At 43.5% G+C, this 72,089-nt stretch overlaps 1 protein-coding gene across 4 annotated transcripts; it reads right to left on the minus strand.

Annotated features, from left to right (window-relative positions):
* Positions 1 to 1,300: 1,300 nt before the first annotated feature.
* Positions 1,301 to 48,070, minus strand: mylpfb (myosin light chain, phosphorylatable, fast skeletal muscle b). Of its 4 annotated transcripts, none has more exons than XM_084323301.1 (6): positions 40,264 to 40,502; positions 6,822 to 6,920; positions 3,865 to 4,045; positions 2,698 to 2,776; positions 2,506 to 2,554; positions 1,301 to 2,175 (listed from the first exon to the last, which is right to left on the minus strand). In XM_084323301.1, exons 2-6 carry the CDS (start codon positions 6,855 to 6,857, stop codon positions 2,074 to 2,076), a joined length of 447 nt encoding a protein of 148 aa, XP_084179427.1. In that variant the 5' UTR covers positions 6,858 to 6,920; positions 40,264 to 40,502; the 3' UTR covers positions 1,301 to 2,073. The 4 variants fall into 4 exon arrangements, with proteins under 4 accessions (XP_084179427.1, XP_084179426.1, XP_084179425.1 ...); XM_084323300.1 differs by lacking the exon at positions 40,264 to 40,502 and adding an exon at positions 7,801 to 7,860; XM_084323299.1 differs by lacking the exons at positions 1,301 to 2,175; positions 2,506 to 2,554; positions 2,698 to 2,776; positions 3,865 to 4,045; positions 6,822 to 6,920 and adding exons at positions 23,091 to 23,768; positions 47,353 to 47,448; positions 47,961 to 48,070 and having other exon boundaries at positions 40,264 to 40,567.
* Between the last annotated feature and the right edge of the window lie 24,019 nt (positions 48,071 to 72,089).

Below are 72,089 nucleotides of genomic sequence, written 5' to 3' on the forward strand. Positions count from 1 at the left end.
TTCCCGTTTTATACCGTGGTGAATATGAGTATAGTTTTAGAGTAATCCTGTCTAATCCCAGAAAACGACACTATGCAGCGTTTAGTGCATTTCACTAAAAACCGTGGCGTTTCTCGCCTGTGTCAACAATCAATCTGAAATTAACGCTATATTATCGGTATTATGTTTCATCATGAATGCATGAAAGGGTGGGGGGGGGGGGTCGTTTTCCTGCTATCTGGAGCTAGCATGAGGAACAGGGTATTTGTGGCTAACTAGGTGGAGCTAGCATGAGGAATAGCATGGTTTGTGGCTATCTTGAGCTAGCATGAGGAACAGGGTGGTTTGTTGCTAACTAGGTGGAGCTAGCATGAGGAACAGGGTGGTTTGTGGCTAACTAGGTGGAGCTAGCAATGCCTAGCATGAGGAACAGCATGGTTTGTGGCTATCTGGAGCTAGCATGAGGAACAGGGTGGATTGTGCTGAGAAAGGACCCTACTGATCAACATCATCATTGGTAAGTAAGAAATAAGGCTGGGGTTCTAATTATCACAACTGTCACTTTAACACCCAACGGCTCCTAGTGGTCAACAGTGTCAGACTGTGGTTGTACTGGGCAGCTCCTAGTGGTCAACAGTGTCAGACTGTGGTTGTACTGGGCAGCTCCTAGTGGTCAACAGTGTCAGACTGTGGTTGTACTGGGCAGCTCCTAGTGGTCAACAGTGTCAGACTGTGGTTGTACTGGGCAGCTCCTAGTGGTCAACAGTGTCAGACTGTGGTTGTACTGGGCAGCTCCTAGTGGTCAACAGTGTCAGACTGTGGTTGTACTGGGCAGGGCCTAGTGGTCAACAGTGTCAGACTGTGGTTATACTGAGCAGCTCCTAGTGGTCAACAGTGTCAGACTGTGGTTATACTGAGCAGCTCCTAGTGGTCAACAGTGTCAGACTGTGGTTGTACTGAGCAGCTCCTAGTGGTCAACACCAGTGTCAGACTGTGGTTGTACTGGTTACTAATGGATTAAATGACTCATTACATTGTAAGTAGGTACTCAATCATTTAATCTAGTGCTCTCTACTATCCTGGGTGGCTATCCAGATTGGCACCTTGCATGGACGCCTCTGCCGTCGGTTGTGTGAATGTGTGTGAATGGGTAAATGTGAGGAACAAATTGTAAAGTGCTTTGGATAAAAGCTGTTATATAAATGTACCATCTACCATTTCCCATACTTTAGCTAAGAGCTGTGCAGGAAGAATAAAAAACCCTGGTGCTGTGACCCGCTGCCCCCCATACAAACCAAGAGACACAATCTGATACGAAAGACATTGGTTTTTATTTGTACTTGATTGGTTACAGTGGATTGTGACAAAGTGGAGGTAATAGACACAACAACAGGAGGCAGGCCGCGGTGAGAGGGAGGCAAGAGAAGGAGTCAAAACAAAGACCTTTTCGGTCCCCTTTGTCTCCCGCTCGCCACCTTTTCGCCGCCTCCTTCCCTGTTCACAAGGTCTGACGTTAAGAATAATAACAGGAAACCGTGCGTTGCTCTAATCCACTGCCACCCTTCCCGAGCGGGAGAAAGGGAGAGAGAAACTAGGAGAGAGGGAGTAGGCAAGCTATTGTAGTACAGTACCTCCCCTCGCCCAGTGTGTTCTCCTTGTCCCCGTGTACGAGGCGAAGACGAGCAGGGGACGAGGCCAACAGGCCGCGAGGGGAACGCGGCCAGAACCGCTTACTTGTTTCAAATAAGCGGGCTGAGCGTCACGCCACACAACGCCGCCACCAAGACCAGCTTCTGACTGTATGTACAACTGCAGCTGCGGGTGTGACGCATGCACTGTTGGCCTCGAGGCCACAAGAGTGATGGGGGGGGGGGGGGGGGGGGGAGACAGAGAGAGAGAGAGAGAGAGAGAGAGAGAGAGAGAGAGAGAGAGAGAGAGAGAGAGTATTTGTTTCATTTAGCACACGATTATTTATTGATAATAATCCCATGTTCCCCTGTTGCTACTCGAGTGAGCCAGGACTGAGAGGAGGAGGGGGGGGGGGGGGGGATGAGGGTTGGGATGGAGGTAGAGAACTTGAGAGAGAGGGGATTTCTACTCCTCCTTCTCTTCTCCGTGGGTGATGACGTAGCAGATGTTCTTGTAGTCTACGTTGCCAGCCACATCGGGAGGGAAGGCAGCCCACAGGTTGGTCATCTGAGCAGGAGGAAGGAGACGAGAGATTAGATTACATTACATCCAAATACATTGTCAAAATCCAGTTGATATTCGTGCGATATCTCACCAGATTTTCAAATAATGTTCGCTCAAAATAAATTATGTCAGGACTCATTTGGTGAAGTGTTATTATCATTTATAATATTATTATTATTATATTATTTCATCACAGTAATAATAATGTGATTCCATTCAAAGAGTTTATTGCCCAACAACGCTACTAAATTTCAACACCGTCATAATATTAGAATAACTATAGTGTTACTTATTATAAACGAGTGAGAGGAGATAAACTGGATGAGAACTCACCTCCTCAGCGGTGAACCTGTCGCACTGTGTCGACAGGAGCTCCTCAAGGCTGGAGAGAGAGGGAGAGAGAGAGAGAGAGAGAAAGTGAGCCGGATAGCACATTATATACAGTAAGTATTACTATTAATTACACAGCAACTTCATATTGTGTTGTGATAGGAATTCAAAGGAAAAAAAAGAAAAAACGCTTACAATTCCTTCTTGATGGCGCCGGTGCCCTCGGGGTCCAGGACCTTGAAAGCGCTCACGATAACGTCCTCGGGATCAGCACCTATATAGGAGAGAGGAGGTCCCCGTTAGTCCAGCTCTCAGAGTACACACACACAATAACAAATATTAGGGATGTCCGATATTATCGGCCGACCGATATTATCGGCCGATATCGGCAGTAAAATGTGATATCGGAAAATATCGGTATCGAAAAAAAAAAAAAAAAAAAAAAAAAAATATATATATATATATATATATATTTTTTTTTACATTTATTTAACCTTTATTTACCCAGGCAAGCAAGTAAGAACCAATTCTTATTTTATTTATTGTCAAAAGTATGCATGTTGAGATAGAGATATGTAATGTTAATTTTTACTTTTTTAATTATCATATTTTGCACAGATAATGCTTACATTTAGAAAGCCTTTTGAATGCATCCAGTGAAATTATTAGTTACCTGAAATTATTCAGTTTTTTTGGGGGGAAACCCTGCATATATCGGTATCGGTTGATATCGGTATCGGTATCGGTATCGAAATTAAGAGTTGGACAATATCGGAATATCGGTATCGGTAAAAAAGCCAATATCGAGCATCCCTAAACTGAAGTATAAACCGTTAGTCCAGCTCTCTCAGAGTGTACACACGATAACAAATATCATGTAAAACAACTGAAGTATAAACCGTTAGTCCAGCTCTCTCAGAGTGTACACACAATAACAAATATCATGTAAAACAACTGAAGTATAAACCGTTAGTCCAGCTCTCTCAGAGTGTACACACAATAACAAATATCATGTAAAACAACTGAAGTATAAACCGTTAGTCCAGCTCTCTCAGAGTGTACACACAATAACAAATATCATGTAAAACAACTCGAGTATGAACCGAAACCATAGTACTTTGCATAGTGTGTCAAGTACATAACATATGAACCGCTGTGTGAATAGCGGACATTTAAAATAATACAAATAAAAAGAGTGTAAAAAAGGACATTAGACATTTTCTAATTGCTATGAATAATATATATGGATAAATACTTTTAGTAAATGCTTTACATACTAAGAGGAGACGCCACCGGGGGGGGGGGGGGGGGGGTGGCATTATTTACCCTTCAGCTTATTTAAATGCGTGTTGAATTATTTACCCTTCAGCTTCTCGCCGAACATGGTGAGGAAGACGGTGAAGTTGATGGGGCCGCTGGCCTCCTTGACCATGGCTTCCAGCTCGTCGTTCGACGTGTTCAGTTGACCCATAGTGGCCAGCACGTCCCTCAGGTCGTCCTTGCTGATGATGCCATCTCTGTTCTGGTCAATGATTGTAAAAGCCTGCGACAGAAGGAGGGTTGAAAATGGGAGGGAAAAGGTCAGAAATGCCACATATATGAGGATGGAAATAAAAAAATAATTATAAAAAAAAACACACAGAAGTTTAGATTGGATTGGATTCAAATGTGTTATAATTTAATTAATTAATTAAAATGTCATTATACAAGTACAGTACAATGAAAATAAGTTTGGCATCCAACCACAGTGCAAATGTAACAGTAAAGTAAAGTAATATACAATGTACAGGTGATTAAACCTAAATTAGTACTACTGAGTAATAGTGCTAATCAGATGTATATACAGTGTTGTAGTATTAATATGTACAGTGATACAGGTATAAAGACACTATGGTAGTAAGGCATACTGGCCAGCAGTGTTTGATTGATTGATTGATTGATTTAATTGTGTAACTAGTAAGAGTAGGTAAGGGATATGTACAGATATAGATATATAGTTTCTACAGATGTGTAAAAATATCATTATCACTAAGGAAGTTGAGTTGTAAGTTTATTTTGAGGTCACTCTGCTCAGATGACAAGTCATTAACGCCTTCTTGCCGAAGATGTAATGGATGAAATAAAATACAACTTTAATTAATCTTGTGAAATCCGAGGTGACCGCGGAGTTATCGTGCGTGTTAATCACAAGATCTGCTCGTGACAATTCTTTGGAGGAGTTAGTCCGTCAAGAGGACTGTGTGAATGTGTGAGGAGGGGGACCCACACTGCTGCACGTCGCATAGTGAAACCCAAGATGGCGTTGGAAGTCTTACGGGACATGACAGCTGCTGAGCCGCTTGTATTTTCTGAGGTGTTAAAATGGTCTCGGAATGTGAGACAAGCCCCGTGTGACATTGAAGATGAGGGCATTGGTTACGGTCGCCCCCTCCCGCCATCTTGCCATGTGACAAATCCTGCCCCAGTGTTTTCTTTTAAAATCTCTACAAGGTCTCAAAATGGTAGAACCCCCAGACACGCTCAGTCGCTATACCCAGGGGTGTAAAAAGTACCCAGAAATTATACTTAAGTGAAAGTATGGGTACCGTCTCAAAATCTTACTCAAGTAAAAGTCAGAGTATCTGGCTAAAAACACACTTGAGTAAAAGTAAAAAAAGTTTCTACTTTTAAATGTACTTAAGTACTAAAAAGTTAAAGTAAAAAAGATTTATTCCGGGGCAATGAAATGTTCCGTTTCGTCCTCTTCATCACTCGTACTATCGTTTGTGGCCATGTTCTGTAGCTTGTCACTCTGACTGTCTATTCTTCTGATAGCAGGTGTTTAATCAAAGATCCCGCTTTCTAGTCTTGCACAAGGACCAATCAGCATGGCGTATAGGTGGGTTAATTTTCCATTGATAGGGATTTGATTGGCTGTTTTTAAATAAAGTACGGCCACAGGATTAATAACGTTAACTTTCGTTCGGCCAAAGAAACAAATATACTAATTAAAATAGTTGGACCTGCGAGATTTGTACTTTGTACTTTGTAGGTCTGCATTTTAAATGTAAGGAGTAAAAAGTATGTTTTTTTCCTCTGAAATGTAATTGAGTAAAAGTACCGGTATACAAACCTAATAATACTTGAGTAAAGTACAAATCCCCAAAAACAGTACTTAAGTATTGTAACGAAGTACAATTACTCAAGTACTTTACACCCCTGGGCCTATACCAATGTACTTTTTCTATAATATAAATATTAATTTACACGTCGCACACAGTCCTCGCCTCAAGGACTTTCAGCTTTTTTCCCCCTGAGGCGAATGCCCTCCTTAACCCTTTCACTACCACACTACAGAAGGTTAACCCTTTCACTACCAGTGAAAGGGTTAACCTTCTGTAGTGTGGCAGTGAAAGGGTTAAGATTCCTCCTCCTCTTAATTGCCTGAGATAATGTGATGCTGACGATAACAATTTAGAGCTTAAGCTAAACCAAGGTATCACAAAGTAACACACGTCGGATTAACCTTCTCCTCTGTGAAGAAACACTTCCTAAAGCGTCTTCAAGGAGTCTCTCCTCTCACCTACTGCCTGCCACCAGCTGTTGGGCAGCATTCCAGCGGGGTCGCGCAGCGGGGCATGTCAGGGGCCAGGGCCGACCCTGCTGTCACCGGGCGGGCCAAGCTAGATTTACAGCGTCTTCCCCAGCTGATGTGAATGTTGTTGCTGTCAGTCTACGTCTTTGAGAAGCTTTACTGTCTTAAGCACAAGGATTTTAGCCTGTACCTTCTGGCAGGGGGACTGCCAATGGAAATTAGCCTTTTGGCTAAAATTGGGTGCATTTACATTTGTAAAATGTTTTATTAATGTACACTGTCCCCCTTGAACAAATAAAGTAAACCTAACTCTACGTGCGCCGTAGAAAGACTTCTTAAGTTCTTAATTACTGCAAAGACAAAAAAAACGTTGTGTCTTTTTCCCCTGTTTGCAGGTTTTTTTGTTTGGTTTTCCTGTTGAATTTCACCGTGTGGTGGAGATCACTGTCCCGCCGCTGCACCAAACCACAGCCATAACAATAGCCTACTCTGTGGTGATGGTTTTGATTGATTGATTGAAAAGTTTATTAACAGATTGCAGAATGGGTACAGTACAGTACAGCTCAATACATACAATTGTTAAGGGGATGCAGACCAGAGAAAGACTTTCGTCTTGTTTACATCAGGGTCCCCCATTTTCAATTCATCATACATGGTGACGGTGGTGATGGTGGTGATGGTGGTGATGGTGGTGATGGTGGTGATGGTGCAAAGTGTGGTGAGATTTCCTACAAAAAAAACGTACCTCCTTGTACTCCTGGATCTGGCTCTGCTCAAACATGGAGAACACGTTGGAGGAACCGCCCTCTCCCTGCTGCTGCCTCCTCTTTGCCTTCTTGGGTGCCTGGAAAACAACATTTTCAACAAACGTCAGTGAAACAGACTCTAATACCATCTAATATCCTGGCTGATCGGGACACAATATTTGATAGTGAAGTGAGACTACTACTTTCAGAAGCATTAAGCGTCTATAGTTGCTACAGTACATTTACATTTAGTCATTTAGCTGACGCTTTTATCCAAAGCGACTTACAAGTTCTGTACGACAGGTCATCAGGAAGGGCACAACTCTATCAGCTGAGTAACAATATTCATCAAAGTGTTGCGTGTTACAGTGTAGGTTAGTTTATTAGGACAAGTGCATGACAGTAAGGTTAGTACATTAGTTAGTTAGTACAGTACATAAACTCATCTGGACTGAGCTCCAAAAAACACCAGTTGGGATGTTGTCCCGTTCTGCTCTCTATAGGTAAATTACTGAGTGGAGCAAAAGAAACGAGCCTTGTGCCGAATCTCTGAATCACACTTTCTCAGTTTAAGGCTTTTTTTGCAGAAAAGTAAATGCATCCAAATGCCGTTTGGGGGGGGGGGGGGGGGGGGGGGGGGGGGGGGGGCATTTCAACTGCATCACCCAGCCTGCACTGCAGGACTATGGGGGGTCTATAGTTAATTGATCCTCCAAGATGGAGCTTTGAAGGCGTTAGCCCGGCGTGGCTCTGAATCCACAATTTGGGAGGCTCAGCTCTAGTAGAGGCCTCTTGGCATTAGCAATGGGGATCCGTAATAAAATCAAATCAGTTGTAAGTTGTAATTCTCGTTGTAATCCGGGTTTTTGAAGAAAAGAAATGCATCACTGATGCTCTCGGTCTATCAGCTAGTCAGCAGAGCAGCTCCCTGGTCCCAGGCAGGCAGCTTCCCAGGAGAAGGAACTCGGACACACTCACCATCTTTCAAGTTAGTTGGGTATTGGTTGGTCAAGAAGAAGAAGAGACGCAGAGACGATGTGACTGTCATGTCCGTTGTGGGACCCTCAGGGTCTTATATACCGAGCCCAAGGGGGGCTAACTTTAGCCACGGCTTCAGGTTTGGCAGGCAAACAGAGTAAGGGGGGAACGGTGAGTGAAAGGGGGAGGGGCAAGGAGACGTGGTGTCCTCCTGGTGTCCTCTTTCTGTCGCTCCAAAATAGGCCCCCGGGAGTCTTGGAATGAGGTGAATTCAATGCCAACACAGTCCTCACATTGGTGTTACTTGTGGACAAATATGGACAACCTGACTTGCCAGAGCCCCCCCCCCCCCACCCCCCCCCCCCCTCCCTCCTCACCCCCCCCACACACTCCTCTCTCTCCTGCTCTTCACCACGTCCTCCCCTCCCTCCTCTTCATCACTTCTTTCATTGCATGCCGAGGGCCTTTTGTTGGGGACTATTTGCGTCCCTTTCTATCATGTGCTGTTGTGTGAGACACTCGTGAGGGCAAATCACCAGCACATTCATTCATCCCCCTTTAGAACATCAAGGGCTAATATGCAAACGTGGGAAGCTAACCAAGACTAACACGGCTTATTAATAAGAGACGGCGCCAGCGTTGACTTGTATTTCCACTGGACATATCCTGAAATCAGCACCTGGCTAAGTGATAGGGTAAACATGGCTCCTTCTGCGCCCAGTACCCGGGTGTTTGTTTAACCTTTATTTAGCCAGGGTAGGCCGACGCTCGCGATGGACTGCACCATCAGTCGTCTCAGGGAGAGAGAGGTGACACGGCACTGCCACTCGCCAGGGATGTGTAAACAGCGACGCGTTGGTGTCTTGTGCCAGGCTAGACATAAGAATACCCCAATGTGTATGTATTGGGGTAGAATAAATATGCATTGGGGTAGAATAAATATGTACAGCACTTTGGTTGACACGCGTCATGTGAAATGTGCTATATAAATAAATCTGATTGATTGATTGATTGATGTATAGGGGTAGAATAAATATGCATTGGGGTAAAATAAATATGTATAGGGGTAGAATAAATATGTATAGGGGTAGAATAAATATGTATTGGGGTAGAATAAATATGCATTGGGGTAGAATAAGTATGTATTGGGGTAGAATAAATATTTATTGTGGTAGAATAAATATGCATTGGGGTAGAATAAATATGTATTGGGGTAGAATAAATATGCATTGGGGTAGAATAAATATGTATTGGGGTAGAATAAGTATGTATTGGGGTAGAATAAATATGTATAGGGGTAGAATAAATATGTATTGGGGTAGAATAAATATGTATTGGGGTAGAATAAATATGTATTGGGGTAGAATAAATATGTATTGGGGTAGAATAAATATGCATTGGGGTAGAATAAATATGTATTGGGGTAGAATATGTATGTATTGGGGTAGAATAAATATGTATAGGGGTAGAATAAATATGTATAGGGGTAGAATAAATATGTATAGGGATTGCTATACAAATAAAGTGTATGTATTGGGGTAGAATAAGTATGCATTGCGGTAGAATAAGTGTATTGGTATAGAATAAGTATATATTGGTGTATAATAAGTATGTATTGGGGTCAAATAAGTATGTATTGGGTATAATAAGTATATATTGTTGTAGAATAACTATATATTGGTGTATAAGTATGTATAGGGGTAGAATAAGTATGTGTATGTATTGGGGTAGAATAAATAATTAAATATGTATTGGGGTAGAATAAGTATGTATTGGGGTAGAATAAATATGTATTGGGGTAGAATAAATATGTATTGGGGTAGAATAAGTATGTATTGGGGTAGAATAAATATGTATAGGGGTAGAATAAATATGTATAGGGGTAGAATAAATATGCATTGGGGTAGAATAAGTATGTATTGGGGTAGAATAAGTATATATTGGGGTAGAATAAATATGTATTGGGGTAGAATAAGTGTATTGGGGTAGAATAAATATGTATTGGGGTAGAATAAGTATGTATTGGGGTAGAATAAGTATGTATTGGGGTAGAATAAATATGTATTGGGGTAGAATAAGTATGTATTGGGGTAGAATAAATATGTATTGGGGTAGAATAAATATGTATTGGGGTAGAATAAGTATGTATTGGGGTAGAATAAGTATGTATTGGGGTAGAATAAGTATGTATTGGGGTAGAATAAGTATGTATAGGGATTGCTATACAAATAAAGTGTTTCCTGTAAACAATTTCAATGTTGTGGTTTTTTCGGTGGCTATTATGTCAAAGTGGATACCGGGTTCCCCGAGAGGCTTCCAGGGGGCGCCAGAAACATGGGGACGAGTTTAATTTCACTCAAATAGCTTTCACAATAAATTATCCCAATGAGAGAATGTATGAGAATGACTACTCTGATCAGAGGTTTAATATAATAATGTATGAGAATGACTACTCTGATCAGAGGTTTAATATAATAATGTATGAGAATGACTACTCTGATCAGAGGTTTAATATAATAATGTATGAGAATGACTACTCTGATCAGAGGTTTAATATAATAATGTATGAGAATGACTACTATGATCAGAGGTTTAATATAATAATAATGTATGAGAATGACTACTCTGATCAGAGGTTTAATATAATAATGTATAAGAATGACTACTATGATCAGAGGTTTAATATAATAATGTATGAGAATGACTACTATGATCAGAGGTTTAATATAATAATGTATGAGAATGACTACTCTGATCAGAGGTTTAATATAATAATGTATAAGAATGACTACTCTGATCAGAGGTTTAATATAATAATGTATAAGAATGACTACTCTGATCAGAGGTTTAATATAATAATGTATGAGAATGACTACTCTGATCAGAGGTTTAATATAATAATGTATGAGAATAACTACTATGATCAGAGGTTTAATATAATAATGTATAAGAATGACTACTCTGATCAGAGGTTTAATATAATAATGTATGAGAATGACTACTCTGATCAGAGGTTTAATATAATAATGTATGAGAATAACTACTATGATCAGAGGTTTAATATAATAATGTATGAGAATGACTACTCTGATCAGAGGTTTAATATAATAATGTATAAGAATGACTACTATGATGAGAGGTTTAATATAATAATGTATGAGAATGACTACTATGATCAGAGGTTTAATATAATAATGTATGAGAATGACTACTCTGATCAGAGGTTTCACTCTCTCCTCAACTATAGTGTAGAGACAGTTATGGAATTCTGGAATAATTAATATCTAACAACAAAATCTTCTCAATCAATCAATCAGATTTATTTATATAGCACATTTAACATGACACGTGTCAACCAAAGTGCTGTACAGAGGGTAGATACATAGATACATATAGACAACAATCACAACTCCGTTTTACGGGAGGGCACACAGGAAAACAGGGCATGAGTCAGTGAACGGGAAAGGCTAGTAGGTAGAAGTGGGTTTTGAGCCTAAATTTTAAGGCATCTATCTCAGATCTCATCAAAGGGGGTCTGACCTATTATGTCTCTATCTGGGGTGAAACTGTCTGAGAACCACTGCTCTATAAGAGCCATCAAACTGTCTGAGAACCACTGCTCTATAAGAGCCATCAAACTGTCTGAACCACTGCTCTATAAGAGCCATCAAATTGTCTGAACTACTGCTCTATAAGAGCCATCAAACTGTCTGAACCACTGCTATATAAGAGCCATCAAACTGTCTGAACTACTGCTCTATAAGAGCCATCAAACTGTCTGAACCACTGCTATATAAGAGCCATCAAACTGTCTGAGAACCACTGCTCTATAAGAGCCATCAAACTTTAAAAATTATATACCAGACCTGGAAAATGACTTTGATTGGCAAGGAGCCTGGGCAAATGTCCGACTTACATCAAGGAACCCGGATCATCAACAAATCAATCTTAACTATATTCACAGGACATACTTGACTCCTATAAGACTGTGCAGAATGGGGCTTAAACAAGACTCCAAATGCTCCCAATGTACAAATGGGGACGAAGGGACATTTATGCACATGTATTGGGACTGCCCACCAGTTAAGGCATTCTGGAAAGATGTGACCCAACAATTATCAAAACTCGTATCTTGGAATATACCTGTACACCCCTCGGTATTACTATTGAATGATGTTTTTGAGTTTGCAGTGAATCCACAGCTAAAGAGATTGGTTTTATCGGGTATCACAGTAGCTAAAAAGCTGATCGCATCACGCTGGTTTCAACCGGAAAAAATGTGCCGGAAAGTTTGGTTTCTTACATATCTCGATGTGATTTATCAAGAAATATCTACAGCAAGAATTCTGGGTCTCAATGAATCCAAAATGTCAATGTGGTTAGAAGTGGTGGAGAGAATAAAAGCTAGCTTATAATGGTAGTGTCTGGTTAGGTGCGAGGGATAGTGGAGGTACTTCCCAAGGTGGGGTCCGGGAGGGGGGGGTTCGAGCTGGAGCATATGTGTGTAGGTTTTTAGATAACAGGTATTAGGGGTATATCTTATATAAGACAATTAACTAAAATGTGATCTCATTGGATGTGCTCTGACAATTAATGCTTGTATATCTTATCGTGTGTTGTCATGTTTGTTTATGTGTTTGTTTAAAAAATAATACAAAAATAAAATACAAAAAAAAAGAGCCATCAAACTGTCTGAACCACTGCTCTATAAGAGCCATCAAACTGTCTGAACCACTGCTATATAAGAGCCATCAAACTGTCTGAACTACTGCTCTATAAGAGCCATCAAACTGTCTGAACCACTGCTCTATAAGAGCCATCAAACTGTCTGAGAACCACTGCTATATAAGAGCCATCAAACTGTCTGAACTACTGCTCTATAAGAGCCATCAAACTGTCTGAACTACTGCTCTATAAGAGCCATCAAACTGTCTGAGAACCACTTCTCTATAAGAGCCATCAAACTGTCTGAACCACTGCTCTATAAGAGCCATCAAACTGTCTGAACCACTGCTATATAAGAGCCATCGAACTGTCTGAGAACCACTGCTCTATAAGAGCCATCAAACTGTCTGAACCACTGCTCTATAAGAGCCATCAAACTGTCTGAACCACTGCTCTATAAGAGCCATCAAACTGTCTGAGAACCACTGCTCTATAAGAGCCATCAAACTGTCTGAACCACTGCTCTATAAGAGCCATCAAACTGTCTGAACCACTGCTCTATAAAAGCCATCAAACTGTCTGAACCACTGCTCTATAAGAGCCATCAAACTGTCTGAGAACCACTGCTCTATAAGAGCCATCAAACTGTCTGAACCACTGCTCTATAAGAGCCATCAAACTGTCTGAACTACTGCTCTATAAGAGCCATCAAACTGTCTGAGAACCACAGCTCTATAAGAGCCATCAAACTGTCTGAACCACTGCTCTATAAGAGCCATCAAACTGTCTGAACCACTGCTCTATAAAAGCCATCAAACTGTCTGAACCACTGCTATATAAGAGCCATCAAACTGTCTGAACCACTGCTATATAAGAGCCATCAAACTGTCTGAGAACCACTGCTCTATAAGAGCCATCAAACTGTCTGAACTACTGCTCTATAAGAGCCATCAAACTGTCTGAACCACTGCTATATAAGAGCCATCAAACTGTCTGAACCACTGCTCTATAAGAGCCATCAAACTGTCTGAACCACTGCTATAAGAGCCATCAACCTGTCTGAACCACTGCTATATAAGAGCCATCAAACTGTCTGAACCACTGCTCTATAAGAGCCATCAAACTGTCTGAACCACTGCTATATAAGAGCCATAAAACTGTCTGAACCACTGCTATATAAGAGCCATCAAACTGTCTGATAACCAATGCTCTATAAGAGCCATCAAACTGTCTGAACTACTGCTATATAAGAGCCATCAAACTGTCTGAACCACTGCTCTATAAGAGCCATCAAACTGTCTGAACCACTGCTATAAGAGCCATCAAACTGTCTGAACCACTACTCTATAAGAGCCATCAAACTGTCTGAACCACTGCTCTATAAGAGCCATCAAACTGTCTGAACTACTGCTCTATAAGAGCCATCAAACTGTCTGAACCACTGCTCTATAAGAGCCATCAAACTGTCTGAGAACCACTGCTCTATAAGAGCCATCAAACTGTCTGAACCACTGCTCTATAAGAGCCATCAAACTGTCTGAACTACTGCTCTATAAGAGCCATCAAACTGTCTGAGAACCACTGCTCTATAAGAGCCATCAAACTGTCTGAACCACTGCTCTATAAGAGCCATCAAACTGTCTGAACCACTGCTCTATAAAAGCCATCAAACTGTCTGAACCACTGCTATATAAGAGCCATCAAACTGTCTGAACCACTGCTATATAAGAGCCATCAAACTGTCTGAGAACCACTGCTCTATAAGAGCCATCAAACTGTCTGAACCACTGCTCTATAAGAGCCATCAAACTGTCTGAAGTTCACTGCTATATAAGAGCCATCAAACTGTCTGAACCACTGCTCTATAAGAGCCATCAAACTGTCTGAACCACTGCTATAAGAGCCATCAACCTGTCTGAACCACTGCTCTATAAGAGCCATCAAACTGTCTCAACTACTGCTCTATAAGAGCCATCAAACTGTCTGAACCACTGTTCTATAAGAGCCATCAAACTGTCTGAACTACTGTTCTATAAGAGCCATCAAACTGTCTGAACTACTGCTATATAAGAGCCATCAAACTGTCTGAACCACTGCTATAAGAGCCATCAACCTGTCTGAACCACTGCTCTATAAGAGCCATCAAACTGTCTGAACTACTGCTATATAAGAGCCATCAAACTGTCTGAACCACTGCTATAAGAGCCATCAACCTGTCTGAGAACCACTGCTCTATAAGAGCCATCAAACTGTCTGAACCACTGCTCTATAAGAGCCATCAAACTGTCTGAACCACTGCTCTATAAGAGCCATCAAACTGTCTGAACTACTGCTCTATAAGAGCCATCAAACTGTCTGAACTACTGCTCTATAAGAGCCATCAAACTGTCTGAACCACTGCTCTATAAGAGCCATCAAACTGTCTGAACTACTGCTCTATAAGAGCCATCAAACTGTCTGAACCACTGCTCTATAAGAGCCATCAAACTGTGGAACGCTTAGTACATCATAAGCAACTTAATTTAAATGGGTTGTGTGTTAAACCTATACCGCTGAAAAAGGGCACACAGGAAAACAGGGCATGAGTCAGTGAACGGGAAAGGCTAGTAGGTAGAAGTGGGTTTTGAGCCTAAGTTTTAAGGCATCTATCTCAGATCTCATCAAAGGGGGTCTGACCTATTATGTCTCTATCTGGGGTGAAACTGTCTGAGAACCACTGCTCTATAAGAGCCATCAAACTGTCTGAGAACCACTGCTCTATAAGAGCCATCAAACTGTCTGAACCACTGCTCTATAAGAGCCATCAAACTGTCTGAACCATTGCTCTATAAGAGCCATCAAACTGTCTGAAGTTCACTGCTATATAAGAGCCATCAAACTGTCTGAACCACTGCTCTATAAGAGCCATCAAACTGTCTGAACTACTGCTCTATAAGAGCCATCAAACTGTCTGAGAACCACTGCTCTATAAGAGCCATCAAACTGTCTGAACTACTGCTCTATAAGAGCCATCAAACTGTCTGAACCACTGCTCTATAAGAGCCATCAAACTGTCTGAACTACTGCTCTATAAGAGCCATCAAACTGTCTGAACCACTGCTCTATAAGAGCCATCAAACTGTCTGAACCACTGCTCTATAAGAGCCATCAAACTGTCTGAACCACTGCTATATAAGAGCCATCAAACTGTCTGAGAACCAATGCTCTATAAGAGCCATCAAACTGTCTGAACTACTGCTATATAAGAGCCATCAAACTGTCTGAACCACTGCTCTATAAGAGCCATCAAACTGTCTGAACCACTGCTATAAGAGCCATCAAACTGTCTGAGAACCACTGCTCTATAAGAGCCATCAAACTGTCTGAACCACTGCTATAAGAGCCATCAACCTGTCTGAGAACCACTGCTCTATAAGAGCCATCAAACTGTCTGAACCACTGCTCTATAAGAGCCATCAAACTGTCTGAACTACTGCTCTATAAGAGCCATCAAACTGTCTGAACCACTGCTCTATAAGAGCCATCAAACTGTCTGAACCACTGCTCTATAAGAGCCATCAAACTGTCTGAACTACTGCTCTATAAGAGCCATCAAACTGTCTGAGAACCACTGCTCTATAAGAGCCATCAAACTGTCTGAGAACCACTGCTCTATAAGAGCCATCAAACTGTGGAACGCTTAGTACATCATAAGCAACTTAATTTAAATGGGTTGTGTTAAACCTATACCGCTGAAAAAGGAAAGTGATACTGTGTGTGTATATTATAGACGTATTGTACACACAGACAGACAGACAGACAGACAGACAGACAGACAGACAGACAGACAGACAGACAGACAGACAGACAGACAGACAGACAGACAGACAGACAGACAGACAGACAGACAGACAGACAGACAGACAGACAGACAGACAGACAGACAGACAGACAGACAGACAGACAGACAGACAGACAGACAGACAGACAGACAGACAGACAGACAGACAGACAGACAGACAGACAGACAGACAGACAGACAGACAGACAGACAGACAGACAGACAGACAGACAGACAGACAGACAGACAGACAGACAGACAGACAGACAGACAGACAGACAGACAGACAGACAGACAGACAGACAGACAGACAGACAGACAGACAGACAGACAGACAGACAGACAGACAGACAGACAGACAGACAGACAGACAGACAGACAGACAGACAGACAGACAGACAGACAGACAGACAGACAGACAGACAGACAGACAGACAGACAGACAGACAGACAGACAGACAGACAGACAGACAGACAGACAGACAGACAGACAGACAGACAGACAGACAGACAGACAGACAGACAGACAGACAGACAGACAGACAGACAGACAGACAGACAGACAGACAGACAGACAGACAGACAGACAGACAGACAGACAGACAGACAGACAGACAGACAGACAGACAGACAGACAGACAGACAGACAGACAGACAGACAGACAGACAGACAGACAGACAGACAGACAGACAGACAGACAGACAGACAGACAGACAGACAGACAGACAGACAGACAGACAGACAGACAGACAGACAGACAGACAGACAGACAGACAGACAGACAGACAGACAGACAGACAGACAGACAGACAGACAGACAGACAGACAGACAGACAGACAGACAGACAGACAGACAGACAGACAGACAGACAGACAGACAGACAGACAGACAGACAGACAGACAGACAGACAGACAGACAGACAGACAGACAGACAGACAGACAGACAGACAGACAGACAGACAGACAGACAGACAGACAGACAGACAGACAGACAGACAGACAGACAGACAGACAGACAGACAGACAGACAGACAGACAGACAGACAGACAGACAGACAGACAGACAGACAGACAGACAGACAGACAGACAGACAGACAGACAGACAGACAGACAGACAGACAGACAGACAGACAGACAGACAGACAGACAGACAGACAGACAGACAGACAGACAGACAGACAGACAGACAGACAGACAGACAGACAGACAGACAGACAGACAGACAGACAGACAGACAGACAGACAGACAGACAGACAGACAGACAGACAGACAGACAGACAGACAGACAGACAGACAGACAGACAGACAGACAGACAGACAGACAGACAGACAGACAGACAGACAGACAGACAGACAGACAGACAGACAGACAGACAGACAGACAGACAGACAGACAGACAGACAGACAGACAGACAGACAGACAGACAGACAGACAGACAGACAGACAGACAGACAGACAGACAGACAGACAGACAGACAGACAGACAGACAGACAGACAGACAGACAGACAGACAGACAGACAGACAGACAGACAGACAGACAGACAGACAGACAGACAGACAGACAGACAGACAGACAGACAGACAGACAGACAGACAGACAGATCCACAGATCCACAAGGTTCAACAGTCTCTATCTCTGTCTGTAACAAAAAGACCGTCACCTAAGGCCACTGTTTATGAGACGATGATGAAACATAAACTAATGATTTGACTGAACGGAGAGCTTTTCCAACACAGAGCTCTAATTCTGGTTGCTCCCAGAGAAGCCCAGTATAGTTCCTTCAGTCTGGAGGGGGGGGGGGGGGGGGGGGGGGGCAGGGGCGGGGGGGGGGGGTGACACAGGACCACCCACTCATATCCATATAGGAGCTCCATGCGCAGGCTTCTGGCATGCAACTGTACACAATAAGTATGTATTGGAGTAGAATACGTATGTATTGGGGTAGAATAAGTATGTGTATGTATTATTGGGGTAGAATACATATGTATTGGGGTAGAATATGTATGTATTGGGGTAGAATACATATGTGTATATATTGGGGTAGAATACGTATGTATGTATTGGGGTAGAATAAGTATGTATTGGTGTAGAATAAGTACGTGTATATGTACTGGGATAGAATAAGTATATATTGGTGTAGAATAGGTATATATTGGTGTATAATAACAAGTATGCATTGGGTATAATAAGTAAGTATTGTGGTAGAATAAGTATGTATTGGGCCAATTGGGGTAGAATAAGTATGTATTGGTGTAGAATAAGTATATATTGGTGTAGAATAGGTGTAAAATAAGTATGTATTGGGGTCAAATAAGTATGTATTGGGTATAATAAGTATATATTGGTGTATGAGTATGTATTGGGGTAGAATAAGTATGTATTGGGTATAATAAGTATATATTGGTGTATAAGTATGTATTGGGGTAGAATAAGTATGTATTGCGTATAATAAGTATGTATTGGGGTCGAATAAGTATGTGTATGTATTGGGGTAGAATAAATATGCATTGGGGTAGAATAAGTATGTATTGGGGTAGAATAAATATGTATATGGATAGAATAGGTATGTATTGGTGTAGAATAAGTATATATTGGTGTAGAATAAGTATGAATTGGTGTAGAATAAGTATATATTGGTGTAGAATACGTATGAATTGGTGTAGAATAAGTATATATTGACCCCTCTACCCTCACTAACCTCTGCCATCTCTCTCTCTTCACACATCTAAACGATGTGTGAAGGGAAGACTGTCAGGTTTTAAACTGTGGATACCAAACAGAGAAGGCAAAGACGACTTTAAAGTGTTAAACAGTAATCCAGAACAATTTTATTGCACTGTAAAAAACTGTGATTTTATATGTCTGCACTTTATGTGCTCATTTCATGTCTATTCTATTCTACAATTTTATTGCACTATTCTATCTTACTCTTTTTATTGTCTATTTTTAAAACTGAATCAATCCATAAACAAGGTGGCTTGTTGGGATGTTAGATCCTAATGTGAAAAACTGTGATTTTACAGCACTTTATGTGCTCATTTTATGACTGTCTTTTTTCTGTTGTGAAGCACTTTGAGCTGACATTTTTGTATGAAAGGTGCTATACAAATAAAGTTTATTCTTCTTATTATTATTATTATTATTATTATTATTATTATTATTATTATTATTATTATTATTATTATTATTATTATTATTATTATTATTATTAATAAACCTGGTCCTCAATAGGAGCTGCTTTAAGAAAATGGAGGAATGTCTCTCCTCATCTGCTTTCTCCTCTGACGTCCTGCCGCTGATTATTCATTGGTAAATAAAAGAGTGAAAGCGGTGAGATCAGATTTAACTCAAGAAAGACCAGGAGCTTCAAGTATGGACTGTGAGCGCGAAGGGCCGTAAAACAGAGCGACAGACAGCTGAGGGGCCTGAAATAGCGCCCCGCCCCCACCATTCTCTTCCGCAACCATTTTGATTACCTTCTTGGTCTCCTCCGCTCCCATACGAACCCCGACAGCCTCTTTCTCCTTTTTTTACCCAGCAAGCTGTCGGGACGGAGTGATTGACAACCTCTCTGAGGAGGCCACTTGTGGGGAGGCCAAAAGGGGGTAGACGTGGGTCATCAATATGTGGGTGATCAATACGTGGGTGATGATCAATACGTGGGCGATCAATAGTACCCGATCACTGGTTCCTCATACTAGAGGTTGCCTGTTAAGTGTTAGAGAGTCCATTTTAAGATCCTTTTACTGGTTTTTAAATGATTGATTTAGATGTTTGTCCAGCAGAACCCTGAGGTCCGCTGACCGGTCTCCTAACTGTTCCACGGGCCAGAACACAAGGTCCTATAGCCTTTAGAACACAAGGCCTAGAGAAGCAGCGTATATATATTATGGTCCTATAGCCTTTAGAACAACAAGGAGAAGCAGCTTTTATATATTATGGTCCTATAGCCTTTAGAACAACAAGGAGAAGCAGCTTTTATATATTATGGTCCTATAGGCTTTATAACAACAAGGAGAAGCAGCTTTTATATATTATGGTCCTATAAGCTTTAGAACAACAAGGAGAAGCAGCTTTTATATATTATGGTCCTATAGGCTTTATAACAACAAGGAGAAACAGCTTTTATATATTATGGTCCTATAAGCTTTAGAACAACAAGGAGAAAACAGCTTTTATATATTATGGTCCTATAAGCTTTAGAACAACAAGGAGAAGCAGCTTTTATATATTATGGTCCTATAGGCTTTATAACAACAAGGAGAAGCAGCTTTTATATATTATGGTCCTATAGCCTTTATAACACAAGGAGAAGCAGCTTTTATATATTATGGTCCTATAGGCTTTATAACACAAGGAGAAGCAGCTTTTATATATTATGGTCCTATAGGCTTTATAACACAAGGAGAAGCAGCTTTTATATATTATGGTCCTATAGGCTTTAGAACACAAGGAGAAGCAGCTTTTATATATTATGGTCCTATAGGCTTTATAACACAAGGAGAAGCAGCTTTTATATATTATGGTCCTATAGGCTTTAGAACACAAGGAGAAGCAGCTTTTATATATTATGGTCCTATAGGCTTTAGAACACAAGGAGAAGCAGCTTTTATATATTATGGTCCTATAGGCTTTATAACACAAGGAGAAGCAGCTTTTATATATTATGGTCCTATAGGCTTTATAACACAAGGAGAAGCAGCTTTTATATATTATGGTCCTATAGGCTTTATAACAAGGAGAAGCAGCTTTTATATATTATGGTCCTATAGGCTTTAGAACACAAGGAGAAACAGCTTTTATATATTATGGTCCTATAAGCTTTATAACAACAAGGAGAAACAGCGTTTATATATTATGGTCCTATAGGCTTTATAACAACAAGGAGAAGCAGCTTTTATATATTATGGTCCTATAGGCTTTATAACAACAAGGAGAAACAGCTTTTATATATTATGTTCCTATAGCCTTTATAACAACAAGGAGAAACAGCTTTTATATATTATGGTCCTATAGCCTTTATAACAACAAGGAGAAGCAGCTTTTATATATTATGTTCCTATAGCCTTTATAACAACAAGGAGAAACAGCTTTTATATATTATGGTCCTATAGCCTTTATAACAACAAGGAGAAGCAGCTTTTATATATTATGTTCCTATAGCCTTTAGAACACAAGGAGAAACAGCTTTTATATATTATGGTCCTATAGGCTTTATAACAACAAGGAGAAACAGCTTTTATATATTATGGTCCTATAGGCTTTATAACAACAAGGAGAAGCAGCTTTTATATATTATGGTCCTATAGGCTTTATAACAACAAGGAGAAGCAGCTTTTATATATTATGGTCCTATAGCCTTTGGAACAGCCTGCCAGAGGATCTACAGGTTTCTGAATCTGTGGACGTTTTTAAAAGAAATCTTAAGACACACCTGTTTAGCATTGCTTCTACCTAGGTCTTTTGCATTGCTTTTATTCTTTTCATTATTATTTGTTTGTCTTGCCTTTTTATTTATTTTTACTATTCTTTGCAATACTTTTCTGTGAAGCACATTGAGTTGCACTTACTGTATGAAATGTGCTATAGAAACAAAGTTTGATTGATTGATACCATGTCCACATTGGCGGTCTGTGCTGTTTGAACAGTGTTATGATGTTATGATGTTGTGATGTTATGTTATGACGTGACCTGCACTCTGTGTACTAAACATTAGGATAATATTCCTAGTATTGATAAGTCCCTTATTAACCCTCCTCAGAAATATAGATCTTTATCTTTATCGTAAGAATGAAGTCCAAGTAACAGTTTGAGAATAAATATTTACTTTATTCTGACAACTGTTACTTTGACTCTAATCAACATTTTAACTTTTATTAAATTTTTTATCTCAAACTGTTATTTTGACTTTGATGAACTAATCTCAGACTTTATTCTCAAAATGTGGACTTTAGTCATTACATTGTAACTTTATTGTCAAAGGATGTTTCTTATCATGTTTCTCTTCTACCAGCCACACCTGCCTTCATGGCTGAAGTGGGTTTAACAGGTAAAATCAACAAGGACTGTTTTCAAGTCAGCGTGTTTCAAGAAAACAACAGATGTTTACACCACCACTTAAACAAACCTGGGCGAGGACACAAATAGCTTTGCTTTGTAAGGAAGGTCAGAACAACCAGCTCTCCTAATATAACTAGTTTAAAAACCTTTGTAAGGTCAGAACAACCAGCTCTCCTAATATAACTAGTTTAAAAACCTTTGTAAGGTCAGAACAACCAGCTCTCCTAATATAACTAGTTTAAAAACCTTTGTAAGGTCAGAACAACCAGCTCTCATGATATAACTAGTTTAAAAACCTTTGTAAGGTCAGAACAACCAGCTCTCCTAATATAACTAGTTTAAAAACCTTTGTAAGGTCAGAACAACCAGCTCTCATGATATAACTAGTTTAAAAACCTTTGTAAGGACAGAACAACCAGCTCTCCTGATATAACTAGTTTAAAATGGGGGACCCTGATGTAAACAAGACGGAAGTCTTTCTCTGGTCTGCATCCCCTTAACAATTGTGAGTATTGAGCCGTAGTGTATTGTACCCATTGTGCAATCTGTTAATAAAGTTTTCAATCAATCAATCAAACTCTCATAATATAACTAGTTTAAAAACCTTTGTAAGGTCAGAACAACCAGCTCTCCTAATATAACTAGTTTAAAAACCTTTGCTTTGGTCATAAAAAGAGCGTGTGTTGAGACCTGGTTAACCAAATTTGGTCTGAACAAATCACTGAGCTCTAAAAGTGTAACCATTTATTGACACCTTGGGCATTATATGCAAGTAAAGAAAGGAATGTGTCTAAACAGTTTTATATAAAATAATTTGACTTATATATATATTTATATATACACTAATATATACTGTACATAAAAATTATACTTCAGAATCTCCCCCGGCAACATTATAAGTAGCTTAGCCATTAAACATGTATACTAAAACTGAGATAACGTGTGGATCTGTACATACACAGCATCATCATCCGAAATTAATCAAGTCCCCTCCCTGATCAACTTCCTCTCCGCGTTTCCTTCTTGACCAATCGGCCATCAGCTCCTTCACTTCCTGTCCGTAGTCCTCATGCAGTTGGCTGAACTCCTCCTTGGTGCCCGACAGGATCACAGCCAGGTCGCACCACTCCCCCCGGGGCGCGGCTGGCCCGTTAATGGGCACAACGTTTGCATTTCTCTTAGGCCAGAGTTTGGGAGACCTCCTATTGGCTGGTTTGGAGGAAATGGGTGGAGCTTGAAGCGTGTGACTGGAGCTAAAGCCAGGTGCCGCTCCCAGACCCGCTCCCGGGTATTGAGGGAAGGTCCGGCTGCCGGCGTTCAGCCAGGCCGGTGGGCCTGGGGCGGGGGGTGCGGTGCGGCTGGGCATGGTGGAGCTCCAGGCGGGGTCCCTGGACAGAGCCCTCGCGGCGGCCTCTGTGGAAGGAAGAAGTCCTGAGAGTTCAATCACCACCAAACTGCACATTGAGACGGAGCCACGTGTACACTTATGACCAATAGCAGGTTAACAGTCTTCAAATCCGACAACAAAGTCTACTACTTTTGGTTCTAATGGCGAAATTATGTTAAAGGAACACGCCAACATTGATTGATTGATTGATTGATTGAAAACTTTATTAACAGATTGCAGAATGGGTACAATACAGTACGGCTTTTTTGGACATTTACCGGTGCCAGTTTCTAATTGCAGCCACCCGTAGGTGCTCTTTGAGAGCGTCATGAGAAATCCAGAGTCAGATAAGAAGATAGACACCAGTTTCCTCTCTGTGCGTTCAGTAGAAAGCTATCCAGCTTCAAGCTAGCCTAGCTTAGCACAAATGAAAAGCTGATATGGACCACGTATCCACTTCCATTAATTTGTACTAAGCTAGGCTAGCTTGCAGCTGGATAGCTTTCTACTGAACACACAGAGAGGGGAAACTGGTATCTATCTCCTTGTCTGACTCGGTGAGCACGTTTCTCATGATGTTGGCCTGTTCCTTTAAACAAAACACAATGTGAGTGGAATTATGAGCCCATACACAGTGAAAATCTAATCTACGAATTCCAATCTGGCTTCAGAACATCCCACTCCACTGACACATGCCTTCTCTATTTGAACGACCACATCAAACAAGAGGTGGATGCGGGCAAATACTGCGGCATGGTCATGCTGGACCTACAAAAGGCCTTCGACACTGTCAATCACTCCATTCTGATTGACAAGCTAAAAGCAATTGGTTTTGATAGTCTATCAGTGAGCTGGATGCAATCCTACCTTGAGGGGAGGGAATAGATGGTGGAGGTAAATGGTACCCTATCCCCCCTCCCAGTGAGCTGTAGTGTTCCACAAGGAAGCATACTAGGACCGCTACTGTTCCTAATTTATGCAAATGACATGTCGTCAGCTTGTGACTGCAACTTGTTCGTGTTTGCGGACGACTCAGCCCTGCTGGTCTGACAAGAACAAGTTACAGGTTGAAAAAACCCTCAGCTTGGAACTAGGCAGAATCTGCATATGGCTCGCTGATAACAAACTATCATTACACATGGGCAAAACAGAGTCCATTCTCTTCGGTTCAAATAACAAACTCAGCAAGACCGACGGCTTCTCAGTTACAGTGGGTGACAATATTGTCACAAGGAAAGATGAAATTACCTACCTGGGTTCCATCCTAGAGGCTAATCTTTCCTGTGACAAAATGGCATCCAATGTAATAAAAAAAAGTCAACCAACGAACTCGATTCTTGTACCGGATCTCCTCTCTGGTAAACAAGAATACCCTGAAGACTCTGGCAGGAGCACTCATTCAAGGGTACTACGACTATGCTTGCACCTCATGGTACCAAAGCACCTCAAAGGCGCTAAAAACAAAATTACAAACATCTCAAAACAAACTGGTCAGACTACTGCTTGACCTTACTCCTAGAACCCACCTCACCCCTGCCCACTTTGACAACCTAGGATGGCTTAGAGTAGACGACAGAGTACAGCAACTTGCAATGGGCCTGGTCTACAAGATACACTACACGACCAAGGTACCCATGTACATGTCAAAATACTTCCCAAAGGTCAGTGAATACCACGATCACAACACTAGAGGGAGCTCCACAAATCATGTTAAACCCAGATTCGGCTCAAACAAGGGACTAAACACGTTTCGCAATTATGCCACATCAATGTGGAACGCCCTACCCAAATCTGTAATGGAATGTGAATCACTACCCACTTTCAAAACCACTCTCAAAGAACACCTACGGGAGACAGCAATTCGAAACTGGCCCCTGTAAATGTCCTAACCCAACCCCCTCCAATGTACAATAAATGACCAAGTATGGTTGTCAATATTCCAATGTACAGTTTTGCTTGTACAGTTGTACAGTGTTCCCCACCCAACCCCCACCACCCCACCACCTCCAATGTACAGCCCCCCCCACCTACCCAACTTCCTCCAATGTACAGTTTTTTTTTTTTTTTTTTTTTACTTTGACCAGTCAGCTGATTCTTTTCGCGTTTATCGCTTTTTCTGGTCAAGTATGACCGACAGAAACAGGTTGAATGGGGGTACAGATGGGGGGAAAGACACTCTGAGAAAGTACGGCTTGTCCGGGAGTCGAACTCGCTACCCCAGATCCGTGACGCGCACAGTTGTCCCCGACGCCGAAATAGCGTTCGAGGTACGCGGTGAGCTACTGGAGCTCCCCTCCAATGTACAGTTTTTACGTCAAATGTATATCACTGATTCTTGAGAGTTGGGACAAAACATGTCCTACATAGAAAAATCTAATTTATATAAAAAATAAAGAAATTCATAATGATTGACATACTCACAAAGTTACATCTAAAGGTATTGTGTATACTGATGTTATGTTTTAGCACATACATTTGTTTTTTGGGGGATATTTGTTTAAATGTATAATCTGTGGTTAGAAGCTCCCATGTTGATTATCTTGTCCTCAGCAAGGGGTCACATTATTGACTAGCCCAAAAAAGCTTGAAAGACCTCTCCACTGAAAATATACATATCAAATCAAAGATAATGGTTATACATGTATAAAACAATGCATGCCATGAAACTCAAATAATATTTTCCATAGAAATCTACCTATCAAAGTTGTGTCCTCATATGCCTGTCCTAGTAATCACTTTCACCGATACCTGCAAGTAAGAAGCTACTTAAGAGAAAAAGTCCAAATTAAAACTCTTGAAGATCTCCACCCCCTACTGAAATACATGATAAAGACTCAACAAAGCCATAACCTCAAAAACACAACTGGACAAATCTACAAAATGCTTCAAGAAAACAAAATTGAAGATTTAAGCTATATTAACACTTTGGCTGCCTAAGGTTAAATTCATGTTCTGTATCGTTAGTGGCTTAGCTTGGCATCGCCTTCTGCACTATCTCGCGTACGTGCACGCGTACTGAATAAACCACAAATGTACCTCTAATACCAGTATTAGTCTGACCACACCCCTCATCAGCTTACCTTCATAAGCAGGTGTGTGGTCACCTGCTCTCCTCCTTCTCGCTTTCACCACAAGGAAGAGGTGCCTCGGTAGATCCCCACACTTGACACCATGATGGAAGAAATTGGATTAGGAACAGCTTGGGAAACAAGGATACGTTGACATCATATCTTTATTTTCTCTCTCACTATTTTCGAGAAAATACGGCGATATTGTCTTCGTACTGGAGTGTCTAGAAGATGATGATCATTCTACAAACCCTCCACCGGTTTTCGTATTGGGAGCACGCCGCTGCATGCTTCTCAACTGCAGTTCCTTGCTGTGTTTGTTGGGGTGAAACCTGTCAGGCCACAGCTGAACTGTCGGACATGCCGCTGTTGTGAGGAGCGGTGCGTTCCAGGTTGGGTGAGTAGTGTTTGCTGGCGGGCTCCACTTGTCTGTTAGTGCTATGGGGGCTACTAGACAAAGTTTATGGAAACCGGCCCCAGGCTAGGGTCCTTTGTTTAGCCGTCTAGGCGACAGAAGGCCTTGGTCTGGCGACCATTATAGTTTTAACTAGTGGGCCGCGACCATTGACACTGGTGATCCCTGTGTGTTCTGGACGAGTGGATTCTCTCTGTCACCGTGTTAAGACCCCATCTTTCATATCCAAATGAGAGTATTCCTTCACGAGGGGATATGTGCATGTAATGTGCGATAGCGGCAGATTCATGTTCAAAGTCAGCTATACAGGCCAGTTGGTACTGTGCTGATTCCGCCGGACGTGTTAATGTCACCGTTGTGAAGCGGTGTTGACGTCTTGTTTTCTCTTTTCTCTTAAAAAGTGAGGAGGGTTCAGAACGGCGGCCTGTCTGGGTGAGTGTTATGTCATTGTTTACATGTTCATAGCTTACGGTTAGCCGGTCGGTGGCCTGGCGCGGGGTAGCTTGGCTTCTCGCGCGCCGCCGGGAGCTCGCTCCTGATCGCGTGCGTCGTAGATCGGCGTCTCGCGAGCGGAAGCGATAGCACCCGGACGGTTGGAGCAGCCGTTAGCTTGATGCTATTCTGTTGAACGTGCTTTGATTTTTAACATGTTTTACACTCTTGACCACGACGTCATCCTTGACAGGGGATGTTCGTCAACCCTGCCTGAGCCTAGACGGGGATTGCGTCAACAAAGAGGGCTGTGTTTTCTACGGTGGCTTGTGACTGCACTTCGCTGATCTGCGTTCCGGGCAGGTACGGGGTTGGCCAGACCCTCATAACACGTCTTCTGGTTTTACCTTGCTAAAATGTATTGTGAATGACGGTGTTTTTTCCCAAAACGTGTGTTGTTGCAATGCATTTGAGATACGTTGCGGGTTGTGTGTGAGCTGTTTTTGTCACTGGCAGTAGCTTCTCCGTGCAGGTCGTGATGTATTGATCTGGTTGTTGTGTGAGAAACATCATGGTGTTTATGTGTACCGTGTACTCACTACTAAGGCAACTAACCTATGAAGCTATGCTTGGTGACGAGTGAGTAAAAGAATGTTCTTTCTCAGACTGTAATGACAATGGACAGTGAGTTCACACATTAACAGGTTTTCCTGTTTTAACTGGCCGTATTGAGGGTAAAATAGGAGGATTGTGTTTTTCCCCCCCCGGTTCCCTGGGGACTTTATCACCTCCTATCAGACATGTTGTGCATTAATTGTGTCTTTTGTGTGGTAGGGATACGATGTAACTCTCAGCTTGATTGCTGAGGTTGTGCTAAATCTGCTGGAGAAACTTATTTCCTAAAGGGAAATTGGTTTGGTTGCTGTCATGTGTGTTTAGCAAGGCCTGTGGTCGATACTAATCAAGAATGATGTATTCTCTCATTGTGATGATGATGGGTTGTGTGTGTCATGTGACCTACAACTGGGTTGTACTGGCCACAGAAGCACATGTGTATGTTGGACCGGGGTTCTTAGAGCCCTCTCTATTCTGTGTTTTTCCTTAGTAAAAATCAGATAGCAGGTTAGCTCGTGCGCTGTGTGGAGCTGTGAAACGCTTCATAGAGCTGACTATGACTGTGTCATATTCTCTTTTTGTCGTTACGTCGTATCATGGGTGTGGGGTCGTAAAGGGGTGAACTGGTAACCTTTCCTCTCCCCATTGTTCTGTCGGTCAGGGGTACACCCCCTGTCCTTCAAGGTTCCCGTCACGTGGCGGTTCGGCACGTTACGGGGGGGGGGGGGGGGGGGGGGGAGGGAGTTCCTGGTCCCACGGCCTGGTATATTGGGCGTGTGCACCGCAGGAATTCCCCCGCCATAGAGTACGTCACCGTGCGCGTCTCTGTTGGTAGGACTTCCGTGTGCTGTTCAGGTCCATGTGATGGATCTGTTTTCAGGGGGGGTGGTCAGGGCTCCTCCTCACCAAGCGCCTACTCAGGCCTTCTGTGAGTTCGGACTCCTTCTTCCATGTGATCCATGTGAGGAAGCCTCCATCAGAGTACAGAGCCTTCCTCCTCAGATTGTCAAAGTGAGTGGACCCTCTAGAAGGGTCCTTTTCTATTGTATGTATATTCGATTCAATTCGTTTATTGAGTGTGTATGGGTTCGGTGCCTCTTCCCCGGAGGCCCTAAAACCAGTTTTTTACATGGCTCAAGGTGCAATATATTCTTTTCAATCTGTACAGCTCGCGTGGGAAGTCTCTCTGGGGATCCCCGTCTCTTTCCTATGGGAGGGTGGTGGGATGTAAAAATGTGAACATTTTTTACCCCGGCTGTGTAGACTGGGATACATACTGTTGATGCTTCCTTCTTTCTATTCCAGAAGTGTTGGAGTTAGGGAGTGTCACACCCCTCTTGTCGTTCCCCTGGGCGCCTTGGGGATTCAATGACAGGTCTAAATAGCCTGTTCATTGATGGGGGTGTGTCCCGACGCACGTATAGTGCTAGCTCGCTGTAAACAGGCGATTGACTGGCACGCCTTAGTTGCTTGTGGTTGAAACAGCGTTTTTATAAAGCAACTGAGATGGGGGTTTTTCCTCTTCCGGCGACCACATCCCATGACCTGGGTGGGTTGTCGACGGATCCTCGTTCATGTCTGGGGGATGATGACGGGATGGATCTGAACATATGTAGTGGGGTCTCACGCCCTTGGGGTGGGCCACCAGGCGCGGTTCGTCCCGACGTCTGGGTGGCGCCTTCTTTTCATGTTAAGATCAACACGCATATCTGCCCTTCTCCTGGAGTAGGCATGTCGGCGTGGTTAGGGCACGGGACTGGTTCTGGTCACGCTGGTCCAGATCAGTTGAACCCGTTGTCCGCCGGGGATGCAGATCTGCTGTTCTGGTACCCTGAGGGACTTGGGCTTTTTTCAGGGGGAAAAATGCCAGGTCGGTCTGGGTGTCACAGGGTTAAGCGCTATGGAGACCCTGGTTGGGTATGTTTTTACTCAGCACTGTCGTCATGGCTTACAGCCATGCCATTCTGTACGCGCTCGATCTCGTCGGATCTCGGCCGCTACACAGGTTGGTCCTGGTTAGTACTTGGTTGGGAGACCGCCGGGGAATACCAGGTACGGTGTGCTTAGGGGCTGGTTCTCCATTGTTTTTCGCTCCTCTCTCACGCATGGCGAAGAGGGGCCTGTGGGGGTGGTTTTTTGACCTCCTCTGGTGACCCTGTGCTTCCCGTACCGCCAGGCCCGGTCCGAAGTGATGTTTGCGACCCGTAGGCCTGGGTTAACCCTTTTTGGAAACTGAAACACTTGTACTGCGGTATAGCCGGTGTATACCCGCAGGTGTGTTTTGGAGTTTTTTCTTGAGGGGTTATAGGAACAACCACCGCATTGGGTAACACCGAGGTGGTTGATTCCCTGGTGTGTTGGAGCAGTGTCAACTCCCGGGTTCACCGGTTGAGGGTGCCCCTGCACGTTCATGACGTCTGCCAATCGTGTCAGCCTTCTCTGCCTCGACCCCTCTGGGTGGGGGTTGTTAAATGGAGGCTTGGTCATGCAACACCGCCAGCTTACGCTCCTTCCGCCGGGGCGGCTGTGTTCAGCTGTCCCCTCTGGCGCCTGTCTCGTCCGCAGTCTCCAGGCTAGGGTTAACAGCCTGTTGCCTGGTTTTTCCCCGGTGCGCTGCCTGCTTCCGTTGGTTAACCTTTTTTGTGTGCTTACGGCCATGCTGACTGCCTATTCTGCAGGGTCAGTGTGCCAGGCGGTGTACTATTGGGGGGACGGGGCCCGCTCGGCTTACTGGCCTGGTTGGTTCCGCCTGGGAATACCAGGTGCAGTAACTGAGGGGCCTTTGTCCGAATACGCTGGCGATGTGGGGGGCGGGGCACTACGTGCCCACCTGGTGGGGTCTTGATGCTGGCATCATGGACTTCTCCGGGCCCCCATTCCAGGGAGTCCAGTCCTTTTGGTGGGTCTGGGTCTTCCTTCGTGCTCCGCTGCTACGGCCTTGCCACGGGGTTGGGTTTGCCCTTGACCCCGTGATTCTGGGGGCAGTAACGAGGTTGTTCCTCCGTTCGTTCCCGGGTGGCATGCGGGTTGTGCGTGTGTGTAGTCGTGGGTCAAGCCACGGTCTGCTCACCCTGTGCGTTGAGTTGCTTGAGTGCCTCTTCGCACGGTCGGGTCCGTCGCCCTCCCGTGACGTCCCTAATAGGGGGGCTACCCTCCATTAGGGGGGGTCGGGGGGGCTCGGCCCTCCCTGTTCTGATGGTTTTGGGGGGCTGTCAGCGGGGTGTATTTGTCAGCCAAGTGGCTCCGCTTGGCCTCCCTTGTGCAGAAGGCGATGCCAAGCTAAGCCACTAACGATACAGAACGTTAGGTTATGACTATAACCAAGTTCTGTTAGTTAGGGGCGATGCTTGGCATCGGACGCCGCTGCAGCCCTTGTCCTCACCTTGTGGTGAAAGCTTGGGAAGGAGGAGAGCAGGTGACCACACACCTGCTTATGAAGGTAAGCTGATGAGGGGTGTGGTCAGACTAATACTGGTATTAGAGGTACATTTGTGGTTTATTCAGTACGCGTGCACGTACGCGAGATAGTGCAGAAGGCGATGCCAAGCATCGCCCCTAACTAACAGAACTTGGTTATAGTCATAACCTAACGATATACCATAGATTGCCAGCGCTATTTGTCTATGGAGAAAGTCCCCTTCTTTGCAGGGCTATAACTTTTTAAATTCTATTGCTACATTGCCATTATTAGGGCCCATTCAAAGTCCTATATGTATTGTTCATTGTGTAGCAACGTTAAACTTTTTCATTCACATATTCATAGTAAAGTATGGTCTAATGTATAAGTATGTTTTCATCTCTTTCTGCAGCTTTCTCCAGAACGTGATCTATAGCCCCAAATGCATTATATTGATGATGAAATACAGTTTGATGGCAATCAGCGCGATATAAAAAATTCCAACTAGACGTACTTCTAGAAGTTACTACACGTCATCTGATGTTGACCGGATGGGCGAGGGGCCGTTTATAATTCCGTGGGCAGCGTTATACCAATCATCTAATGTGGGTCAAATGTTGATAATAGCAGTTAGTATCGAAGACGGTAACGTTACACGCTGAAACTCACCCCAGTCTCCGCGCGACGTTGGGCGATCATCGTCGAGTAGAAATCTTATCATTATGGGATATATTTTTACCCGGTCCATCTCCAGCTTGTATAATGGTATATACGTCCAAATCATGTTGTTTATCGAGTTATTGCCAATCGATCACCGTGTAGCGTGACGAGCCAGAGTCCCATGACCCATAGCGAGCGCCCGGAAGTACTACGGTCGTCATGACAACCTCTATTCAACATCCTGTTTGGCGATTGCGCCGATCGGCCACCAGATGGCGCTCCTGAACCGCCAGAGAGCTCAGTGGGTCCTGCTGGTGGATCTCAGGCCAGCGGAGGGGACATATGAATCCGATCGCAGATTTTTGAAATATTGATATAAGGACGACGTAACGCGTCCTCCGGCAACTTTAGCATGGCCAGCAAAGACGTCTAAAGACGGGTCCCGGCACTCAAAGTGTTAAAAATAAATGGGAGAAGGAACTGAAAACAAACATACCAGATAAGGAGTGGAATCAAAGCTTTAAAGATATCTTCCATTACATAAAATCACCCTTTTGGCAGGAGTATGCTTGGAAAATAAATATGAGGTACTTTAGAACACCATTGAGTATGTCCAAAAACGCACAAAATGATCCCGGCTGCTGGAGGGAGTGTGGGAAGAAGAATGCTGACCATACACATATTTTCTTTACATGTAAAAAAAATTCAAATCTACTGGTCAGATATTTTAGACATAATGGAACAGATGTTTGAGGAAGTGGGTATAGAAAAACATGATATACTCTTAGGAACACGCCCCAAAAACCTACAAAAAGAAGAACTATACATTTTATTTTATTTTGAGAGCTGCAGCACTTAAACAAATTACAAGAGCTTGGAAAAAACTTGAACCCCCGAAAGTAAACAAATGGTTAGAAACTGTAGAGGACATATATAGTATGGAAAAGGTAACCTACAAAATCAATAAGAATGAAAATATGCTGGGAAAAAGATGGGGTCTCTTTAAACTATGGAGGGGTACTAGATGACAGACAGATCAGTCTTTAAGGAAGATTTTAAGTAACATGAAACAGTGATGATCTGCTGCTCAATTGTTGGGGAACACCCCTTAGGCCTATAGCTATACCTACAATGAAAATTCAAGCCTTTTTACTATTATTATTATTATTATTATTATTATTATTATTATTATTATTTTTTTTTTTTTTTATCCACTTTTTCTCCCATTTTCTATATTTTTCTCCCATCCCAATTTCGTATCATCCAATTCAACCCTCCCCTGTCACGGACGCTGTTTCTTGCCTCCCACAAGCCGGCTGCAATGTGGACTAAGTCATACATAGCACAAGTCCCCTCCGGTACTTGAGGTAACAGCAGTCGCATCTTTTCACCTGCGCAGCTCGATCTCTCAGTGGCGAGGAGTAACGCGTGGGAGGCTCACGCTGCCTCCGACACTTCCTGATTCTACTGCGCAGGCGCACCAACCGACCTGTAGGAGTCGCTGTCCACAAAGCCCGATCCCCACCCATCAGTTTCCCACCCCCTAATACGGCCAATGTGTATTAGTACGGACGACCAGCTAAACTGAAAGCAAATGTGGAGCGCTGGGCTCGAACTGACGAGCCCAGCGTCTCCAGCATTTCGTGGCGAGCGCCTTGCCCACTACGCCACGTAGCCGCCCCTATTATTATTATTATTATTATTATTATTATTATTATTATTTTGCTTGGTTTCTTTTTTCTATACATTTTTTATTTGTTTGCTATTATTATTGTTGTTGTTGTTTTTCTTGTGTGTGTATGTGGGGACAAGTAGGGATGGATGTTGGATGTGTACCGGTCCGGGATCTATACTGGTGCTCACCCCTTTGTTTGTGTTTTTGTCTCTTGTTTTTTGTATGGGTGATGGGTAAAAAAAAATAAAAATAGTGTCAAGATTTGGAATATGCGTATGTACATTTGTGTGTGTATGTACGTATGTAAGTATGGATAGGTGCAGTTGTGTATGTGTATGTGTATGTGGGTACACATACTATACCTAAATGTAAAATTATTTTCTTTGACACAATAAAGTATATAAAAAAAAAGAAATTGTGTCCTCAGTTTATGTCAGCTCTGTCAGACCTTTTCATAAACCTAATTAAATTAGGCAATAGCATGGCCAGCTCTATCCCTGAGGACCCATTTTCCTTCCCCTGAATCTGGTGAATGCAACACTACCACACATGGTCTGGTAAGTTTTACACTTTTTGATATTTTAGACAAACAATGTCAATATTCCGATGGTCACAGCTGGAACATGTCAACACCGTCTCTCCGTTATTATACTTTAAAAAAAACAATCGTTTATTGAATTCAAGTGTTTCAGTGAGATTATTAAGACAGCTAGCAACTGCCAAAAAGCTGCAGTGCACAATACAGGCTTGGAGGGAAAATGTGTGCCCATTTGTCAACTCCGTCAGACGTCAACTCCATCAGATTTTGTGTCTGACGGAGTTGACGTGTAAGCTAACGGAGTTGACAAATCCATCAATAACCTCATAATATGCTATTATTATACTATTTTTTAACACAGTAAAGGATTTAAATGTTATTTCAGAGTTGTATCTGCACAGAAGTGTGCATATAATAGCATGCATTACAATACACTTCTGACTTTCTAGAGCATGGGCAGGCTGTGGTCTGCTTATTGAATAATTGTCTTACTTTCCCAGCACATGTGTTAATACATAAATATAAATATATCACTTGTCTACGTAGTTAATTGATTGATGTAAAATATGATGCAGTGTGTAGTTTTCACTACCAAACATCTACACTCTTGCCTCTTATAGAGCGGGGAAGGAGTTCCATGTTGCCCTTTCATATCCCAGAAGGGATACAAGACAGAAGAAAACAGTTATTCTTGTGCTTATACTGTTTACTTAGGTCATCAGAGCAAAGGTGCACGGTGGTAAACTGTGGATATTTCATCTTAATATCTTTATAATAATTCTTAATATAGGACTGGTCCATGCGTGTCTAGATTGCTGCATCATCCTTTCTCTGACTTTCCATCCATAGTGTAATACATTATGGTATGGAGTGATCAACAGGATAATTTTTTGCTAGTCAGTTGTCACAATCTTATCAGTTGTAATATACCCTAGGAATATTGGAATGACTGTCTTCTTGAATTTGCTCCCACTGCTTCCACTGAACATGGATGTTGTCTGCACAAGCCAGTGTGAAGGTGTTTGCAACATCTAGTTGTAGAAACTATGCACTGCAGCTTTAAGATTTAACGTCAATCAATCAATCATGTTTAGTAAATAGACACCTGATTATATAGTCTTATTCTAATACATTTTCATGACTTTTGTATTATAGGAAAGCATGGCTAGACAAAAATTGTCAGTTGAGGAGCGAAGGAGAAGAAATAGAGAGTACCAATGAAAGAGAAGAGAAAAATTACACAGTGACGAAGAGGGCAAACATGCCATGCAAGAGCAGGAAAGACAAAGGTGGAAAAAGAGGGTTCAAGACAAAAAAGTTATAGAAATAGACAAGATGGGAGACAGGGCACAGAGGTATCGGAGAAAATATTGGAGAGAGGTCCAGAAAAGGTGCAGAGAGAAAAGGTCCCGTGAAGGTGCGGTGCTGGAGGCAGACACCCCCTCCCCCAGATCAGGATATTCTAGATAACAATGCCAGACAGCGCAGAGAGTCTCTCAGACAGGAAAAGCAACAAAGTAAAATGCAAAAAAGGCATTCAAGAGAAATACAAACTTTGAAAGAGAAGATTACAAATGTAACAAAGCAACAAAACAACCTGAGAAAAACAATAATGTGCTGAAAAAAGGCTACAAATACATCACCACTGGACTCTCCAGGCACGGAAACAAAGAATATGTGGCATGCTGGGGAGGCTACATCAACTCAAGGGACACCAACAAGCTCAACAAGCTGGTGAGGAAGGCTAGCTCCGTGGTGGGAGTCGAGCTACCTAGACTTGAGGTGATGGTAGAGAGGGGGATGATAAGGAAGCTGGATGCCATCATGGAGAACCCCTACCACCCCCTCTACGACGAGCTAGTCAAGATGAGAAGCTCGTTCAGCCACAGACTCATCCCCCCCCCGACACTCAACTAACCGCCTCGGACAGTCCTTCATACCAGCGGCCATCAGGCTCCACAACAGTGGGCAGCGACTAGCAGCCTCCAGGCCCCACAACAGGGGGCAGCGACAGCGACTGCTACCAGACATTGACCTGGGACTTATAGGAACCCAAGGGGGACAAAGTAGACTACCCTGGTACTTTGATTAATGTATACTCAGTAGATAGTAAATTATAACACTACCTCATGCATACTGCACCTCATGTGACACTGTGAATAATGTGAATATTCCTCAGCTAGTCAGATAGTAAATTATATTGACCATATTGATCAAATTGTTTACACTGCCTGTGTTGTCTTTTACTACCTGTATACTGTGTTGTTTTACTACCTGTACCCCTCCCCCCCTCCCCCCCATGCTGCTATGATGCCTGAATTTCCCCAAGGGGATCAATAAAGGAATATCTTAATATGCTATCAGGAAGCAAAGTAAGGAATCAGATCATCCAAAAGGCCCTGCTATTCCACCACATCCTCAGAAGAGAGCTGAAGACAAAACAAACAAACTCCTGGCCCACGGCGCCAAAAACCAGCACCGAGTGTGTCATCAGGCACGATTCTTAAAAAGTATCGTCTTCTTCAACAAATTAAAGAGTTTGGGTTAACCTATAAGTTAATTAGAGAAAGGGAGCATCCTCAGAAAAGGCCAACATTCATACAGGGTGTAACACAGACTGTCCAGGATTTCTTCCTGAACTCTGCACGTGTGACGATGTGTGACGATGGATAGTGCTAATGATGGCTTTGTCATTATAAATTATTTCCCATATCTTTTGAAATCTTCGAAAGGGGATGGGTACATTTGGAAATTTTGCAATACAAAATGATGTAGGTTAGAGTTATCCTATCCCAGAAATGTACTCATATTTAAATTCCCCATTAATAAACACATAATTTAGACACCTTGCATGTTAGGATTTCCTTCAGATTCATGTTGGCATCCATGTATGGCGAAGGCCCGGACGCCTGTTGCTTCTTCCCAATCCAACAGTGCAAAAATGCTTCCGCATTCGTCACCGGAGGTACCGTAGTGGCGTGCGGTAATGCGCCTTTCATTTTCCTTCACGCAGCGCCCAGCGGCGGCGGCGTGCTCGCTGAGGTGCGTGCGTGCGCCGGCGTGCTCGCGAGGTGCTCGCGCATGCGCATGAGATCCCGCCTTAACAATATATATAAGTCACCGCCCCAAATTCAGTATCCAGAAATAGCTCAATTGGCAAGACCCCATGGCTGTGGATCCTACAGCTAGTTGCTGGTGAGTTCGAATCCCGTCAAATATATTTTTTTTAACGTGATTTTTTTTTAACGTGTATTCTTTCGCCGGTTAAGGTTAGGCATGGTTAAGGTTAAGGTTAAGGTTAGGCATTGTTTCGGAGTTGGTTAAGGTTAGAACGGTTAAGTTTAGGCGCTGTTAAGGAGCTGGTTAAGGTTAGAGTTTGTCAAAGAGAATGGCAATAGACAGCCTATTTCCGCGCGACAGCTCCCAAAGCGGGCCTGAAAAGAAAGGCGCTTTACCGTAGTGGCGTGCGGTGACGAATGCTTCCGCATTTTTGCACTGTTGGATTGGGAAAAAGCCACACGCGGCCCGGACTGGCCACCGGGAGCTCTGTCTGTCTATCACACACACACACACACAAAGGGAGCCGCATGTGATTGGTGGAGGCGGGACCAGGCCATACAACTGATTGACAGTGGAGATGGCGAATGGAATGGCAGATGGCACTTCTGCAAAATGACAGGGAGAGACAGAGTGAAAGATAAAAAATGTCAAGCATAACCTGCGCTTGAAGATGGACAGTGGAAAAAGAGGAAGGGTGGAGCAGAGAGGAAAAGAGAGAAAAATACATACTGCTTACTGCTTGTATTTCACAGAACAGTCAGATGGAAATGACTGGAAATGAAATGTTTCAACAGTGGAAAAAAGAGGAAGGGTGGAGCAGAGAGGGGGGGGGAGAAAAATACATACTGCTGACTGCTTGTATTTCACAGAGCAGTCAGATGGAAATTACTGCAAATGAAATGTTTCAACAGTTCAACAGTGAAAAAAGAGGGAGCAGAGAGGGAGAGAGAGAAAAAAGAAAGGCCCTTGCAGGAGATGCCGCTAAATGTGGCAACATTGACCAAATGTTTTCTTGCACCACGGGACCACCTGGTTAGGGTTAGGGACCACCAGGTTAGGGTTACTAAATATTTTCTTGCACCACGGGACCACCAGGTTAGGGTTGCACCACGGGACCACCAGGTTAGTCAGTGATCAAAATAAACATGCTAGCTAGCTAACATAGCTAACGTTACCATGCATCATCATCGTCCCGTCACTTTTATTTTTCCATAAATCTTTTATTCAACTTCAGTCCTGATCATAACAATTTTTATTTTTAATTTTTCTTGTAATGTCAGATTAAAAATGAAATACTCACTTTTCTGATAAGAGTTGTTAAGTCTGACATTACAAAAACTAAGTAAAAATCCATCAAAATCAGTGTTGTTGCTAACCATTGACACATGATGATTATAACAATTATTAGCCTGTAATAATCCCCCCCAGAAAAATCCACTTTGCATTTGATATATTGAAAATATTTAAATGTTTGTGTTTTTTTTAACAATAATTTGTGATGCCATCACAAACAATGGCATTTAAAGGGTAAATATTTTAAAAGTCCTGCACCAGCATGCAGGGAATTTCTTTGTAACAAAAGTCTTCCTGGTGGGGGACCCCCTGCTTATAAAGTGGCCTGACTTGGGCTATATTTCGCACTATATTTCCTGGCCTGAATAATTCCCCCTGTGAAGGGGTGAAAATGGTAAAATCATTTTGAAATCCAAAATGATGTAGGTTAGAGTTATCATATCCGGAAAATTATCCTATATTTGAATTCCCCACAAGAAACACATATTTTAGACACCCCTCATGTTAAGATTTCTTAAAAATTTATGTTTGCACAAAAGTATGGCCCGCCCTAATATGATGACCACTGGTGGCTAGCCAAGATCATCGATGTGGATACTGATCAACAAGATGTGAAAGGGGAATTTCTGCATCCCCATGGTCCAACAGAAAAGGTTCTGTTTCTGCCCAGTTCAAGACATCATAGTGAAACTAATCGGAAATGCAGAAGGAAAAGAAGAGGAGAAGTGAGTGAGAAAGTTGAGATCAGGAAGTGGTGTAGAAGAGGTCGATGAAAACAGGGACGAGAAGAAGGGGTCCTGGTCTCCATTACTGTTTTTGTAATAGTTGGAAACGGTGTATGTAAAGTTTGTAGTTATTACAATTGAGTTAACAAAATGTTCAGTATAAGGAAAAACTCACTAAAACCTAGCAATAGGAAAAAATGCACCACAGGCAAGAAACGCTCACCTCTATACAGGCTTTCCAGGTCCATGACGAGCAGGGCCAGGTAAGGTCCCCCCCCCCCTCTCTCTCTCTCTCTCTCTCTCTCTCTCACCTCTATACAGGCTCTCCAGGTCCATGACGAGCAGGGCCAGGTAAGGTCCCCCCCCCCCCCCTCTCTCTCTCTCTCTCTCTCTCACCTCTGTACAGGCTCTCCAGGTCCATGACGAGCAGGGCCAGGTAAGGTCCCCCCCCCCCCCTCTCTCTCTCTCTCACCTCTATACAGGCTCTCCAGGTCCATGACGAGCAGGGCCAGGTAAGGTCCCCCGCCCCCCTCTCTCTCTCTCTCTCTCTCTCTCTCTCTCACCTCTATACAGGCTCTCCAGGTCCATGACGAGCAGGGCCAGGTAAGGTCCCCCCCCCCCTCTCTCTCTCTCTCTCTCTCACCTCTGTACAGGCTCTCCAGGTCCATGACGAGCAGGGCCAGGTAACCGTGGTTGGCAGAATGCAGGGCTTTGATCCAGCTCTCCTGGCTCTCCTGGTCGTCGGCGGCGAGCTTGTAGGTGCGCAGGCCCGGCTCGCTCCACACCAGGGAGAAGGCAAACTGCTCCTCGGACTCACAGAGCTCCACAGAACAGCCCTCCACCACCACCACACCGAGCAGCTCCCTGTCGGCCGGGCAGTCCTTGTAGAAGAGCAGGTTTCCCTTCAGGACGAACCAGCGCTTCTGATAGGAGGTGTTCCTCTCGCCCTGAGGAGGGGCCAAAGCAGAATGCCTCATTTACTCCACTTCCTACTTTTGTACGATTTTGCAATTATTTGAACAAACATATGTAACGGATGGTATTGTGAAGCGCAGTCACGAAGGGCTGGGGTGAGTAGCAGTGCTATTAGGGGTGGGGGGGGAATCGATATGTAGTAGTATCGCGATACTTTGCGTGGCAATACTGTATCGATACAGGGACGCCAAGTATCGATATTTAATTATTTATTAAAAATATTTTTTAATTTTTTGTTTTGTATAAGGAAGTTGCATTGTTCATTTCAATACCTGTAATAGTACAGTAGTCCACACACACACACACGTGCATTGAGTTAAGTTGGAATATGACTGGAATACAAACAGTTCAGTTTGTCAGGTACATGCAACACAGATTACAGTGTTTACATCCGTCTGCTTTAGAAAATACCATGTTCTGCAATAAAAATGATTGAAGTGAGATGAACAGACTGAACTTTATTTTATTAGATAAAACATGTTGACAACGTTTTACTTTGCAGTTGAAAAAGGTAATAAATCGCAATATATCGCAATATAAATCCATTATTAAACATCTAGACAAAGGTCACACCCCACTACATCCTATGCAGTTTGGGTTCCGAGCCTTCCACTCCACTGAGTCGGCAAACTGCCTTTTCACAGTGTTCAGGACTGGCTCATAGACTCATGTCTGCTCCTGAACGCAAAAAAGACAGTCTGCATGGCTTTTTCAAACAAATCTGTTTTAGGGCTGGGCGATATGACGATATTATATAAATATCGGGTACAGTTCATTAACGATACACTTTTTTAACGTATCGTGGATATCGTGATGTTTTGCCCAAGAGGATTGTGTCGCGTCAATCTGGTCCACCCCGTTCAAACTTTTGAACAACGCCGCTCCCACACACACACTACTGCATCAAAGTTAGTTAGTACTTATGATTAACAAAGGCATTCGTTTTGTGGCATCAACATTATATAGTTACACGTTATATAGTTACACATCAGCGTATTTACCCAAACATAGCAACGTCCGATGACGACATAGATAGCAAGCGTTACTGTTCATATCTCAATCCGTGCCGAGTTGTGCGTGCCCATTCTGCGGTCTGTTAATAAAGTTTTCAATCAGACAGATGTATGGAAAGGCTTTTATTATAACATTTGTTGCAGTAAAATCATTATGCCTCGTTGTCATGCTGCGGTGCGCTAGTAATCACTCGTCGGCTGCGGTGAGCTGTTGTTGTTGTCGTTGAGCTGAGCTCTCGTTAAAATCAAGGAGGGCATTCAGGAAGTAAAAAAAGAATAGCGCTGCTTGCCGATTGGTGCTAAGAACAGCAGGGCGGGTACAAGCGGTGTGACGTAATTGGCAGACTCGACTGTCAATCAAAATTATTATGTTGCCGGCTGAATGATTGAATGAATGAACGTTATTAACGATTGCAGAATGGGTACAATACAGTACAGCTCAATACAACAACAGTGGACTGACTGGAGGATGAAGACCAGAAAAAGACTTTTGGCTTTTTTACATAAGGGTCCTCCATTTTCAATTCATCAAAACATTTAGAGACATACAAATATACAGTAGTTTCATAAAAATGCTAAAATCCTATTGATTGATTTAAAACTTTATTAACATATTGCAGAATGGGTACAGTACAGCTCAATACATACAATTGTTAAGGGGATGCAGACCAGCGAAAGACTTTCGTCTTGTTTACATCAGGGTCCCCCATTTTCAATTCATCATATTTCATATCTAAATCATATAATATCTCATTGCTAAATATATGCAATATATAATCTAATAATCCAATAATCTAAATCTAATATATAATATAAAAATGCTAAATGCATGGGTATTTTATTTTGTCTTTAATGTTAGCTTGCAAACTCAAATACTGTCTTGGTAAGCCTCATAATGAATTGTTTGGGGAAAAAAAGAAAAACATCGTGATGCGTATCGTGTATCGCCGAAAGGTCAGAAAATATCGTGATATCATATTTAGGCCATATCGCCCAGCCCTAGTTTCAGTCCTCAAATGTGTTTCTGGGCGTGGAGGAACTTGAACTTGTGTCAGAGTTCAAGTACCTCTGGGTCATGCTAGACTCAACCTTAACCTTCAAAAAACATGTGAAGAAAGTTACAAACGCAATCAAATTCAACCTTCAAAACTTCAAACATATTAGACCCTTCCTGACAGTCAGTGCTGCTCGATCCTATCTTCACTGCATGATTCTATCACAAACTGGTCTTGCACATTCACTATGAATTGAAAATGGGGGACCCTGATGTAAACAAGACAAACGTCTTTCTCTGGTCTGCATCCCCTTAACAATTGTGTGTATTGAGCCATACTGTATTGTACCCATTCTGCACTCTGTTAAATAAAGTTCTCATTCATTCATTCACAGGTGTGACGAGTTCTGCAGGCCTTATATAACAAGAGGTGCAAATCCAGAGCCTGCAGAATAAGGAAAGACCCTCATCACCCCAACAACAGCCTGTTCAAGCTGCTGTGGTCAGGCAAACGCCTGCGAACACCAGCAACTGACAGAGAGACTTTAGCTCAGCTTCTTCCCCCAGGCCAATGGCCATCAGAGTCTTGAACACTGAACTCTCCACACACAAGCACACAATGAGCACACACACAACACACACACACTGTATACGCTCACACACTAAGCAGTCACTTTAGCATGAACACACACACACACATGCTGCACACGCCCACACTCAATGGTCACCTTACACAATGAAAAGGTCACTTTAAAAAATAAGAACGGGAGTGGTTCTTGTATAGTAAACAGAAGGATATAGCAAGCTAGCATAAGGACACATAGTATAACTGTAGATTGTATAGTATAGCATTGTATAGTAGTGTACACAAGACCCAGTGCCTCTTCCGTAGCTAACTGTGTATTGCACTATCGCAGGACCTTAGCATGTCTACCATGCTCTTGTAAACTTTATGTACATATACCTGTTATTATTATTACTTGTATTATTGCATTGTATTATTGCACATTGTATTATTGCACAAATGTCCTATTCTCATTCCTGTCTTATTACTTGTGTTGCACATCGCTGCGGGCATGACCCCCCGCATTTCACTGTATGCTTTTATGCCGTGACAAATAAAACTCTTGACTTGACTTGAGTTCTTATTCGATAAGAAACCTCACTCATATCACCACTGTCACATTCTTGATTCTTCAGAGGTAAAATTGTTTGAGTTTTGCCAATACATTTTTTTTAACAGGCTATTGTTATATACAAGACCCTACATGGTCTGTGCCCGCCCCCTCTGAGGGAATTCATAGAAAAGAAGCCCGATAGAGGAATCAGCACTAGAGCAACCACTAGAGGGGATTGCGAAATGCCCGGTCGGCAAACCGCCTTTGCTAAAAATACCCTCTCAGTCCAGGGCTGTTTAATCTGGAATGATCTACATACGAGATTGTACATCATTTCCATCTTTTAAAATCAATCTAAAAGAAATGGTTACTCAACAACCAAACCTGTGACCATGTATAGTCAAATAGTATAGTAGTGCACTGCACCCTTTATACCTTGTACTTTTTTCTGTATGTTTTTATCCTTTGTCTCATAGCATGTTATGCTTCACTGTCTGCATGTTTCGTTTTTATGCTTTGTGTGGGGACTGCGGATGAAAAATAGCATCCTTGCTAAATCCAGTGTATTTACACTGCATTTATTTGTAGTACTGTCCAGTAATATGCTCTGTCCCGTCTAAATAAACATCTAAATAAATAAATAAATTCCATGAGAATGATTCTGTGTGCAATGAGGCTACAGAATCCTATTGCTTTCCTTTGCGCATTTGTGGTATGAATTTCCCCTGGTATTACTCCAAAAATGGAGGTTAGTGGGTTGGGTTCGAGAGGTGTATTATACTGCACTGGTTTGAGCATGTCGCAGGGTGAACTGTCCAGAACATCTCGTGAATGTCGTGTTAATGTCGAAACACCGAATGGCCGAGACAGATTCCTTGAATTATTGCTTTACTTGGCAGTAAAGACCTTTCCGATTATGATTCTTCTGAGTTTGTTCATGTGCTTATTGGATGTTTATTTATTTATTTAACCAGGCAGGTAAATTAAGAACAAATTCTTATTTACAATGACGGCCTGGTGAGAGGACAAAAGGTTCCCTCGAAGGGTAACGGGGAAATTAAATAAAATAGAAAAGAGACAGATGGTAGACTAGATACATTAACACTTTAATTGCCATGGGTTAAATTCATAATTTACCATCCCTCGCCAGCTCTATTTGTCTATGGAGAAGTTCCCCTTCTTTGCAGGGCTATAACTTTTTTAATTCTATTGCTAAATTGCCATTATTATGGCCCATTCAATGTCCTATATGTATTGTTCAGGGTGTAGCAACGTTAAACTTTTTCATTCACATATTCATACTAAAATATGGTCTAAAGTATAAGTATGTTTTTATCGTTTTCTGCAGCTTTCTCCAGAACTTGATTTATAGCTCCAAATTAGGCTTGGGCGGTATGACGGTATTAAGGTATACCAGGGTATTTAGAAATACCTACGGTATTGATTTTCAATACCGTCCGTCACCGTCAAAATCACAGATGCGCTTCAGTTTCTATAACAGTGAAACGGAGTTTTGAGTGTAGTGCACACACTGAGTGTAGTGCACACACTCGCCAGCAGAGGGCGAGACCGCTCTAGTGGAGCGAGTGGGTCACAACGGTGTAATGTTGCGACAGTGCTGTGAAAATACCGTAAAGCGTTGTGACGAGAGCAGTGTTGTTGTGGTCCTTGTGGAGCAATCAGTCTCTTATTATATGTGAACTAAAGAGTACAAGGTTTACACAACAGCCCCCACCCGCCTTTTTATTGTATTTGTACCGTCCTGTACTATCCGCTGTCAGCTGTTTATCTCTCTCTGTGAGCTACTGAGCTTGAATAAATAGCGTTAGCTCACGTTAGTAGCGTTAGCTCTGCGGCTAATCTTGGATTACCCTGAACTAAATCAATGGCTAGGTTATAAAGCATTCGAGTAGTTTTTACTGCACATAGAAGTAGCCAAACAACGGGAGCATTTCGGGAGCATATGACCAAAACCCAGGCAATTTCTAGCCCTTAAGGAATCAAATAGTCTGCCATGGCTATAGGCTAGATGCTAACGCTAAAACGGTGCGGGCTTCTACCGGTGCGGGACGGGACTATCATTCTGAGAGCTGACGATGATTTGTTTACTTGGTAACACGTAACACCCCCCCCCCCCGCTGATGAAAATGAAAGTCATACCGTCAAATACCGTGCACCGGGGTATTATAACATAAAGGTTTGCCGGTTTGAAAATAAGGATACCGCCCAAGCCTACTCCAAATGCATTATATTGATGATGAAATACAGTTTGATAGCAATCGGCGCAAGATAAAAAATTTCAACTGGACGTGATTCTAGAAGTTTCTACGTATCATCTGATGATGACCGGATGGGCGGGGGATCGTTTATAATTCCGTGGGCAGCGTTAGATGATTCATCCAGAGTGGGTCATATGTTCATCAGATCAGTTAGTATAGAAGTCGTTAGAAAATAACGTTGAAACTCACCGTGGCTTCCTCGCGCCGCTGGCAGATGAGCGTGGAACAGATTTTTTTCTATTATGGGATGGAGAAATGCCCGATCCATTTCCAGGTTGTATAATAGTATATACGTCCAAATCATGTTGTTTTTTCGAGTTATTTGCACCGATCGATGTTCACTGTATCAAGACGGAGTCTCTCTAACGATAGCGAGTGCCCGGACCACATATGGATGAGCACTTCCGGTTCAAAGGTTCATTTCCGGTTGGCGATCTGCCCATCGGCCACCAGATGGCGCTCTTGAACCGCTAGAGAGTTGAGAGGAGATCAGCAGTGTGTCTCAGGGCTTCGGAAAGGAAATATGATTTCGATGACAGATTTTTGAAATATTGACATCAAAGACGAGTTACGGCGTCTTCGGCAGAATGAGCATGGCTAGGAATGATGTGTAAACTCGTCCCCAGCGATCATAGTGTTAAAGAGGTAAGGGAGATCATTAAAACACACATCAAATAAACAACCAAATAAAATTACAAAGGGGCATACATGAAGCAGAACAGTCAAAACGCTGCAGGTGACAGTTGCAGGTGTGTGTGTAAACAACTCTGAGTCTGAGATAGAGTCCTTAAAAGTAGTGAGGGGGATCAATTTGTCCATTTTCAAAGACTTTTGCATCTCGTAAGGAGTTTTGACCAAAGGAAGTGTTAACACAGCTGGAACATCTAGTGAGATATGGTGAGCAGCTCTGGTGTTATTATAGGGTGTGTTTATGGTGTATAATGTTTTCTACACCATAAATTCCATAATTATGTACTTATTGTAGGCTATTTAACAGTTTCGGTTTGTTTTTTCACTCAGAAGATCCTACCAGTCTTTAGTTTTCACTGGCCAGTCGTCATTTCATTGTGACATCTCTCGTATGTGAAAGTGTGCATCTGAAAGGCTTGTATGTGGTTCACGAAACAGGGATTGATTGATTGATTGATTGATTGATTGATTGATTGATTGATTGATTGATTGAAAACTGTATTAACAGATTGCAGAATGGGTACAGTACAGTACAGCTCAATACATACAATTGTTAAGTGGATGCAGACCAGAGAAAGACTTTCGTCTTGTTTACATCAGGGTCCCCCCAGGGGGGGAAACAAACATAGAAGCTCTCTCTATCTATAGGAAGGAGACAAGTACCTTCTTGTACAGGTAGCCTTCTTTGTCGACAGGGGAGTCGCAAGCTTGAAAATGCGTGAGGATCTTCCGATGAATCTTCATGTCAACATCACAGACCTGCCATCACGGGAGGAGAACACATGATGACGAAATAATATTCGCAACATAAATTAAAATATATTATATGATCAAAGACTGGTGACATTCAGACTATTAAGATGTATTCGTGACGAACTGCTCACTGCCGTGTGGTTTGATTTTTTTGGCACATTATTTGCATTTCAGGTGCATTTTGCGAGGTGGGTTTCTGTTGCTGTGTTCATAATATTAGTAAACCATGTTGCCTCTTAAAATGCGCTGTTAGTTCATTTATTTAGCACCGCTACTAGGCTATTTAGTATTTTTAAGAAAAGACACCACACGTCAACTTGGTAAATAAACAGAAACGTACAACAGAGACTGAAGAGCTGTTATCTTTAGTTTCGACCACCTCTTTCGCACCATCCGCCTTGAATAAACGAGGCATTTGGTTAGTAGTCCTCCGACTTCCTCGTCTATTTCCTCGCGTAACATAAACTGAGATGGGACGATTTGAGGGCCCATGGTGGTGATCGTGTTTGTTTACTCACCTGCATGTAGTGCGTCTGCTCCGTCTCTCTCCCCGAGTCCCCGCTCCCCTGGGACCGTGTTGCTGAGTCAACACTTCCTGGTCTCTAGGTGAGCACCGCGCTCCACGTCAGCAGCACCCAGAGAGGAAGAGGACAGGACACAGTCCCACCTGGACCGTCACCGTGTACAGGCCTGGACTGGCCATCTGGCATACCGGGCAAATGCTCGGTAGGCCGACGCATCTTTGGGCCGTTATGATTTGATAAAAAAAAGTTAAAAAATATTTATATAATTTTTTTTTTTTTTTTTTTTTTTAAGTTTGGTCAACGACCGGCCCACTACTAGACTGGGACAGCGGCCCATTGGTACTGACTGACACTGGGTACTGACTGACCCCCCCCCCACATGACTGAGAGGGGGCTGTGGTACATGATTGAGGGGCCTTTCTCACTCACCTATTGGGATCGAATCAGTGCTCCCGGGAAAGGGGGGAGTGTTCTCACTCAGACGGACACACCCATTTTGGGATCGAACCGGCGCTGATTCGTTGACTGAGGGGGGGGGCTGGTACATGACTGAGATGGGGCTGTGGTACATGACTGAGAGGGGGCTGGTACATGACTGAGAGGGGGCTGGTATACAAGACTGAGAGGGGGCTGGTATACAAGACTGAGAGGGGGCTGGTATACAGGACTGAGAGGGGGCTGGTACATGACTGAGATGGGGCTGTGGTACATGACTGAGAGGGGGCTGTGGTACATGACTGAGATGGGGCTGTGGTACATGACTGAGAGGGGGCTGGTACATGACTGAGGGGGGGGCTGGTACATGACTGAGATGTGGTACATGACTGAGAGGGGGCTGGTACATGACTGAGAGGGGGCTGTGGTACATGACTGAGATGGGGCTGTGGTACATGACTGAGAGGGGGCTGGTAATGTACATGACTGAGAGGGGGCTGGTACATGACTGAGATGGGGCTGTGTGGTACATGACTGAGAGGGGGCTGTGGTACATGACTGAGATGGGGCTGTGGTACATGACTGAGATGGGGCTGTGGTACATGACTGAGATGGGGCTGTGGTACATGACTGAGATGGGGCTGGTATACAGGACTGAGAGGAGGCTGGTATACATGACTGAGATGGGGCTGTGGTACATGACTGAGATGGGGCTGTGGTACATGACTGAGAGGGGGCTGGTACATGACTGAGAGGGGGCTGGTATACATGACTGAGATGGGGCTGTGGTACATGACTGAGATGGGGCTGGGTACATGACTGAGATGGGGCTGTGGTACATGACTGAGAGGGGGCTGTGGTACATGACTGAGAGGGGGCTGTGGTACATGACTGAGAGGGGGCTGTGGTACATGACTGAGAGGGGGCTGTGGTACATGACTGAGATGGGGCTGTGGTACATGACTGAGATGGGGCTGTGGTACATGACTGAGAGGGGGCTGGTACATGACTGAGGTGGGGCTGTGTGGTACATGACTGAGATGGGGCTGTGGTCCATGACTGAGAGGGGGCTGTGGTACATGACAGAGGGGGCTGGTACATGACCGAGATGGGGCTGTGGTACATGACTGAGATGGGGCTGTGGTACATGACTGAGATGGGGCTGTGGTACATGACTGAGATGGGGCTGTGGACTGTGGTACATGACTGAGATGGGGCTGTGGTACATGACTGAGAGGGGGCTGTGGTACAAGACTGCAATGGGGCTGTGGTACATGACTGAGAGGGGGCTGTGGTACATGACTGAGAGGGGGCTGGTACATGACTGAGAGGGTGCTGGTATACAAGACTGAGAGGGGGCTGGTATACAGGACTGAGAGGAGGCTGGTACATGACTGAGAAGGGGCTGTGGTACATGACTGAGATGGGGCTGTGGTACATGACTGAGAGGGGGCTGTGGTACAGGACTGAGAGGAGGCTGGTACATGACTGAGAGGGGGCTGGTATACATGACTGAGATGGGGCTGTGGTACATGACTGAGATGGGGCTGTGTGGTACATGACTGAGAGGGGGCTGTGGTACATGACTGAGAGGGGGCTGTGGTACATGACTGAGAGGGGGCTGGTACATGACTGAGATGGGGCTGTGGTACATGACTGAGAGGGGGCTGTGGTACATGACTGAGAGGGGGCTGGTACATGACTGAGATGGGGCTGTGGTACATGACTGAGAGGGGGCTGTGGTACATGACTGAGAGGGGGCTGGTACATGACTGAGAGGGGGCTGGTTGGTACATGACTGAGAGGGGGCTGGCTGGTACATGACTGAGAGGGGGCTGGCTGGTACATGACTGAGAGGGGGCTGGTACATGACTGAGAGGGGGCTGGCTGGTACATGACTGAGAGGGGGCTGGCTGGTACATGACTGAGAGGGGGCTGGTACATGACTGAGAGGGGGCTAGTACCATGTATTGTGCATCATTGTAGGTCAAACCATTAAAAAGTTAATTTCCACGGCAGCCATTTTGGATTTTGGTCTCTCACAAATTGTCCCCGCCTTTTTTTCTTTTTTAAATACACCCGGGCTAAATTAGTTTATTAACCCTCCTAGATGACAGCAGGCACATGGTACACATACACACACACCCCCACCCGTGACAGGGACATGACATGCTGGTTTATTGTTTAATTAATATGTATGAAAAGTATAGTATACAGTATATTCAATAGTATTAAAAGGATATTAATATATATAATATAACTATTAATAGTATATTCAATTAATATGTATGCTACTGTGCACTTCTTTGTTTCACAGGTTTTTGACCTGTGGTCAGTTAAAACTATAACTGTGGTCAGTTGTGTTGTGGAAAAAACAAACTACTATCTCAATTGAGCTGTTTAAATAAACAAACAAACGACTATCCATTGAGTCAACCATTGTGTGGTGCCTGTCATACCCTTTCGGAGGGTTTCAAATAAGAATTCTTTTTTGAAAGATCCGAACAATATTGATATTTGTAAACCAAAGTACCTGGATTCCAAATAGTATATTTTCCATCTACTGAAATGTATGAAACCACACCGATTGGGCCTTTTATTCTAATGCAAGACAGTTGTCTTATTTCTGCCAAGTATGCCAACTGAGTTTTGTATGTGAATAGCCTGTTGCAATTCATTATAATTCCTCCCTGACTGGGTTGAACATGATTTGTGGAACTCCCTCTGGTGTTGTGGTCGTGGAATTGTTCCAGATTCGATTTTATTCAAATGTATTGTCATCATACAGCACAAGTACAGTACAACGAAAAGAGGTTTGGCATCAAACCAGAGTGCAAATGTAACAGTAAAGTGCAACAGTAATATACAATGTACAGGTGATTAAACTGGATATAAAATATATAAATAGTACTGAGTAATAGTGCTAATCAGATGTATGTACATCGTTGTAGTATATGTACAGTGATACAGGTATAAAGACACTATGATAGTAAGTCATACTGGCCAGCAGCGTAACTAGCAAGAGTAGGTAAGGGATATCTACAGATATATAGATATAGTATCTACAAATATAAATGATTATATGCAGGTATGTAGACATATGTGGATATATATGTATATACGGTAAGAATAAAATTAAATATATATATATATTATAATACAGTATATGCAGCATTATTGTACATGCTATCATACAGTTATATGCAGTCAGGTGTATAAGTAGGATTCTAGGAGCTATCCAAATGTGAATAATAACTTGATTTGGTGAAGACGCGTAGGTTAGGAGTGAAGCTGAGGACATCAGGTATAGTGCAGAGGAGGGTAACATATACTGTGTGTGACCACATACCACGACCTGCCCTAGCCCCTTTCGTGACTACGGTGCTGGGGCTCTGCAGTCACGAAAGGGGCTAGACCTACCCATGTATTTCAACAGTAAGGCTATAGGGTGACCGGCGTATGTACTGTAAATACCACAGGGTAAATACCCAGAAATAGGATTCCTCATCTGCCCCCTTTGGCTGCGTTCACACTGCAAGCTTCAGTGCTCAGATCAGATTTTCTTTTGTTTGGCTGTTTCTTTAGTGTGGCCATTGGCCAACATCAGATTCCAGTGTGAACTGACCCGCTCCTCCTGAACTGACCTGCATGCGTAAAATGAAAAATAACGATGATGGGTGTAACCCATGGAGGACACTGAGGTCACAGTTTATGGTTTCATTTATAAGTTGAATGCAGTGGAGGCTAATTCAAAACAAACCAGACCTGTATCTAATTTAGGACCACATCATGAAAGTGGCCCAAATCAGAATTGAATAGATCAGATTCCATGTGATTCGTGCCGTTCACACTGTTGTGGAAACACCCTGATGAACCTCTGATTTGGGCCATTGTTGCCTGCAGTGTGAACGTAGCCTTTGTGACCTCAGGTCTTCTTTAACCCTTAGTGCACTGGATTCGTGATAATGTTGTGACTTCACTCTTTATCATCCGAGTGGCACCACAGGATCACATGTTAACCCTTTCACTGCCACACAACAGAAGGTTAACCCTTTACTATCACACTAACGGCGGTTACCCGTCGGTAGTGTGATAGTAAAGGGTTAACCTTCTGTCGTGTGGCAGTGAAAGGGTTAACCGGCTGTCATGTGGCAGTGAAAAGGGTTAACCTTCTGTGTATTGTCGCAGTGAAAGGGTTAACCGTTTTGGTAGTGCGGCAGTGAAAGGGTTAACCCAGATGTCACAGTGTTGTATGGAGTGAGCGTTATATAGTATAATATACATACCCGCATATATAACCCATATAACTCACTGTATGATTGATTGATTGAAAACTTTATTAACTGATTGCAGAATGGGTACAATACAGTACAGCTCAATACACACAATTGTTAAGGGGATGCAGACCAGAGAAAGACTTCCGTCTTGTTTACATCAGGGTCCCCCATTTTCAATTCATCATGCCATTTATGACATACACATATACAGTACTGTTACATCCAGACATTTATGACATACAAGATAATATATATATAAATATAGCAGTTGATAGCATGTACAATAATGCTGTATATACATATATCCACATCTGTCTGTACATACCTGCATATAATCCTTTGTACATGTCTGTAGATACTATATCTATATCTATTCTGTACATATCCATTACCTACTCTTACATAGTTACACTGCTGGCCAGTATGACTTACTACGAGTTGTGAAAAAAAAAACAGGGGGGGGGGGGGATGGTCAGGAATGCAGATCTCATGACAAGTTTGGGGGTGACGCGGAGTAGGGGGGTCCGGGGGCATCGTCCCCCGTTAGAAATGTTTTATGATTTTAATACGCAAATGAAGCTTTTAGGAGTATTTTTAAACTAGAATTACAGAGCGGGAGTAGATACACTACTCTTGATAGCACATATTATTGGGGGGGACAATTCATATTTTTCCATAATAAAAAAAGAATTTGGATTGGAATAGGACATGACAAACATATGCAATGGCGAAAGATAGTGACAAAAACAAAGGACGCAATGTGTCATGAAAATACAAATTAAGCAAGCTCTATACATTACGAAGTAAATTAAATTAAATTAACGGAATACTAATGGTGCAAAATACTGTTATGTCTATGCCACATTTCGGGTTTATTTTCCCCTTCCTGATATCTGCCAACAGTGCTGTCAGGTGCAGACTGCTCCGCGAGCCAACTGTGCTGTAGCAGATAAGGAGCAAACTGCACACATATGAGCATGTCTGCGCTAGTATCTCATCCGCGCAATGTCCTTACTAGTGGATAGCTTGCAAAGACGGAGCAGATACCGGCACTAAACTCGCGCAGTTAAGGGTGCAATTAGCACAGCACAATCCATTCTTTGTGGATTCCACCCTGAATGTTGAAATAGCAGTAATACCATGTTCATTGATAAAATTACATAAGGGATGGAAGGGATGGGAAGGGGGGATGGCCGTTTTAGAAGGGGGATGATATTGACCGTTTTTATTTCAGGGGGGATGCCATCCCCCCTCAACTCGAGTACTGCTTACTACCATAGTGTCTTTATACCTGCATCACTGTACATATTAATACTACAATTCTGTACATACATCTGATTAGCACGATTCAGTAGTACTAATTTATATATTGTATATCCAGTTTAATCACCTGTACATTGTATATTACTATTACACTTTACTGTTACATTTGCAGTCTGGTTGGATGCCAAACTTATTTTTGTTGTACTGTACTTGTGCTGTATGACGACAATACATTTGAATGTGTCTGTGCCTAAATATTACAAAAGATTCACCCAAAACATTCAGGAGGTGAAGTTTAACAAAGACGTCACAAATCAAGACAGACAGCTCTCAGTCATTGTGGCAAATCAGACAACTTTAATAAGCAGTATCATGTCGTTCAGGTAAGAATTTCTTCACAGATCTATCACTTGTCCATAGCTTTCAACGCGTCACTGTGATTGACAAGTTCTGTAACCCCCCCCCCCCCTCAGGAAACACTGTTTCGTCACAGGAAGTCTGTCTGACCCAACGCTGATGGTGACACGCCACAAACCGCTCAGCATGTTGCCTAACGCTACGCGCCCACATGGACTTTGCACCCTTCTCTTCTGAAAAGGTCGGGTTGTGAAATGGAGCACAGAGGTGGTTTCAGTGGCACGGTGTGGACTCACCGAGTACTTCCTGTCAACTACTGATGTCGGCAAACAGGTTTACAATGTTGTTGTTGTTGTTGTTGTCATGTTAGAGCCTTGTTTACATGACGGTACGTTCCATCATGGAAATGTGTTCCATCTGGGACTGCACGATTCTTGCTAAAATGTGAATCACGATTTTTCTCTCTAAGAATTGAGATCACGATTCTCTCACACGATTCTTATTTTTCGTCATCATTTAAAAAAGTTAAGTCAAAAGTAAAAAAAAAAATTAAAAAAATTAAAAATGTTAAAGTAAAAGAAACATTTAAAAGATCATCATAATTTACAAGCATTGTAAAACAGTGTACATCAGTTAACTCACCATTTGGATAAATGTTTTATACAAGATATACCCCTAATACCTGCTATCTATTCCCCTACACATATATGCTCTTGCTCGCACCCCCCGCCCTGGACCCCCCAATGGATAATCCATCCATTATCCTTCGCTCCTAACCAGACACTACCATTAAATGCTAGCTTTTATTCTCTCCACCACTTCTAACCACATTGTCAACTGATGTACACTGTTTTACAATGCTTGTATATCTAATCGTGTGTTGTCATGTTTGTTTATGTGTTTGTTTATAAAAAAAAAAAAAAGATCATCATAATTTAGAAATGTGATTGCGTAGGTCTGAATCGAGATTTATTTTCGATTAATCGTGCAGCCCTAGTTCCATCTGGTACGTTCTATCATGGAACATGGCCACGGTGGAACATGATAGACAACACATGAATCTAGAGCCATATGAAATCCGTTTTATTATTTTCCAAATTCCATTTTATTTTTTCCCAAATTCCGTTTTTTCCGTTTTAATATTTCAGAATTCTGTATTTTGCTTTTTATGCTCATTTTACCACCAGAAATAGTGTCTAATAAGTGGGAATGAATAAATGTCCACAATTGAATAAGATATAACAGTCCATTTTAAAGTTTTTAAGTGCTGCAACTCAGAAATACAGTTCAATTTCAAGTTCACTATTTTTCAAATAATATTGTGACAAAATAGAAATGCACACAAAATAAAGTAGTGTGTATATAAAGCAAGGTGGGGGATAAAGTAGCTTAGCTATATCTATTATTATGTGATGAAATATAGTAATGCATAATTTAGGCACCTTTAGTTTAGTTTATTTCGTTCGTTTATAAAGGACAATATCCCTTGGAGTTGTACACGACGGCGACGCCACAAACATTAATAAGGCTATGCCTATGCTGCTATGATTAATGTGTTACCAAGTTGGCTAATTTAATTGTAATCATCTGCTTTCGTAGGTGCATTGTCTGATATAATTATAAATTATAAATTAAATATAATATAATTGTTTGCTTGATAGACGAAGGTTGCAACATAATTATGTAATGTCATGTCGTTGGCTGTGAGAGCAGCCCCACTGCACCCAGGCAGCGCAGCCGAGTGAAACCTTGTTGGTTGCGTGCGTCACAGTCACGAAAGGGGCTACTTAATTAATTAATCCAATCCACTTTATTTATAGAGCACATTTAAAAACAACAAAGTTTACCAAAGTGCTGTACAATTCCCACAACATAAGATACAAAAAAATAAATAAAAAAAAATAAAAATTATAATAAAATTTTCCCCCCGAAGCTTCGAATTAAAATCGAAGCTCGGCCCCGAAGCTTCGATTGCCAAAAAAAGCTTCGAAGGTCAGCCCTAGTGTGTACTGACAATCATTTGCATTAAACAAATGGATGGGTGCACCAGATTTAGCAAGAAGCTATCATTTCCATCTATAGTCCTATGTACTGTAACGTTACATAGCTATTGTGACGACCCCCACTCTACCTGCAAATGGAGAGTCTTCTGACTCAAAGAGCATGGTGGAGTGGGTAGGTCGTTAACCCAATTACCCTCACCTGTGCAGTGCAGAGAGCTGCACTCACAGTATATATGTTTCCCTTGTCTAACCCTTCTGTCTGCTTCTCCCATCTGCTTTCCCCATCAAACAGGACAGGTTGTATCAGCCACCAAGTGAACCAACTTGGGAACCTCTGTCCATTCTGTTATACACATTTGTTGTTTAATTCGATTATTATTTGTTTAGATAGGATTAAATAAATCATCTTTGTTAACTTTGTATCACGTGTGTTGACTCCCTTTATATGATAACCTCTGGTTCGTCATACTATTTAAGTTTATTTCGTTTATAAGGGGCAGTGTGTACTGACAGTCATTTGCATTAAACAAATGGCTGGGTGCACCAGATTTAACTAGAAGCTATCATTTCCATCTATAGCCCTATGTACTGTAACGTTACATAGCTATTTAAGTTTATTTAGTTTATAAAGGACAGTGTGTAATGACAATCGTTTGCATTAAACAAATGGATGGGTGCACTAGATTTAGCAAGAAGCTATGATTTCCATCTATAGTCGTATGTACTGTAACGTTACATAGCTATTTAATCACAATAGTGTCGCACGTGTTTTTGCGGGTCCAGTCCACGGTACGTTGACAGAAATTGCAAAACACCTTATCGCCGGAGGCATACAAGTCATTCGGATACTGCTCTGCTCTGAATTTAGGGCTTATTGCGGAATTTCTTAGCTTCTTGACGACGTTAACACCGAAGCAGCCAGACGGCAGATGCTTGGACACTGCTGTGTTGTGTGTAACACGCAGCGGTCCCCGGGCATGTTTGCTTTGCACCAAACGTTCCACCCGAAAACGGAATTTCAGTCCAGATTAGGCAAAATTCTGCAATATTCCACATTTTGCAGTTGATTCCATTTTTATTTGTCAATTCCGCGATTCCGTCCGAACGCGGATTTCATATGGCTCTACATGAATCCTGTGCTTTAACTTCAGAACCAGAACTGTTGCTGTAAATCACATTGTGTTCACTGTACCCATTCTGAGTTGACAACAAAGTATTATCCGACAGAGTACCGATTCACCCATCCTCAGTTGACAACAAAGTATTATCCGACAGAGTACCGATTCACCAATCCTCAGTTGACAACAAAGTATTATCCGACAGAGTACCGATTCACCCATCCTCAGTTGACAACAAAGTATTATCCGACAGAGTACCGATTCACCCATCCTCAGTTGACAACAAAGTATTATCCGACAGAGTACCGATTCACCCATCCTCAGTTGACAACAAAGTATTATCCGACAGAGTACCGATTCTGAGTTGATAACGAAAGTTATAGACTTCGACCACTAGCTTGGGGGTCATTGGACAAAAAACAATTATCCATGTTTCTTGGCATTAGAGACACGACATGATCCTATGAGGCAGAAATGCTGAAAATCAAGTCGCGCCGTGCTTTGATTTCTAAGGCTTTGTTTAAACCGCAGGGAAATCCGATTAGTTTCTCAAATCTTTAAACGGCACACGCCGACATCATGGGCATAATGAGCTGGCCGTCTTCTCCAGAGTCGGACGAGAAGAGAGACACCACCAGTGTCTTCTCTGTGCGTTCAGTAGAAAGCTATCCGCTAGCTTAGCACAAATTAATGGAAGATTTCCATCTTCTTGTTTGACAATGTTGTCGTGTTCCTTTAACCCTTTCACTGCCACACTACAGAAGGTTAACTGTCTGTAGTGTGGTAGTGAAAGGGTTAACCTCCTGTAGTGTGTGGTAATGAAAGGGTTAACCCTCTGTCGTGTGGCAGCGGAAGTGTTACGCTTCTGTATTGTCACAGTGAAAGGGTTAACCCTTTGGTAGTGTGGCAGTGAAAGGGTTAAGACAGAGTGTCCGTGGAAACGATGTCTTTTGCCTCACAAGCCCCGCCCCCCCAGAGCCCCTCCCCCAGACTGCCAGCAGATCATTTATTTCAGCATCTGTCCACAGACTGTTCTCTATTGTCCTCCCAAGTCCAACTGCTCTACTGCTCAATAGGGCTGAATGATTAATCGATTTTAAATCGAAATTGCGATTTGGAATGATGCAATTAGCAAATCGCAAAAAAAAGAAAAATCGCAAATTTTAATTTATTTAACCAGGAAGTCCCATTGAGATACAAGATCGGTTTGGGAGAGGGAGGTAAGGGGTTTTAGATTGTGTGTTGTGAAGTTTAGACTTCAGAGAGGGAGAGTAAAGTACAGAAAAAAAGGTACCGTTGGGTACCGGTATCGATTCCCAGGTAAAAAGAAACATTTTCAAGCCGCATTTTACAATAAACCTCTGTGGGGCTGCTTAAAAAAATAAAATTATTATAATCACAAATTTTATCGCAATCGCAATATCTGTCAGAAAAATCGCAATTAGATTATTTCCCAAAATCGTGCAGCCCAGTACTGCTCAACTGCTCAGCCGCTCTACTGCTCAGCCGCACTTCCGTCGCTCTGGATTCGACGCGAGCGTCCGGACTGAGACGCGCACCGGAAAAAATATGATCGGAATCACATTTAAAACCAACTCCAAAATGTCATTTCATGTGTTGTTTTTTTTTACCGTCTAAAAAAATCTATCTGGATACAATCTGGATACGACAAAAAAAAAAAGGAAAACAGATTCGGGATGGCAGTGTGAACGAGGCCTAACAAGTCACACATGTCGCACACATGGCTCTGGTATCAGATTCCCATCATGCTCTATTCTACCCCGGTATCCAGTATAGTACGCCATCAGTCATCAGTACCTCCCTATTATACGGCTGCCATCCGGTGCAGAATTCGAGCGGACACATAAGCTAGCGGCGTTAGCGCGGCTGACGTATCCAACGGCTCAGCTCTCGGGCAGCAGCGAAAGAGGCAGCGCCTGGGGAAACGCACCGTGACCAGAGGCTGTAGAGACCGTAGCATCAGTCCAGCGGCTCACAGCGCCTGGGGAAACGCACCGTGACCAGAGGCTGTAGAGACCGTAGCATCAGTCCAGCGGCTCACAGCGCCTGGGGAAACGCACCGTGACCAGAGGCTGTAGAGACCGTAGCATCAGTCCAGCGGCTCACAGCGCCTGGGGAAACGCACCGTGACCAGAGGCTGTAGAGACAGTAGCATCAGTCCAGCGGCTCACAGCGCCTGGGGAAACGCACCGTGACCAGAGGCTGTAGAGACCGTAGCATCAGTCCAGCGGCTCACAGCGCCTGGGGAAACGCACCGTGACCAGAGGCCGTAGAGACCGTAGCATCAGTCCAGCGGCTCACAGCGCCTGGGGAAACGCACCGTGACCAGAGGCTGTAGAGACCGTAGCATCAGTCCAGCGGCTCACAGCGCATGGGGAAACACACCGTGACCAGAGGCTGTAGACTGGAGCATCAGTCCAGCGGCTCACAGCGCCTGGGGAAACGCACCGTGACCAGAGGCTGTAGAGACCGGAGCATCAGTCCAGCGGCTCACAGCGCCTGGGGAAACGCACCGTGACCAGAGGCTGTAGAGACCGTAGCATCAGTCCAGCGGCTCACAGCGCCTGGGGAAATGTGACCAGAGGCTGTAGAGGCCGTAGCATCAGTCCAGCGGCTCACAGCGCCTGGGGAAACGCACCGTGACCAGAGGCTGTAGAGACCGGAGCATCAGTCCAGCGGCTCACAGCGCCTGGGGAAACGCACCGTGACCAGAGGCTGTAGAGACCGTAGCATCAGTCCAGCGGCTCACAGCGCCTGGGGAAACGCACCGTGACCAGAGGCTGTAGAGACCGTAGCATCAGTCGCGCGGCTCACAATCAAAACACCCCCGTAATAAAAAACGACTCAATCCGAGAGAGCGAGAACACAAGCGGTCACATGATCTCCACTTTTGGTTATGCCGATGTCCGTGCCGCACGTGCCACGCGGAGAGCCGGTCTCCCCCCGGCCCGGCCTCTCCCCCCCGCCCCCCCACTGGTGCTCCCTCCACACCTGCTGCAGCTGCAGGGTCTCCCCCACGTGGATCTTCTGGTGCCTCTTCAGGTTCTCCCCGCGGCTGAAGCTCTTGCCGCACTGGCCGCAGTAGTAGGGTTTCTCCCCCGTGTGCACCCGCCTGTGCTTCTTGAGGTCCCCCGCCTGGCTGAAGCAGCGGCCGCACTGCAGGCAGCCGTAGGGTTTCTCCCCGGTGTGGCAGCGCTGGTGGATGCGCAGGTTGCCCACGCGGCCGAACGTCTTGCCGCAGACGAAGCAGACGTGCGGCTCGTCCCTCCGGAAGGCGTCCCGCCGGGCCTTGCGGCCCTCGAAGGACGTCCGGCCCCCCGCCTTGGCCAGGCCGTAGCGTCGGGCGACGGCGGAGGCGTGGTGGTGGTGGGCGTAGTGTCCGTAGGGTCCGGCGGCGTGTCCCGGAGCCTTCTGGCCGCCGACGGGGTTCGACCCCGAGTCGGCGGCGGCGCCGACGCTGCTGCTGTGGTCGTAGGCGGCGTGCGGCTGAGCGGAGGAGAGCGACGCGGCGCTGCTGCAGTCCGCCGGCTCCGGCTCCGTCTTCACCACGGCCAGGCCGAGCGGCGTGCCGGCGGGGGGGAGGGGGCGGGAGGTGCCGGCGGTGTCGTCGGGGGGCGAGGCGTCTTGTTTCACACAGTGCGGCGGCACGCGGACGCTCAGCACCTCCTCGATGACCCGCCTCTCCTCCTCCTCCTCTTCCTCCTCCTCCGGCTGCACCTTGAAGTGTTCCACCGCCGCCTGGGCCAGCAGGATGCACTCGACCCGCGCCTCCACCTGCTCCTCCACCGGCTCCTTGAGGTCCTGCAGGAGCTGGTAGCTGAACTCCAGGTCCAGCTTGTGTTCCGTGGGACCGGGCTCAGAGTCCTGCTTCAGGCCGAGGCTCAGGAAGTCCTGCTGCTGCTGCCGGCTCTCCGAGTCCGTGTTCTCCTCGGGGCCGGGGGGGCAGGCCGCAGGGGGGGGGGCTGCGGGGGGAGACCAGAAAGACAAGCGTTAGGGCGTCACGTCTAGGGAGGCTGATGATGGTAATGTAATTTTATGTTTTGTTTCTGCTGCTAGTTTCAAGTTTCTTTAATAGTTGTCATACAGAAGTACAGAATACTTTTATACAAAATGCTTCTTACTGTTACGCTCCAGAGACTGTGCTAGACAAGATAAGTATGAAATAAAAAAGTATAGCATGTAGAATAGAAGTAAAAATAGAGGTCACAGTGTTCAGTATAGACATATGTACAATGTTCGATGGAGAATAGAAGTAACTGAGTTACCATACAATATACAATATACTATGCAATGTACTAATATACAATACTATATAGTGCAGAGCAGAAATGGGATGAGGTACAATTTAGGTACAATTTACAGTAAACTCATTCAGCGCCACGGGTCGGCGCGCCAGAGGGCGCTAGAGCGCCATCTCTTTAAGCAATGGGGGGTGTAACTGAGGGGTACAATTCCCTGACTGTATTACTAGATATGATACTTACTACCACTACCTTTGTACTTAATATTCGGCCACCCAGTACACGGCATAAATATATTATCATGAACACTCTCACGTAGATGAAACGGATCCAACACAAATGTACGAATTAGAAACAGGTCTTTATTTCTACACATCGATGGTGTGTAGAATAAGCACTTAATCACTTAATTACATTTATGAATTGAAATAGTATGCACTTTTATGGCAAGGAGTATTCGTCGGTATATCAATAGAGAATGTCCAATCTCTGAAGGCGCAGGTGGTAAATATACGACCTGGAATAGTTAAGGAATAACAGCAATGATACTTTAATGATTATACTAGATACACTAGAGGGGGTTAATCCGGTCGCTTGTAAGCCGACAGGAGTAGGAGGGGGGGGGGGTAGAATCCGGCTGCCTCGTCCGGCCAAGGGTATCCCAGGTGAACCCACTGTAGTGCCGTTCAATGCGCCGGCGATCCTTGGACCACAGATGAAAGCAGGTGGACTCTTTGTGGGCCGGCTCTCTCCGGTCCACGGGGGAGAGACGTGAAGCGACCTCGTCTTGCAGAGCGTCTCCTCACCTTGCGTCCTCTCCAGGGGGGGGGGTTCCAACACACGGCAGTGTCGGGGGTCTTTATCCATGGAATAATCAAAGTATCCAGAGCATAATCCGTGCCTGGGAAGGCGGGCTGTCGTCGGTAGAATAATCCGGTATACAGGTCCACTCGCTCGTCGGCTCTGGGGCTCCTCGGGTGCAGCTTCACATAGGGTCAACCACCCTGGGTAAGCAGCCAGTTCTCTGCCCGAAACGATGGGGTACTGACTACGGTAGTATTCTCACCGCACGAAGCACTATATATTAACAGACTATTATTAGCTCAATAGACTACGTCCAACTCGACGATATAGTGCTGTGGTATAATATGTATGTTCTCATGTAAATATAGTCCCCTCCCCTATATCCCCTTACCTGTGCCCCCCCCCTCTCTGTGGAATAAGACACTCCCCTCCCCTGTGTCCCCATTACCTGTACCCCCCCCCCCCCATCTGACCTATCAAATGGGACCACACCCCCCCTGTTAACTATATAGATCTCCTCTTGAGATCTATCCAGGCTTCTTACCTGGGTCATTTCAGCTGATCACCTGGGGCGAGAGCCTCAGCCATTCTCTCTATGTAATCTATCTGTTTGGTTAATAAACCTTGTTATTATCCAAGCCTCAGTTGACTGAGACATTCTTCATCAGGATATCCACAAATATCCCACAATTGGCGTCTACGAACTTGTGACGGACTTTTTGCGTCCTCCCGGCATGCTGTATCGTTTCATCTATACAGAGAAAAGTGAGTATATAGACTGGTCGACCAAAAAAAAAAAAAAAATTATGGAAAGGAATTAAAACCTTCCTGCTTTTCTCTGTGCCAGGTGAATATTACAGAATGTTGTCAAATATTGAGATCATGGCTGAGTAAGAATAATGTGCATTAATATATCTGATCTGTATTGAGAATCGTTACCAGGGCGCGCGTGCACCTGGGTCCTTTATCAGGCGGTTCTGAGAGGATGGGTTATAGTGCTATTCCCAAAAGTTTAGGCACAAAGGTTGAAGTGCTATTCCTGGTCGAGTGACTCGAGTTGGAGCCGACCAAAAGCTAAGGCACACACAGGTTGTTGGATTGCTACCCCTAGTCTAGCTAATGCAGACTAAAAATATAGGCAACAAAATAGATACGTGAGCTTATTATGATGTGATATCCTTGGAAAACGCTACTCTGTTAAAAACGTTCTGTGATTCCTTTGCAAAGAGGCGGGAAGTAGGACCGAGAAGCTGATAGAATCATAGTTAGAAATTACCAAAGTAGCGTCATAATATTCATTGTTTCAACCTCAAACTAAGCTCACAATCTCTTCCATTTCCTGAAAACGATGTATTTTGGATTAAATTAACCAATTGATCAATACAGATAGCGGGAAGATGATCACGCGATGTCCTAGTTAGTACATGATTACGCGATGTCCCGGGAGTACGTAAATGTACATTAAACGGGACATCAGTCGCGAAAAGTACATTAAACAGGACGTTAGTCGCGGGTTAAGAGGCCGAGAGTATGATTAAATATCTATCTAGGTCGTCCTCGGACGGGCCCTCCATCGGTGCTTCCAGTCATCCCGATCCTCCATGCATCTGGCTAGCTCGCCGGTGCTTTCTGTTCCCACATCTCTCCTGAGTACGTCCACATAGGTTAACGTGGGACGTCCTCGTGATCGATGCCCGTGTGTTGGTTCCCACAGTACAAGTTTGCTGGTTGGCATCTCATGGTGTCTCTGGCAGTGACCTGCCAGCCTCATTCTCCTGACTGCCACTTTATCGCTCACCTTTAGCACCCCCCCATACAAGTTTGCATTAGTGACATGCTCATCCCTGTTGATGTTGAGCACCACACGCATCATTCTGGTGTAGCACCCATCCAGGGACTTCTGCAGGGTGGGCTTCAAGGTCCAGCATTCACTGCCATACAAAAGGACAGACTCAACTGTTGCATGAAAGAAGTTGAGCTTGATTTGACGGGGGAGGTTGGATTTCCACACACTGGTCATGCCGTTCAGAGCCCTCCACGCAAGTGCCTTCCTCACTTTAAGGTCTTGCTCGGACGAGTTGACCCACGAGCCCAGGTACTTGAAATCACTGACTTCCTTTAGAGCAGAGCCTCCTGTTGTTTTTAGAGGTGGATGATCCGGGAGGATGTTATACATTATGACCTCGGTTTTCTTGGCATTTAGCCTAAGGCCAACCTTGGCGCACTCCGTCTCCACTCTGCACAGGAGTTCCTGTGCCTGCTCCACCTGGTCAGAGAGCAGGCTGATGTCGTCCGCGTAGTCAAGGTCTGTTAGGACTATGGCGGGGTGTCGTCTCGATCTCCTTGGGGTTATTGTGAGACCAAGTTCCTGCTCCCGTCCATTGATGGCCTTCCTGAGCGCATAGTCGAGGACTATGACGAAAAGGAAGGGGGCAAGGGTGTCCCCTTGCATCACTCCAGCCAGGATGTCAAATTCTTCACTGTTGCCGTCTGGGGTTACCACCTTGGCCCTTGTACCCGTGTGCATGGTCCCTATGGCCCGGAGTAGATTGGGAGGGACTCCGTAGGCCTTGAGTATCCTCATCATCACGGCTCTGTGTATCGAGTCAAAAGCCTTTTTGAAGTCGATAAAGCACAGTACCGCTGTCAGGTTGTTCTTCTTAACCTCCTCGATGATTCTTCTCAAGGCCAAGATCTGGGCCACAGTGGTCCTCTTCTCTCGGAAACCATTTTGGTTCTCCCTGAGGTGGGGGTCGATGGCTTTCCTTATCCGGTTTAGTATCATGTATGTATGTATGTAGTATGTATGATTAAAAGGTATATATAATCTAATATATCGCTGGTAAATTTCGAAGTCAGGTTCGGTCGTTATGATTTTAATAACGATGTGTAGTTATATATCAAGGGTATAAATGCCTTGTCGCAACAGATGTTGGCCGACTAAACGTAAAGCGATCCAATACAGTCAGATATACACACACGTTAACTTATATGTATTAATGTTTGTTTGTCTGTTTAAGTCTCGTTTGTATGTGCACAAGTATTATAGGACCCGTCGCGTTGCTTTATTGAGTCAAGAACCGGCTGCGGATAGCGCGACGAGCATTGAGAGACGAGTTACCGTTATACAAAGAATAACATTGAAGTGCAGTTCACGGGAACAAACTAGGATAGTAATTTCCGGATTCCGCAGAACACCGGCCCACGGGAACGGCCATTTGGGGAAGTATAGTTTTATCGTTTCAGTTTGTTTACGTTTCACATATGCACAGGCGCGTTTATTCGGTAACAAAACGCTGGTATAGGAATTCCAGGCTATTGAGAGCTCGTGGAAAAATACTGTATGAATTGCAAAGCGTTATTTCCGAGGCGAATGAGAACACACGAACGTCGCATGGAGCAATGACGTGACGCTATGCGCGCCGTTAAGTTATGATTTTATATTAAACTATCCATAGGCAAACGTAAAGTTTAATATGCCCAAGGCCGAAGGTATATGAAATCCACGTGTAGTATATGTTTTATTTGTATATGTATGTGCGCGCTGCTATTGGAAAGTGTTGAGTTGCGGTGGCGAGATGCGAGTTGCATTATCCCAGACCACCGGAGAAACGAACCGAACATTGCAGCTTTCCCCGGTGAGTATGAAAATCATAAATATAGATGCTTTGATTGATTGATTGAAAACTTTATTAACAGATTGCAGAATAGGTACAATACAGCACAGCTCAACACACAATTGTTAAGGGGATGCAGACCAGAGAGAGACTTATAGTCTTGTTTACATCAGGGTCCCCCATTTTCAATACCAGATTTGTTTACATCAGGGTCCCCCATTTTCAATTTATCAGGACATATTATGACATACATGACATACAGATAGTCAGTACTGCTACATCTGCACATTTATGACATACCAGATTTGCAAATTCAGTACTGGTTGTGATAAAAAAGGAGTCAAGAAAAGGGAGTCATTTGACGTAGAAACTGTACTATCATCTCAGTTACAGTAAATTACAACTATCTCAGATCACTTGAGTGTTTATGTTGCTTTAATTTACACATTATAAGTCACATAAAGCTAATTACAATGTCTGTTTCAGAATTATAATACATCTGTGGGCGTACCTTGTAGTCCACATAAACAGCGTTAGATTAGGCTTTATAAGCTTTTAATGTTGAAAACTTGGAACACAAACAACATAGATTATGTTTAAAAGTAAGATGTTTAGGTTATATTCACTTGAGTTAATGTGTTTATCTAAAGAACCAATGAAAGATAACTAGCCCTTTCCATTGTAAGACATTTTAAACATGATTCAAAATGTGTGGGTCCACATTCATATGATGCTTGTGTACATATGCGATATGATTGATAAATGATAAACACTATCATTACATCCTAGGACAGGATGGATGAGAAATAGCTGATGTTTTGTTAAGCTCACAGACAATCAAGGAGAACAGATGGTCTTAGAAAAGAGTGGAAAATTAACATGTGTTTGTATTTACAGATCTGGCTCTGAGGCGAGATGCAAAACAGTGAATGACTACACCCAAATTGTATCACAAAAGACAGAAAATCCAACAATTTGCATGTCAACCGAGAGACAGTGCAGAGCTGAGAGACAATCGATTGACCATTTGGAACAAAAATACATCCAAATACCCACATGTAAATTCTTCAAAGTGGGCACTTGGGAGACAAAGCAATGCAAATGCCTACACTCGTGACCACAGACTTGATGAACTCACCTGGCGGTGGATGACAACAGAGAACCACTTAATTAACATGAATTAGACACCGGTGATGAATTTGCAGTTATGAAAATCTACCTAACTCCCATACTAACAATAACTAACCAGTCGTTTTCATCATCTCTTTTCAAAAGACACATGAATTAGAGAAGTGCCCGAGATGAAAGATTAATGATGAAAACAACTACTTACAATCCCCTCCTTCTATTCTCTGTTTATAACCAATAACATGCATGACTATTCCTTAGACTATTCTTTTAACAACTAATACTTTCCATGACTGCAAAATTATCAACCACCAAAATTGCAGCACAATTATCTAAATGTACAAGATATCAACAACATTGATCATTTAGCTGACACTTTTATCCAAAGCGACTCACAGGTTCTGTACGACAGGACATCAGGCAAGGCACACCTCTATCAGCTGAGTAACAATGGTCATCAAAGTGTTGAGTGCTACAGTGTAGGTTAGTTTATTAGGACAAATGCATGACAGTAAGGTTAATTAGGGTTAGATGACAAAACGAATGATTGTTTTTCATGCAAAATTAACTGGCTACCTAGATTTTATGTTTTTTCCCCATGCTATGCTATGATGAGCCACACTGAGATGTGAAGAACAACCGAGAAGTCATGGCGAGGTAAGTATCTTGAAGAAGCACACCATCGTACGCGGCCTGAGGTAAGATCAACTTCAATTTAAGACCATCAGAATATGAAGACAAGGAGCTATTTTATCTGATTCAAGACTTTGGCCATTCATTTACAAATTTTATTTAAAGCCTAATGCTGTAAGATCTAGTTAGACACAAGATCTGATAAAATTGTAGTGAATGTGACCTTCTTGACGTAAGGAATCACTGCTAATGCAATTGGCTTGCATTTCCTATTGTCAATTAAGTGATTTTATTTACAATGAATTGAATTAATCCCAAAATGATTTTCCACTTTAGCAGAAAGGCGTTGAATCATTTATGTGAGGAGGTTTTCTAAGACAGTTTTCATCATCCTCAGATCGTGAATTGGTGAGAGGACAGGACGAGTGAGACGACGCGTGACCCGAACGTATTGCGCAGCCTCTCCTCCGCAGACAAGGCTGCCAGCAGCGAGACCTGGATGGCGACAATCCCAGGAGAAGCCCAAGAAATGACACTAGGATTAGTCTGGCGCTTCAAAACAGACTCGCTCCACTATAGACACAAACCCTTGGCTCCAGAGCAAGGAAGGTCGGCGGCGATACCGACCACCAGACGGAGTGTGTACAGAACACTCGCCAGACAATATGACCCGTTGGGATGTATTCTACCTTACACCACCAGGGCAAAGATGATTATACGAGCACTATGGGACAAGGACCAGGGCTGGGACGACCCAATACCCGCACACCTTGCCTCAACATGGAGAGAGTGGGAGACGGAACTCCGCTCACTCCCAGGTGTCAATATACGCCGCAGCTACTTCCCATCCACAGTGAGGCCAGAGACATGCGAGATTGAGCTACACGTCTTCAGCGACGCCTCCGAAGTAGCCTACGGATCGGTTGCCTATTTGCGTGCCCAAGAGATGGGAGGAGAGATACACACTGCTTTCATACTGGCCCGCTCAAGAATAGCCCCACGTAAGCAACAATCTATCCCACGTCTAGAGCTCTGCGCAGCCCTCGCAGGAGCGCATCTAGCCACGTTAATCCAACGTGAACTCACCATTCCGGTGCATAGAACAATCTTGTGGTCAGATTCCACGACAGTACTCACATGGATTAAGTCTGATTCATGCAGATACAAAGTCTTCGTGGGAGTCAGAGTCACCGAGATTCAAGAATTAACAGAAGAAGCAAGCTGGAGGTATGTGGATACCAAACACAACCCAGCTGACGTCATCACCCGGGGAATGTCCCTGGATGACCAAACCCATCACCTGCAGATGGGAACCAAAGCCCCGACCATCAAGGTGGATTCCCATGACAAGATTGTCATCCGTGTGAGAGAGAGCGTCCTACTGACTAGCCACTACACCGGCGGGCCCTCGCCCTCCATCAAGTGGTACCGCAATGACGAGGAGAGGACAGCGAAACCAGCACAACACATTCAAAAACGCCCTGACCACCATGTCTCTGGGCCTGATGGGAGCCAAGCGTGAGCACAGTGGCGGATGTGTGGTGGTGATGGAGAGCAGCGCAGACAAGTGACCCTTGACAGGGAATGGACGGCGACTAGTGAATATTCCCGACTGCATCGTCAAGAAGAGACACATAGCAAATGAGACTGTCTTACTGCCACACGACAGGCTCACAGAAACATCAACTGAATGTTCGATACGTTCAACACACAGCAGGTCACACAGAAGGACACATCCCCGACCGAGAACAGATGATCAACACTTCACAGCAACTGTCAGATTCACAAACAAGAACTGTAATTTTATAATGACAATGAGAAATGATCACAGAGTCACATTGCAAAATGGTATTGTTAAACAGGGCAGAACCAGTTGGATTGTTCCAAGACACCAAGTTTGTTTTGACCACAGAACAATGCATAACGATTATCATAATCACCTTTTATATTAACCACTAGGTTAACGGTTTTCAATTTTATTTTGACACATTAGCCACTAAGGTAATGTCTATTGTATGTATTTATTTAATTTTTATGTGTTACTGTTTGGCCCTGCCACACGACCGACAGAGAACACCTTGTCAACAACGACGCAACATCATTCAGATTAATACCTTCACAAGCAGGAAACTTTTCACACAATTGTATGTATCTGCAAAACGATGAACTAGGGATGTGATGAAAAGAAATCAATGAGAAAGCATTAACAATGGTTAGTAATAATGAGCTAAAATGTATTGCTGAAGGAAGAAGTGACCACATGATCACATTACATCACATTAGAATTACTTAGGTTACAAAATTGTATTGTCAGACAAGAAAGAATCAGTTGTTTTATTCTCTCATAGAAGAGGACATGTAACGTTGTTTTGCACCTGTATGGTGAACCATTGATAGTATATGCACTAGAATTACATACAGAAGCGATGCATAAGACGTTTTATCTCCTCATTTATAGAGAAGAAATGGAGAAAATTGCCTGATTCTAAGTAAAGACCAACAAAGCTGAGGCAATCACAGATGAAAGTGACACTCAAACTCAGATTAAATACAACTGGATCCTAAGTAATTTCATCAAGAATCATCACAAAATGTGCAAAAATATATATATATTTGTGAACAGTTTCCCATAATCAATCATGTTAGTTTTATTAACCACCAGGTTAACGGTTGTTAAAATGTTTTTGTACACATTAGCCTTATGTGTAAATCCGATTCCTAATAATTATGAACACAATTTTGTTTTTTCACCCTGTGCACTCTGACCACACAGACAGTGCATGTATTTAATTGGTTTATTACGATGCCTGTATGCACAACGATCACATTAGCTCCCCAGAGTCACGACATGAACGACTGAAGGTATGCCAAGATATTTGCACAGCGATAGCTTCTAATGATTATGTTAATTGTTGTTTGATATCAGAGATGAGAACCACTCATTGATATAGGTATTTTGAGCGATTAATAAAAGAAAAGGGTGATATCTATTCCCACATCTCTGATATCAAAATAACACAGACCGCAGTCCAGTCGATCATGTCATGAATCATGTATGTAAATAATTCTATTTTTAACTATTTTAATTGTTTTCTATTTTCACTTTTACCTGTTCCAAACAATCCTGGTATATTATACATTAATCTCACCCACATTATAAGAAAGAAAAGTGAGTATTGTGGTATAATATGTATGTTCTCATGTAAATATAGTCCCCTCCCCTATATCCCCTTACCTGTGCCCCCCCCCCTCTCTGTGGAATAAGACACTCCCCTCCCCTGTGTCCCCATTACCTGTACCCCCCCCCCCCCCATCTGACCTATCAAATGGGACCACACCCCCCCTGTTAACTATATAGATCTCCTCTTGAGATCTATCCAGGCTTCTTACCTGGGTCATTTCAGCTGATCACCTGGGGCGAGAGCCTCAGCCATTCTCTCTATGTAATCTATCTGTTTGGTTAATAAACCTTGTTATTATCCAAGCCTCAGTTGACTGAGACATTCTTCATCAGGATATCCACAAATATCCCACAGTGCCAAATATGACTATTCAAATATTAATATACACGATGTCTCAATACCGATGGTAGGCGAACTTGGCCTTGCTCCCACACGTGGCGTCGCGGGGAGGCTTTACGTCTGTGACTCTATTGGAGGGTAAGAAACTGGACTGAAAAGAAAGTCCTACTTTAGTAGCGCAGTATATATACGCACTATGAACAAATAGTCCCATTAGTGGTGCGGTAGCCAAATTCCTACGCGGAACTAGGACTTGTTCGTACATGTCGAGCGGTACGTTTGAACTGGGTCTGAGGGGTATGGCAGCCTGGCACCAAGGTCTCGACCAATAGTAGAATGGAGACTATTATGGGATGTTCAGTAGGCTAGAATGGATATTCAATGCATATTGTACAAGGAATATACAAGGGATATCAGGGAATATTAGAGAATATACAAATACAATTAAATATATATATATAAATAAATATATATATTCGGTTTAATCTGGCCCTTCACAACAGCCACCCCCTGAATAGGTCCCAGACCTAATCAGTTAAACAGAGACAGATTAATCGCGTTGTCTATTTACACATAAGGGTTTGCTGTAGGGGTCAGTCAACTTCACAAAGTCATAGGGTTGTAGGGTCATGGTCATCATCGATTGTGTCTGGGAGTCGAGGCAGTTCTATGAGCCTTGCCACGGGACGGGTGTAAGTGCGACCC

Source organism: Notolepis coatsorum (assembly GCF_963971535.1).
Source record: "Notolepis coatsorum genome assembly, chromosome: 10".
NCBI classification, from domain to species: Eukaryota; Metazoa; Chordata; class Actinopteri; order Aulopiformes; family Paralepididae; genus Notolepis; species Notolepis coatsorum.

Bases quoted from the DNA above. Each gene is read 5' to 3' on its own strand.
- mylpfb (XM_084323298.1), bottom strand. From the start codon at position 47,857: ATGCCTCGTTTATTCAAGGCGGATGGTGCGAAAGAGGTGGTCGAAACT. The intron at 40,568-47,352 runs GTACTTGTCTCC...GCCCCTCCTCAG, and splicing joins AAGGCTACCTGTACAAGAAG to GGCGAGAGGAACACCTCCTA. The intron at 23,769-40,263 runs GTGAGAGAGAGA...TTCCTTCCACAG, and splicing joins CCTGGAGAGCCTGTACAGAG to AGGCCGCCGCGAGGGCTCTG.